This window comes from Triticum urartu, chromosome 3A, assembly GCF_056163025.1.
Source record: "Triticum urartu cultivar PI428250 chromosome 3A, HENAU_Tu73, whole genome shotgun sequence".
NCBI lineage: Eukaryota > Viridiplantae > Streptophyta > Magnoliopsida > Poales > Poaceae > Triticum > Triticum urartu.
The window spans coordinates 673,731,084-673,803,172 of NC_141875.1; the positions used below are offsets into that span (position 1 = coordinate 673,731,084).

A 72,089-nucleotide genomic window follows, 5' to 3' on the forward strand; every position below is an offset into this window, starting at 1 on the left:
CCGTTGCTGAAGATGAGCAATTCATAGATAGAAAATGTTCATGTAATTAAAAAGTTTTTTCACATTTTTACAAAGAAATTCAGGTAGTTTAAAAAGTGTTTGGTGAATTTTCATAAATTTTTGTGTCATTGGAAAAAATTCAATATTAGAAATCCATGTAATCAAAAAATTCTTTGATACATTTATAGAAGTTTGATGTCATTAAAAAGTATTGAATGGTTTTCAAAACATGTTCAATGTATGAGAAAAATGTAACCATATGTAATAAACTAGTCCATATATTTTTAGTAAGATGGTCATGTGATTAAAAAGTGTTCAATGATTTTTTAGATATTCTTGAAATTAAAAAAATTCATGCATTACAAAATCATGTTATGAAAAAAAGTGTGCGGCACATTCTTAAAAAGATCATATAATTTCAGATTTACTTGTTAAGAAAAGAATTAAAAGTTGAATTAATACTAGAAATGCAGAAAACAATGTTTTGACAAACAGTGCAGCATGTTAGGGATAAAAAAATGTTTACATTAGAAGTTTATTCTTTCAACTGTAGTGGTTTAGGCATCCCATATATTTATTTTCTCAATATCCTTGGCTCATGGGTAAAGATATATATGCCTGGAGAAGGCAAGATTTGAATGAGAAGAATTGATGCAAAATATCATGCTTCATCTTTAAACATTTTCCATAGCAACGTAGTAGGCACATCAACGTTCTTCCTCGGGTTCTGTGAGGAGAAAAATATGCAAAATTTGTGTCAGTGCCACTAGGCTCCAAGTCCAGCATACATATGGCGCACACCTTGCCCGGCGTTGCAATAGCTCTGGGAGCGGCAACCTCTTTGCATGCGCGAATTAGGGATGTGGCTCGCAGTAGACCAAACATTACCGGAGTGACGACAGGAGGATGCCAATGTCGAGGCACTGGACGACGCCCCCATGGTTGTCGAACTGGCGGTCGATCACAATGGTGATGTCCATTGGCGGGTGAGCCAGGTCCCTAGTTGGCCAGTTGCTGGGGCAAGGTCGTACTCAATGCTCACCGGCCCGTCGGCGACTATCCCGCATATGAACTCATGACAATCCTCGTTGTTTCGGAAGACCGCAGTGTCCACGACTTCAAAGCTATGTTCGATGGGTGCCTGGTCATCGTCCAACGAGCATGGATGATCCACATCGCTCGCGAGTGGGCTTGGATCCCTATCATGCGCCTCCCGTGTGACACAACCATGTAGTCGTGGACGCACAGGGAGGTCGGGAGATTGCTCGGCTTGAGGAGGGGGTAAGATGCGGAGGAAAAGTCTCCCATAGCTAATGACATGCGTCTCTTTGACCTCCTCTACGGCCACGGTAGCAACACCATGGTCCCGCGCCTGCTCTCTCTCTTTCTCTCTCTCTCTCTCTCTCTCTCCAATGAAACAAAATTAGCTCTGCAGCTATCTCACACACAACATGGTGTAAACCAAACATACCAGCAGTGACGGCACGTGGATGTTGATGTCGAAGCGCAGGGTGACGCCCTAAAGGCTATCAATCTTGTGGCCGATCTCATCGGCGAAGTCCATTTGCGGGTGATCATGGTCCCCCCAGTTCCCGGGGCTGAGGTCGTAGTCGCCGCTAACCGGCCCGTATGCGAGCATGCCATGGATGAGGTCACGACAGGCCTCGTAGTTCAGGAAGACGACAGGGTCCACAACCTCAACACGGTGGTCAAACGGCGCCCAGTCGTCGAACGAGACGTCGATGCTCCACCCTGCCAGCGAGTTCGCATGGGTCCGGACGGCGCGGTAGTCCATGTACCATCAAAATATCAGTCTACACCTTAAGGGGCATTGTAAAATATTTTTTTTCCAAATTTCATTCATAGACATGGTTGGCACATCTATTTGAGCAGGTAGAACAAATTTGGGGTGCTTTGGAGGTGGTTGAAAAATCACCTTTTTACAAAAACTGGCTTAAGTGAGACTAAATGGTCCCTCGTGTTTAAGCGTGATTTTTTCGACATCCTCTAAATCATTTATAATTTTGCACACTTGATATGTGGCACAAATATAGCTATGTTTTCAAGGTTTTAGAATTTTTTAATTTTTATTGAATCTATACTGCACTGTAGACTGACTGATCAAAATATCGGTCTACACCTAAAGGGGCATTATAGGATGCTTTTTTCCAAATTTATTTCATAGACATGTTTGGCACACCTATTTGAGCATGTAGAATAAATTTGGGTGATTTCAGGTGGTGGAGAAAATCGCATTTTCTACAAAAACTGGATTAAGTGAGACCAAATGGTCCCTCGTATTTAAGCGTGATTTTTTATACCTCCTCTAAATCACCTATAATTTTGCACACTTGATATATTACACAACAATAGCTAGGTTTTCAAGGTTTGTAATTTTTTTAATTTATTCTTTCATGTAGACTGACCGATCAAAATATCGGTCTACACCTTAAGGGGGCATTGTAGGATAGATTTTTTTTCAAATTCCTTTCATAGTCATGTGTGGCACATCTATTTGAGCATGCAGAATAAATTTGGAGTGATTTGGAGGTGGTAGAAAAAAATCACATTTTCTACAAAAAGTGGCTTAAGTGAAACCAAATGCTCCCTCGTGTTTAACCGTAATTTTTTCGACCTCCTCTAAATCAGCTCTTATTTTGCACACTTGATATGTTGCACAAATGTAGATAGGCTTTCAAGGTTTTATAATTTTTTTTTAATTTATACTGCCATGTAGACTCACTGATCAAAATATCGGTCTACACTTTAAGGGGAATTGTAGGAAACATTTTTTCCAAATTTTCTTTCATAGACATGTTTGGCACATTTATTTGAGCATGCAGAATAAATTTTGGGTGATTTGGAGATGGTGAAAAAATCACAGTACAAAATCCAGTACAAAATCTTGCATGGAATTTTAAACTTTGCTCCTTGTACATATTATGGCAAGCGATCATAAACGTCCATAAAACTGGGTCCCCCATAAACCAGTGAAGTGACCATGGATGATGAAAAATTCTAAATTGAATTGCATGCACTAGGGAAACCTAAATCGATGATGAATAAACAAATCTAAGTAGGAAGTGCAGGTTGTGAATCAAAGTAAGTTGAGATTCGGGCGATTCATACATTAGGATGCAACTCCGGAAGCGATGGGATCGGCCGGGGGCCAGTTCTATAGCACCTCCGCCGACGACACTGCCACCGCGGATGTCATGGCTTATTCTTCTTCCTGCCACCGGGCACATCTTTTATAGTGAAAGGGACCAGGAGGAGGAAGAGGACGATGCCGACGACGGTGAATTGGTTCCTCTCGCCGGGCTCGTCGGACAGAAGGAAGGGGACGAGAAGGAGGACTTGACCTACTAGATCTAGACGTGGTTCTGGTCGTGGACGTGATCGGTTGAAAGCACAATATTTTACCCTGGACCATTATGCCCTTCTCTGATTGAACTAATTAGGTTTATTCATTTTTAGTCCCCCCACCAGATCGGACGGCTAATAAAAATCGGAGGATTAAGTACTCGAAAGTACTCCTAGTACTGCCCCAATCATCGTAAAAGAGCTCTTTTCTAGCATGAGCGGTAGGCTGAATACCACCGGTTTAAGTTCCTACCGCTTATGTGACTGAACATAACTTACACTTCAGTATACATCATTTATCGTTTATGTCTTTATGATATATCACTTGTAGTAGAACATCTTAAGTGCAGCTAAATCCTCACCCAACTTAATATTGTTGGCATGCTCTTTTATGTTTTAGCGGCATTATGCTATAAATACTTGGTTGATGGTCAATCGGTCATTCAAGTATTGTGCTATGCACACATATAATTGTACTTGCTATTCTGTGTATTTATTTTATGACTTCTTGGTAAGATTCTATATACATGCCTTCGGGGTACTATATCTCTCCTACAAGCAAAAAAATAATATCAGTGGTCGAGTTCCCAAAGTATATGAACTTTATTGTGGTGAATTTCCTGGAAATATCACCAGTTTCTTAGGCATATCAATGCCCATACATAGTTTTACATTCATCTAGCATGTTGATACTTGCATCATAATGGTATACACTAAGCTACAATTATTGTCAAAATTATTACATTGTTATATTTGGATCACACAATTATATTTATAAACTTGAAAGATGATCGCGTACTTTTAGATAGATATTTTACATTCCACGTATAATACATAATGTGAAACTTATTTATTACTGTTGCTTCTGTAGTCTATTTGCCACCTCCGCTTGAAACAGGAGTTATTAAATCATGTTTGGAAGCGGAGGATGGAGGGAGAGCTAGTCGCCAAAGACCATAGGTGGTGCGGGCCTGGACAGGTCCGTGGGTTTTCTTTTCATCGGACGGGCAGGGTAGCCCGTCAGTGTAGATTGCTTAATAGCAGGTCAGTGATATGCTGTTTTGTTGTAGTGTTTGGAATGTCATGCATAGAGATACTCCATTCCAAACGAACTATGTAAATACTTGCACCCATATTTGTTTAGTATCTTCTTCTCCTTTTGTTTTTGAGAGTAGTTCTTCAGAAGAAGAAATCAGAGTTCCAAATGTAACCCGTCTGAAAGAAAAACACTAGCCTGAACAACCACTTGGAGTTAAACTTTGACTTAGTGTTGAAAATTGTATACTTGGAGACTGAACCACTAACCTTCTACCAAGCTGATAATTAGAAAAAAAAACAATTGATATGCTATCTGAATGCATTGATGATCTCAATGGCAAAATGCAGACTTCAAGTGTCCAGCAGTTGCCTGAGGATAGAATCTATAATAGAAGCAAACTGAATGATTGGCCCGCCCATCAACTGCAGCTACAATTAAGAAACGCCTAAACACATTGTTCTCCGTCAACAAACCGACGGTGCTGCAGTTCTAGATGAAGAAGAAATCATACAAGGTATGGTTAGAACTGATGTTTCAGTAGTTCATCCACTAGCCTATGTTACTTCCAACATCTGTTCTCTGCTTACTGTTGCAGCAGTACAAGGACATTTTGAGCTCCTGATAGTCTACTTCTCTGGTTTGGTGATCAGGTGGACACACGCATTGTATAAATAGGATGAAATCTTTGTAAATGTAGTACAAAAAAGATATAGAATCTACAATACCCTTGTAGAAACAACAACGGCCAACTGCGTGACAAATATTTATAAGCAGGGAACATCTTTAGTTTAGTTCTTTAACAACATTCATGCTACAGGATTGTGTTTCTTTGGTAATGCCCATAAATGCAACGAACAAACTACGTACAAATGCAACTAGTTCAAGGGACTCAAGCATAGACGTATCAGAGCATTACAAAAATAGATGAAACATTCCTTAGGGCATCTCCAGCCGCGCCCCCAACAGAGCCCCCCAGGCCACTTTTTCGGCGCCGGCGCCGAAAAACGGCGCAGTCGCGCCCCCAGGACGCCGAAAATCGCCGGTTCGAACCTTTTTTCCGCCCGGCGGTCACAGGCCGAACCCGACGCGCTGGGGAGCAGTTGGGGGCTCCGGCGCTAGGGAAAAGCACGCCTGGCCCACACCGACAGGGGAAAAGTCAAGGTTTTCTTCCCCCGACTCGCCTCGCACCACCCGTGCCCTCGGCCACCACTAGCTATATCCCGGCGACGGCAGCAGCCCTACTCCGCTAGATAGCCATTCCCCGCCGGAAAATAGCAGCGCTTCGCCGCGGCAGCCCCTCCCACAGCAGCTGGGCGTTTCCGGCCGCCGTTTCCGGCCGCGGAGGCGCGGTTTAACGGCGGGTACACGCCCACCGAGCGCATGGTGTTCGGCGTTTTGCCTTCCTCGTCGATGGACTCGGATGAGGAGGAAGAGCTCGCCGCGCTGCTGGAGGAGGAAGCCGCGGCCGACGTCCAGGAAGAAGAGCATCTCATGGTGCTCGCCGCCCTCGCCTAGCTGCTGGCGAGCAATGAAAAGCCGCGGCGTGGTGGCTCGGCGCCGAGGCGGATGAAAGCAAAGAACCGGCATCGTCTCCAAGGCTACTGCATGCTCTACTCCGACTACTTCGCCGATGCTCCACTTCATGGCGAGAGAACATTTCGGCGCCATTATCGGATGAGCCGAAAGCTCTTCCTCAGGATTGTGAATTCCATCCGGGAGTTCGACCACTACTTCAAGTGCAAGATGGATTGCACTGGAGATCTTGGATTCACCTCCATCCAGAAGTGCACGGCAGCGATGAGGATGCTTGCATATGGAGCTCCCAGTGATTCACTCGACGACTATGGGCGCATGGCCAAGTCCACCAGCATAGAGTGTTTCTGCAAGTTCTGTCGGGCAGTGGTGGCAATGTTTGGGCCACAATGCTTGAGAACACCCAATGCGGAAGACACTGCTCGGATCCTAGCCTAGAATGCAGCAAGAGGATTTCCTGGGATCCTTGGAAGCATCGACTGCATGCATTGGAAATGGAAGAATTGCCCATTTGGTTGGCAGGGGATGTACAAAGGCGCCAAAGGCTGTTGCTGTGTGGTGCTTAAGGCGGTAGCCACACAGGACCTCTGGATTTGGCACTCCTTCTTTGGTATGCCAGGAACTCACAATGACATCAACGTGCTGCAGTGCTCTCCTGTTTTTGCCAAGCTCGTTGATGGTCATTCTCCTCCGGTGAACTTCGAGATCAGTGGGCCCCAATACAACAAGGGGTACTACCTAGCAGATGGCATCTATCCGAGATGGTCGACATTTGTGAAGACGATCTCAAACCCTGTGCTAGGAGGCAAGAACGCCTGGTTTGCGAAAGTTCAGGAGGCTTGTCGGAAGGATGTCGAGAGGGCATTTGGTGTGCTCCAATCTCGATTCGCTGTTGTTCGGTACCCCGCTCAGACCTGGTCGAAAGATCAAATGTGGGAGATCATGCCTTGCTGTGTCATCTTCCACAACATGATCATCGAGAGCGAGCAAGAAGACCCAGTGTTTGACACTGAACCATACTACAGGCAGGGTCCTCTAGCCGAAGTTGATCACCAGCTACCGGCAACTTGGACTGCCTATCTCAGTATGCGTCAGGAGATCCGAGACCCACAGGTGCATCATCAACTGCAAAAAGATCTGATTGAGCACCTATGGAGGCTCAAGGGGGACGCCGTGTGATGAAATAAGAGTTTTTATTTGTTGAACTATATAATTTGTATTGAACTATTTGTTGTTGTACTATTTTGTTGAAGTATTTGATTTTTATGTGATGAAATACGTGATAAGAAATAATTGTGTTGATAATTGAACGCCGAGACACGGCGAAACCACGCCGTATATGGGCCTATTCTCGCCCATATGGGCCCTTTATTCGCCGAAATTGGGCTGCAAAGTGGGCCAATTTCGGCGCCTGGGAGCGAGCTGGGGGCGACGGCTGGGCGCAAAACCGCCCCCAGCGCCGATTGTATTGCCGGCTCGCCCCCAGGGGGCGATTTTTTGCCCCTCCTGGGGGCCAACGGCTGGAGATGCCCTTACATACCATGTTGGATGCCCATGACACATTGTACAGCAGCTCGACAAACCGTCGGTAAGAAAATCTAACACCATTTCTTGTACAGGACATGACATTGCAAAGATGATTCCATTGCAGGAGCAAAATCCAGAAGTTGAAAAGGCAAACATTTACTACTGCTAGAAATTAAGCACCACATTGCATTTGCTAGGAAGTAGTAATACAAGAGAAGAAAAAGTGGACATATCCAAATAATATAGCATCCATCAAGCACGATATATAATAGATGCCGCATTAGGTTGATACCAAATAGTACCAATTAAGACATCAAACTGCAGTTCCACTAAAGGTGATCTAACATAGAATCTACTTGTTTCTTACTCTTAACCAGGCAAGGCATAATAACCATAATAACTAAACAAAAGACTAGAAGGGAAACAAGAAGAATTACTTAGCAAATGCATAGCCTTCTTGTCGGATGAAATCACTGTCCTTAGGAATTAAATGAAGCTCTGTCGACTCCTTATGGAATCTGTTGCAAGGCCAGTTGAGAATCCGGGTTGTTGATGGTGTAGCTGGCGAGAAGGTGGAACATGGTGTAAGGACGGTCAGCGACCAGGACAAACTTCTTGTCCTGCTTCACGAAATCTGCAGTTTCAGAGATCCTCTCTATTTTGTTATCCTTGATGTTGCACTTGCAGATATGAGTAGATGAACCCAAATGTTGAGTGTAGTACACACAGTCCGGCTTAGTTCCTGGGAACTCATCAACATCGACGGAGAAGAACCTGTGGTCACCGATGAAGATTGCATATCTGTCTGTGGTCTTCAGACGACAGAGGTTACCTGTCTCGGTGTCAAATTGGAAAGCAAAGAGAGCCAAGACTCCCTATGGATTCAAGATCTTCATGATGATACATATATGCTCATGCAAATCCACTAGGAAACACCACATGTCGTACCCATGTCCAGGAAGATCAAGGGAGAAAACCTCGGTCACAGGAGAAAGATTAACTGGAAGAAATTTGCCTAAGCAAATAATCATCTCACGAGCTACGGATGCTTCAGAAAGCATGCGCAAACACCACCCACGACCGCCTTCCGGAAGAAATCGTAAGCTGCTGGCTGCTTATGGTTGTATCTGACGAAACTTTCAATGTGAGGAGCCGCCGAGTAAGCCTTGCGAGATGAGTCGGAGAACACGGTGAGCCGAAGCAAAGAGCCATGGGGGATAAGGACATCAGCGATTCCCACAGCGGGGGGCACGGGCGCCGTGAAATGGATCACGACGCCAGTAAGAGGGTTGAGGACACGAGCGGCGTGAGGAGCGGTCTTTTCCGCCAGAACAAAGTAGTCATCGAGAATGGTAGCCACGACGTGGTAATCGCTGAGCTGCGGAAGATTCTTGCCGAGGAAGCGACAGTGTCGGTGTTCAACACAAGAAGATTCCCTTGGCTCTGGAGGACCTCGTCGAGGACGATCCACCGGCTCGGGCGAAAGTGGGGGTCGGAGGCATCGCTCCTTGGATCGTCGGTGGCGGCGCGCCAGCCGGTGTAGACAGCGCGGTACTCCATGTACCAGTCGAGGTCGTTGTTGTCGAGCAAGGAGTCGGTGATGCGGCAGCCGAGGTCGCCCGGAAGCGTGGATCAGGGTGGACTCGGTCTGGTCCGGTCCAGGCTTTGACCGAGCCAGCCATTGGACCGGTCGTTGCCGGTCCGGTTCGGACCGGACACCGAGCCTATTTTCCAGGACCGGACCGAGAGGAGCACAGCTCGGTCAGCCCGAATGGACCGAATGTGACCGATGGCTAGGACTCTGTTTAGGCTGTTTTGTCGTATTTAGACTGTAGCTGTCGCTGGGAGTGCCATATTAAGCGTTTTGGCCAATATTTAGCCTGTAGCTTCTTCTGGGAGTGCCCTGTTGCGCTTTTTGGCCACAGTTTAGGTTGTCCAAATTTAGTGAGTGCTCTGTTTCTGTATAATGACTAGTATGGCACAACTAAATTTGGAAAGCATTTTATTTGTATTTTGGACATCAAAACAATTGATTCTGAGAAGAACAATAGCACAAAAATCACATCCACAAACATAAGGTCTTATCATCATTGAACCACACGATTACAAACATGCAATGACAATTTTGAATTTATGTCAATTGACAAGTTCAACATAACACAAATGAGAGGTTCATCTCGAAACTTGCAATAACATTTCATAGTTCATGACTTGACAAATTCCAACATAACACAAATTCAAAAGTAGCCTTCATGAGAAATACCACTTTGACATCCATCTCCAGAATAGCAAGATCAACATCCACATGATGAACGTCTACAAGTAAGATAAGAAACATTCACATAAATAATATTTGGTATCGTATGACAAGTGAAACATGTAGGAAGAATAGTTACCAATCGTTGATCTCCTCCACCACAATGGGTAACTTCATGTTCTCAACATCATCCTCTTCATTCTCATCCCTCGGCTACAAGTGTCGAAGTTAGACAAATGCTCACATCACATACAACAAGACCAAAAAAGAAAGAAAGAAAAGGTAAGGAAAAGATGGCAAACATACCACCAGATTCAAGTCAACGTGAGCACCCTTGATATAACTTGCACCAGAAACTAATGCCTCCACCATAACCGGTTTTAACGAACTCCTATAGTCATATAATACAACACAAGTAGACAAACTGGTTTGAGGATGAGAAGTTGACAAGTATATATCCAAAGTTCAATAGTACGAGTTGACATACCTAAAATCCTTCCGGTCGTGCTGAAGGTAGATTCGGAAGACACGGAGGTAGCCGGGATAGTGAGGAACCTCCTGGCTATCTTGGCCATAATTTGGTACCTAGGAGCATTGTATTTCCACCAACCAAGAAGATCAAGAGCCTTGTTGTGAGGGGCAACCTCATCCTCTAAGTAGTTCCTCAACTCACTCTTTGATATTCTTGTTGAACGGGACGATAAGAAGGACTTGTACCCAGCTTGAACCGGGACACTAGGAATGTTTGCAGAGGAAGATGAACTTTCTCCATTTCCAGCTCGCTTATCTTGAGCAACACATTTTTCATACAAGGCCGCCAACTCTTTCTCCATGATTTTGATCTCAGTCCTAAACCTCGTACTTCCTTCTCCATATAGTTCTCCAAAGGCCCACTCTATGTAATTCATCTTGTACCTAGGATCAAAGATGATAGCATTGGAGTGAATTAGAGAGCATACGAGTAAAAACAACAAGCATATTAGTAATAAACAACAACCATTGGAGTAAAAACAGCAACCATATGAGTAAAAAACATCAATCATTGGAGTAAAAACAGTAGCATATGTACCGTGGATCAAAGATGGTTGCGATCACCATGGCATTGTGATTTTCTTCCCAATATTTGTTAAACTTCTCCAACATTGCTTCACCCATTTCCTTGTAGTGGTCACTATCACTAGTCATTGCATGTTTGATTGCAAGCTTGACGCCAACAATGTATGGGTAGAAGATGTTCGAAGTGGGATATAAACTTCCTGAAAATGCTTTTGTCACCTCAGCCAAACTCTCAAGTAATGGAGAGATAAGCTCATGCATGTCCCACTCTGCATTTGTCGGCGCCCAAGCATAGTTGGCATTGGAACCAGCATGAGAGATCAAGGCTTCCTTATATCCATGGGCAGTGCTAATCATCTTATAGGTTGAACTCCACCTTGTTTTACAATCCAGGTGTAAATGATTACGAACTTTGACACCCAAGCTTTTGCAAGTGGCAACAAAAGCATGGAGACGAGAAGGTGACCTCTTGAAGTACTTCACCATCTCTCTCAAGCTGTTTATCAAATTATCTAATATCTCTGTCCCATCTTGCACGACCAAGTTGAGGATGTGTGCACAACAACGGATATGAAAATATTGGCCTTCGAAGTCCTTACCTACAAAAGACAAATTTTATATGAGCAAAAACAGCAATCATGTGAGCAAAAATAGCAAGCATATGAGCACAACCATCAAACATATGAGCACAAAGATCTTCTATATGAGCATAGCAACAAGCATATGAGCAAAAACAACAAGCATGTGAGCAAAAACAACAAGCATATGAGCACAAACATCAAACATATGAGCACAAAGAGCTTCTATATGAGCATAGCAACAAGCATTTGAGCAAAAACATCAAGCATATGTGTAAAAACAGAAGGCATACAAGCATACCTCTCCGAAACAAGAACTTGGCCTTCAAAGCATCGATCGCACTATCATTGTTTGAAGCGTTGTCAAGTGTGATAGACATAATTTTGGTCTCAATTTTCCATTCTGTCACACACGCATAGAGTGCATCCGCAATGACATTTCGAGAGTGAGGAGGATCCAACTCTATGAAAGAAAGCACACGGGTTTGTAAGTTCCAATTCCCATCTATATAGTGTGCAACCATACACATGTAAGATAAAATATGGTTGCTTGTGCACAAATCTGTAGTTAGACATATGGAGCTCACACCCTTTAGGAGAGATTTAAGCACCTCTTTTTCGTTCTTGTAAACCCTCATGCACTCGGCTCGTATTGCCTCCCTTCCAATGGGTTTATAATTTGGATTCATGCACTTCATTAGAATGTTGAACCACTCATGTTCAACCATTCTAAATGAATACTCATGCACACATATCATCTTAGCAATAAGCTCCTTGACGATTCCTTGGTTGTACTCAATAGAGGGGTGCATTGGTGGACCACTTGTTGGAGAGTTCAAGAGTTGTTTGGATGGCATTCCTAGCCATCTTGTCACTTAAACCTTCACATTTTAAAATATTCCTTCCAATAGTTGATGTCCTGCCACCTTGCATATACGCATACCACTTTTTGGGACAATAATTACAAGCGGCCTTCAACACCATCTCCCCGGGATGCTCCTGGCACTTTGACCTTGTGAAAATGGGCCCAAACATCCGATGACATCCTAACTGGAGCATTGGCTCTTGGCCTCTTGTTCTTTTTCTTTTTTCCTTTCTCTTGCCTCCTCATCACTAGAGACAACATGCACAAGTGATTCCTCGGACATAGTGTCACCTTTTAGTTCATCACCTGATTCCTTATACCCTTCTGATGTATCATCATCCGACATATCAGCACTCGCTTGTGGCGGGACTATAAACATATTTGCTCCTCATATTCCTCATCGTCCTTGTCCTTGTCCTCATCCATATGTCCATGTCCTCGTCGTCCTCCTTCTCCTCGTCATCTACCACCTAACACAAATGTGCACACAAATAAGCAAACAACACCTATATGGTTATATGGAAATATGGCTACATCAAGCTTCAAGTAAAGCAATCATACAATAGTAGATGCATGAGGCAGCTCGGAGCAGGTTGCGGAGCCGGAGGCTGCGGCTTCCGCGGCACGCACGCCAGCACCGGTGCTGTTGGGGAGGCACAGAGGAGGTGGAGGGTATTTTTTAACCTACAAATCAACTCTCCCGTTGGGGCATTGGGAAAGTCTTTCCCCTTCCTAATCTGCACCTTAGGCTTCCTCTTCTTCCTCGAAACTGGCGGAGGCAGCGCCGGATCTTGCCTAATTAGGTAATTCACGCTCTTCTCCTTTGCCTTCACCTTTGCATTCTCCTTACCAGCACCCTTTCCCTTCTCATTCCCCTTCTCCTTCAGCATTATCTACAAAAAATAGCATATAATATCTGCAGTCAGTACATCAATCAAGTGCAAATAATTCATCTTCTTCTTTTTGTAGCATAGAAAATCATCTAGTACTAGTGCAAATAAACATAACTATCTACTGAATCATCTCAGTTCGGCGAGGGCTACAGGTTAGAGACTGATTACCTCTTCCTCTTCGTGGCGCTCGGTGAGGAACCAGGGAAGGACGGACCGACGGCGTATTGGCCTTGCTGCCTCCCCGACGTACACGTGCTCCTCCAGCTCCGACTCGGACGAGATGGCGCCGTCGGTGAAGGGAGAGGCTACGGGCAACGGTGCCATCGCCTTAGGGTTAGGGTTAGGGATAGAACAAAGGAGGAGGCGCTGCCTCTGTTTGTGAGGAGAGCCAGAAGGAATAGAGCGAGGAGGGGGGAATGGAACGAGGGGAGGGGGCTTGCTCGGCTCGGGGGCTCAGGGCCTCGATCTATTGGACAGTTGCTGGGCCTTGCGCCATCGGTCTGCTCGGTCGGCCAGTTAAAGACCGGATCGGACCGAACTTTTTTCGGTCTCTTTTTTTGGGCTCGGACCGGCATATTTTCCTATCGGGCCTGGACCGTACGGGCCGGTCCTAAACGGACCACGAGTGGGCCGCAAAGCCCGCTCGTGCCGTCCAGGCTGACCCGTGCGACACAACCACGTCGCCGTGAACGTGCAGGGAGCTCGGGAAATGGGTCGACTTGCGGTGGTGGAAGACGCGCAGGAGAACTCTCCCACAGCCATAGACGTGTGTCTCCGTGACCTCCGCTGCGTGCGGCCACGGTGGCAAAACTATGGTCCTGGCGTCCTCTCTCTCTCTCTCTCTACAAGGAAACGAAATGAGCTCTGCCCCATGGCGGATCGTTGGACGCAAATTCTTATAGGCGAAGGAAGGAAGGAAGGCACGAACATGACCGGCTGTAAACGAAGAAACCTGCTGAGGGTTTCCTAATGGAAACGGAAAGTGGGCCCACTGCCTATGACCGTTGGAAGAGTAATGTATGACTAGCTTGAAGACTTTCCCTTTTGCTCCCTGTAATTAATGTTGGTGAAGACTGGATACAGTTTAGAGACAAACCAAAAATGGGGTGATTTCATTTGCTGCCCTAGGGCATCATAAACTGATGTGCTGGTTAAAATGGAAAATATAACCAAAAAGGAACACAAATTCAAATAGTAAACTCTCCGTGAAAGTATTTAACATAACTAAATCTTCAGGTAGCGCCCAACGCTAAGCGCTATGCGTTGTGTCGTAGCGCAATTCTGACATGCGCTACTTACCTAACCATATGTAATAATGTAGTCAATACATTTTTTGTAAGATGGTCATGTGGTTAAAAGTGTTCAATGATTTTTTAAATGTTCATGTAATAAAAAAATCGTGCATCAAAGAATAATGTAATTAAAAAAGTGTAAGACACATTCTTAAAAAAAATCTTATAATTATAGATTTATTGAATGGGACGCTCAGTGGTTTGGTGGCACAAGAGGGGGTTAGATGGGACGAGCGGGTGACTTGAGATGTGAAGGCAATGGAGTGAAATTATGGGTCATGTGGTATTGGGAAAGTACCAGGGGAGTTTCAATCCCCGTTATACGAGGAAGTTGGAGCTTTTTTGTGATGAACTATTGCACCAAGTAACCGTTTTTCTAAGGTTTGAGTGGTAAGGCGGTGCCATTGCTGGTATTTCCTTCCTGTCGGCCCGCTCTATGATGCGCTATTTATGTAGCATGAGTTAATGTGAATTGTTTGGCACGCTACATCTACCGTTGTTTTATTCTTGAATCTTGAAAATAGATGACAAAAATTAGTTTGAAAAACGGTGAAGAAAGAGATGCCTTTGTGTGTCTCTAAAATGGTAGTAGCTATACGCGGACATTTGGATATGCATTTTACATATACCCTACAGAAAATTGGACAGATAATGATCTGCATCCATATAAGGTAATTTGTTAGAAAAACGTATTTTCCCGATATACATAGTCGCCGCCCCGCAGTAGTACCCTATTTCCCGATATACACAACCTTTGTCAAAATTTTCGAAGAAGTGGTAAAGCCCATCCAGATCCATGCACACACAGCCGCATCTCTATTGCCCTTTCTGGCCTGTGAAGTCCAAACCCTAGAATTCCGGATTCTTCCACACCCGCCACTCACACGGCGGTCTCAGTTTCAGCAATCTGTCCATGGGACCCGCCCCTCTGGTCGACACTTCGCTCCCTTCCCTTCACGGGAGCTACGCTAGGGTCAAGCTCAAACAACGCAGCAGCAGCCTTCTCCTTTGCAAGTGCTGGGAATCGCAAGAAGACGAGGAATGTGATTACATCGTGTGCAATCCTATGATGGGGCAGTGGACCGTGCTGCATCCTATAGTATGGCAGGATGAAGAGGATGATGAACCTGCGCACGTCAAACTGGCATAGCCCTTCCTGGCTTTTTTTTTGATGCGGCTATTCCGTTCCGCTTTGTGGTGTTTACACCCCTGGTAGAGTAGCACCACGATGTGGCGATATACTCGTCGGAAACCGGGCAATGGACTGTGTGTGGGGGGATACCAGAGAGTACCTCCTTTTACTGCAGAATGTGCCTTCGTGAATGGCATGATGCATTTTATGCATTTGGTGATCGAGGAACCTATTATAGCTGAAGTGGACTCAAAGGGGGATGGTTGTGGGGAAATTGCTCTCCCGGAAGGAATGGAAGAAGCCAGGTCTGGTTATAGCTCAATTGGATACTCTCAGGGGAAATTGCATGCTTGGTATATGGTTCCTTATTATTACCAACTCTCTGTGTGGGTACTTGAGGATTATGCTAGTGAAGTGTGGACGCTAAAGCATACTATTCATGTTCCCCAAATGTTTGGAAGGGAATATGCGAGAGAGGATTGTGACGAAGAGGACAAGACCTTTATCTATGAGATGTTTGCAATTCATCCGGATCATAATTTTATTTTCCTTACTGACTGGAAGGAGGTGAATCTGTCATATGATATGGATAGCAGGGAAGTGCAGCTTATGTGCAATTCTGGAGATTTCATGGGTGGTTTACCTTATATTCCCTGTTTCGTGGATTTGGTTGACGGATGATTGCTGAAAGTCCTTGCTGCTTCATGCATTTAACATGGTGGCACAAATGCCTTCGTAAAAACTAGTCGTTGGGTGTGCGTGCGTGTGCCTAATGGTCTAGTTCCGTGGCAGCATTTGCGTGTGCCTAATGGTCTAGTTCTGTGGCAGCATTCCAAAACGTGCTCTTCAGGTGCATGCCCTTTTGTGGCTTTGAACAATGTTGGTTAGCTTTACATATTTTGTAAGCGACAAGCGATCCAATGGATACTGCCTAGTTGTATGAATGACCTAGTCCCTTATATATTTGCTTTTAGGTACTACTAATTGATGTTTTCACTTGATATCTGTTATTGGTGGCTGAATGTAAACAGATGTTAGTTTCATTTATGAATCCTTCATGGCCTTCCATCGATAATGTCAAATAATATGGAGCTCTTTATATCGAACTCCTTAGTCTCCTTTTATATGGATTGCACAACATGCAGCCTAACATATCTAATGAACATCATTATTTTTCATTATTTTATTCAGTAGAGAAAACAAAATATTTCTGTTTGTTGCTAAGACTAATGAAGCGCTCTTAAGTCTGCTGTTCGTTGCCTACTACTTATGCACCCTTGGTGTGCTCCTAATCTTGTGTTTTGATTGAGTTTTCCATCAGATCATGACCACTATTTTCCTACTAGAATTCTTACTATATTGTTGAATTTCTAGGCTGTTGTCAAACTGAACCTATTTTGGAATCTTCAGATTTTTGTTGACCATGATGTAGCTTACGACATAATTTTATCGTCAACTACCCAACATTCTGAACTTTGTATTGAGTGCACATTGAATTCTGAACTTCTCACGCTGAGTGGCTCTTTGTCAGGGACCAGGAAAACTAAACCTATTCAAATTTGTTTTTGTCCCCAAAGGTTGTGAACTTCTCACTCTGAGTGGGTCTTTGCCAGAGACCGGCAAAATTAAATGGGTAAAAGAAAAACAAAGCTATGCCTGATCAGGCATGACTTGTAAATCTAGCAAAGGTTACTTCACGTTTGGATTCTGGGCAAGCGCTTGCCTTGCCTCGCAAAGCAAAGAAGCGAGGGGTTTGGTTCCCCGGCAACTCATCTCGTTACCCGCAGTTTCAAGTTTTTTCCTCGTTTGTGTGAGCAAGCCAATTTGGTACCATCCGTTGGCAAGGTTTTCCTTGCCCAGCAAGGTGAGCGGGCGAGAGATCCAAAGTTGCTAATTTGTTACTAGAAGCTGAGCTTTTATCATCATTCCTTAAAATAAATATCCACATCAGATCAAGGTTTTCGAGTCGACGAGTTGTTCTGTTAGCGACTCTTGACGAGTCGTGCTGTGCCGATCGACTAGTCGAGGTATTTGAGTCGACTTCTAGTTACGACTCATTGACTAGTCGTTCGACTCGAAAACAGGGCAGCAGATAAGTTATGCTGCTCCTGTCAGTTATTTCAAAATAGTAATATGGACCTGCCATTTGTAGATAGTATGTACTACCTTCTCTTATTGCACCCAAAGTCAATAGTGTTGGCTTAAAATGATGTATCACTATACTACATAGCATTACTGGTAACTACTTACTTCGGTTCCTATATATAACTATCTTTGGCCACATTCCTATAGATTCAAAAACTACAATCACCTTTACCAGGTTGAAAGCATTTAAGTGTAGAAATACAGTAGCAAACAATTTGTTTTGTTATCTCAACTGGCAAATGCTTTGAAACAGATTCTCGGACAAAGACGCTAATAGTGAGACGAGCCGAGGGATTTGCAATCTGGACTTTGATGACCCATCTAGAATTAAGCTAGGCATTAAGAAAAAATAAATAGTTACTCACTCCTTATCCAAATATGAATTCTTCTATCTGATATAACATGATACCTAAATTCCTGACAACCTTCTTAGTAATCCATGTTACCCATCTAATTAACAAATCTGATGTAAATAAGAGCAAGTGGTTTGCTTTCTAGGCTGGCACGCTACTAATTACTAGTATTATTTAGATGAATTCGGGATAAGTGATATTTGCTCATATCTTCTGCAATTTTTCCCACAATCAATAATGCAGCAGTGGTTAAATTATTTGATGTATGGCTACTACCGACTGCTCACTTTGCTCTTTGTAACCTTACACAGATACCAAGAAATGGAAAGGTGCAGGAGCACACGGGTCCCGACCCCCTTTTATCTGGCCGTTCACCCTTGATGAGATGGAAAGATGCGGTAATAGGCGAGGTGGAATCTTCCTACGAATGAACAGTGTGAGTATAGGCACAAATTCGTTTTATATATTGCCAGGCTCCCACGGGTAGCTCTCCTAGGTCTGCTAATCAAACTTCTGGTACAGGACCTGGCGAAAATCTGTATGGGCTAGTTGCTGCACGGACGATGCTGCCCAGGTGCTGAAAAACCAGTCTCATCTCCCAAATATTTATTACCTCGGAATTTATTCTTTGTTTCTTTTTTGCGGGGAAGCAATTTATTCATCTGCTATGTAATCTATCAACATCTTTGCATCCGAGATGTATGAGTCAAGCACCTTCAGATATCTAACCTCAGAATCTAAAGCCCAAGAAATCCATCACCTCACGCCGACAAATTTGCACTTTGACTATTGATAGAACCACACTTTGATGCACGGGATGTGGAAGGCGTTGGTGTGGAGGCACAACAGCCTGACGATCTCCTTGCCACTAGGCTCCAACTCCAAATGGCGAATCGTGCACACCAGGTCGTGTACCGCCAGAGCTCCTACAACATCGTCCGCCTGTGGATGGCTGAAAACCAGAGATACCAGTAACTACGGCAGGTGGATGTCGATGTTGAATCGTGGGACGACGCCCTCAAGGCTATCGATCTTGGGGACGATCTCATCAGCGAAGTCCATTTGCGGGTGATGTTCTCGGGGACATGCTCGTCGGCTAGCATCCCGTGGATGAGGTCGCGGCAGGCCTCGTTGTTTCGTAAGACCAGTGTCATCTTCAAACGAGGCGTGGGCACATAGCCGATGCCAGCCTGCGTTTGGTTGTGGGGAGGTCGAGGAGCTCGGCGCGGTAATTGAAGGCGTTGCCGACGAAGACGCCCGGCAGAGCCCCCCTTTGATCATGGCGCCGAGGGCCCATAAGTCGGCGGGGTTGCGCTTGCGCCTCCCGGGGTTGTGCTCGGCATTGCGGAAAATGTGGTGTGGTGGTAGCGGCCCGAGAGCGTCTAGAAGGTGAGTCGCGTGCGGCGCACCAGCGGGCGATAGTGGAGTGTGTCCTCTCTGGACGGATATGACCCGCAGTGAAACCATCTCCATAGCCGGGTTGGCATGTGCTCCGAGCGGAGGAAGGGGCGGTGACACGTGAGAGGGCGCCCGGGACAGCGGCGGGGGCAGGGGAGACTGTGGGTGTTGCGGGGGCGTGGCGGAGAGGTGGCTGGCGGAGATGCAGTCCAGCTGCTGCTGGGAAAGGCGGAGATGGAGGGCCAAGTAGGAGTGTCGTCGGGGGAGGGCTCGAGCTCGAGGTCGCAGAGAAACGGAAGGGGAGAGGGGTTTTGGACGGACGTCGTAGGCTAGGGTTGGGGTTGGGTGAGGAAGGCGCTGCTAGCTGTTTTTGTACTCGGCACTGGTCTGTTGTGGTCTGGTCTGGACGACAGGTTTCCACTCTCTGTTGCCAGTTTGGGGCCTTGGACGGATGGCAACTGGCAAGGGTGATTTGGTTGGATTCGATTCGTTGGTGCACGAATTGTTGTGCCCGGCTGGCCGCCCGTGCTACCCTACCTGTGTAGCGTGGCGGCCGCGGAGGCAGGGGGAGAGTTTGGCGTGACAGCGGAGGAGACGGTGGACATAACGGAGGTGGGGCAGGCATGGCGGATGGGAGGCGGGCGACTGAGGTCAAGGACCGACATGGGTTGGCATGCGCGCTGGCCGGAGGAGGACTATCGTCATGACTGTCGTGCAGCAGTCTGTTCCCGAGATCGATCAGCAGGCATCATATCTCTAGTTGTCGTTGATTGTTGGCTACTTGCGCGCTGGTCCTTTCTCTAGTTGTGGTTGATTGTATGCTGGTTCGTTTTTTATTTTATTTATTTAAAGATAGAGCCAACGTGTTGGTTTGACATCTTACACGGATACTTTGCTGTGCGCGTAGGCCGGCTGTAAACGGAAGGGATGCTGCTGAGCGCCTCTGACCATTGGAAGAGATGTGCATGATGAGTTTGAAAATATTCCCATTTGCTCCCTAATTAATATCAGTGAACACCGCAACACAGTATAGAGACAACTGTAGTCTAATTTACTGCCGGCGGGCGTCATATACTGACGTGCCCAAGTTATCGGAATGATATGATGGGGTAGTTCAGCTTATAAGATAAATATCAGCTAGATTACTATGGTGGGTAATTCATCGAACTCCTAGCTGAAGATGATGAATTAATAGATTAGAAAAATATTCATGTAAATAAAAAAGTGTTTGACACATTTATACAAAGAAAGTCATGTAATTCAAAAAGTGTTCGGTGTATTTTCTACAAATTTTTCTGTTATTCAAAAACATTTCTTTATTAAAATCCATGTAATAAAAAAATATACAACACATTTATAGAAATGTTTATGCGATTAAAAAAAGTGTTGAATACATTTTAATTTTTTTCATCTTATTGAAAATGTGTTTATGTAATAATGTTGTTAATATATTTTAGTAAGATTGTCATGAAATTAATAAATGTTGAATGCCTTTTTAGTTCTTCTTTTAATTATAAATGTTCGTGCTTTACAAAATCATATAATTAAAAGAATTGTTCAACACATTCTTAGAAAAATCATGTAATCTCAGATTTACTTGTTATGAATAAAAATCAAAAGTTGAAGGAACACTAGAAATGCTACAAAAATAATATGTCATGAGTCATGCATTAAAACATTTGTTACTCCCTCTTGTAAAGAAATATAAGACAGTTTAGATCACTACATTAGTGATCTAAACGCTCTTATATTTCTTTACAAAGGGAGTACATCAATATATCTTCCTTATAGGCGACGGAAGGAAGGAGATGTATCCGTGGAGAAGAGATATATTACCTCAATATATGTATCCTTGGCTCGTGGGTAAAGAGATGTATGCTTGGAGAAGGCAAGATTTGAAACAATAGAACTGATGCAAAATATCATGCTTCATCCACAAGTAGAAAAGGGGGCTTTGGTCCAGGCCGGGTAACCCCATTAGCCCCGGTTCAGTCCAGAACCGGGACCAATGGGGGCATTGGTCCCGTTTCATGAGCCCAGGGGGCCGGCCGGGCCACGTGGGCCATTGGTCCCGGTTCATCTGGACCTTTTGGTCCCGGTTGGTGGGATGAACCGGGACCAATGGGCCTCGCTCCTGGCCCACAACCATTAGTCCCGGTTCGTGCCTCAAACCGAGACTAAAGATTAGACCTTTAGTCCCGGTTTGAGGCACGAACCGGGACTAATGGGGATGAGACCTTTAGTCCCGGTTCGTGCCACGAACCGGTACTAAAGGTCCCATTTTCAAACTCTACCCCCCTGGATCGCCTTTTCAGTTTTAAAAAAATAAAAGAAAATGATGGATATGTCAAAAAAATAAAAGAAAATAAGTTTCCCATGTGATATGTGGTCTAGTTTTTGTGAAAATTTCAAATGTGAATTTTGACTTTATTTGCAAAATCTCTGAAATTTGTAAAAATGGGCATAACTTTTGCATACTAACTCGGATGAAAAAGTTTTTTATATGAAAAATCATCTACTCGAAATGTTACATCCGAATTTAACGGGGCGAATCCCGTTAAACATTTTCAAAATCCTCAAAAACCTAATAGAAAAAAAGTTACGGGGCTTTTAAGATCTAGAGTGAAAAAAATCGAAAAAATTCAAACAGTGGGCAAACTGTGGTCAAACAATGGTCAAACTAATTATTCTAGAATATTAGTGTTACTAAATAATTATTTCAGTTATTCCAATTTTGGTCAAATCTGGTCAAACTGTGGTCAAACTGTGGTCAAACAATGGTCAAACTAATTATTCTAGAATATTAGTGTTACTAAATAAATTTTTTTTAAACAATAGTTTCAAAATAAAACTATGAAATGTGTCACTTCATGCTCAAGCAAAATTTCTGAAGGTTAATAGGATTGACATATTAGTATTGTCAGGAAAACAACAAGTGCAGACTTGGAGCGAGGGAGAATAGAACCCGGAAGTTAAGCGTGCTCAGGCTGGGGGAGTGGGAGGATGGGTGACCGTTCGGGAAGTTAGATGATTTGGAATGATGAGGGGTGATTAGAGGATACATTGAGAAGTGATGAGGGGTGGTGATTACATAGGTTATTATAATTCAGAAATTTGAAAACAAAAAAAAATTCAAAAAAAAATTTCAAATTTTTTTTTCAAAAAAAATCATAAAATTTCCTGTAGTCCCGGTTGGTGTTACCAACCGGGACTAAAGGTGGAGCTCCACGTGGCCGCGCCCTTTAGTCTCGGTTCTGGATTGAACCGGGACTAAAAGAAGAGGCATTAGTACCGACATTTTAGTCCCGGTTCCAGAACCGGGACTAAAGGCCCTTATGAACCGGCACTGAAGGCCCTTTTTCTACTAGTGATCTCCAAACATTTTCCGTAGCAACATAGTAAGCACAGAAACCTTCTCACTGGGGTACTGTGAGGAGCAAAAGTTGTGAGGTTTGTCTCATTGTCACCATGATCCAAGTATAGCATACATATGGAGCACACCATGCTCGTCGTCAAAAGAGCTCCGGGAGCGGCAGCCACTAGTAGAAAAGGGGCAATTTGTCCCGGTTCATACGGGCCTTTTGTCCCGGTTGTTGAACCTGGACTAAAGGGTCGTTACTAATGCCCTGGCCCTTTAGTCCCGGTTCCTACACGAACCGGGACAGATGGGCCTTCACGTGGCCGGTGCGGCGAGCCCAGGCAGGAGGGCCTTTGGTCCCGGTTGGTGGCACCAATCGGGACCAATAGGCGTCCACGCGTCAGCATTTCAGGGGCTGGGGTTTTTGTTTTCTTTGAAGGGGGGGGGGGGGTTGGGGGTTTAGGGGGGTTAATTTAGATGTTTCATATATTGTGTTAGCTAGCTAATTAATGGAGAGAAGTGTCCTCTCTTATGTCCGTGCTTGGTCAACGCTACGTACTATATACGTATAGAGAGGACTAGACACGCTAGCTATCTAGTAAGCAAACGAAGGAAACAGAAGATCGTCATGAACATATATGCATACAGAGAGAAGTGATATCGACCACCTCTCCTTCTCCGAGAGATTGGTCGAACAACAAGTTCTCGTATATCTATCCGACACTACCGGCTACATATATACAATAATTATCTCTTACAATACAATCTCCTAATTATATATGAACACAAGATCCACATAGTATTCTCCGTCTTCAGCGATCACGTGGTCAAGGAAGAATGCCGCCAATTCCTCTTGAATTGCTCGCATACGATCTGGTGGTAGGAGTTCAACCCGCATCTGAAAGATCTAATTTGAAGAAGGGGGTCAATACATACATATATATATATATATGAAACGCAACACAAATGATGGTAATAAAATAAAATTGTGAATATTATTGCTTATGCACTTCATATTGTTCGTCAGAGTACCCCATTCACGGGTCGTGTGGAGGATGGACTCGCAAACGTAGTATCCACAGAAATCATTCCCTTGATCCTGCCACAACCACTTTATAAGAAATAGAGGTCAATTAAACTGATAAGCAAGCATGCCAAATGATATTGATGAAACTAGGGCTTGAATCACTAGGAGACGCGCGGAACATGCTACTATAGTACTTACTTTCGGGTGTCTAAATTGCAGCTTCTTCGGCAGTCCCGGAGATTTTTTGGTGAATTTTATCCAAACCTTGCCAGACAAAGAAAACAATTACTTGATATCAGGAAATGAACAAAGTTGCTGATATGGTGGATAATGATCGATTTAACTTACTTCTCGAGCATTTGAGTCATGTCCACATATTCCTGGAGATCTTTTCGTCTCGAGTCTAAGACGGTTACTAGTCCTTTCTCAAGCTTAATCGCTAGGAGAATCCAGTGGAAACTGCACACACATGCATAACTCATCAATTAAATTACTATAACCTAGACTAATATATAAGGGAAACCGAATATGCACAAGAAAGTAACACTCACTTGAAGTTGTAAGGAAAGTGTATTATATCTTTGTTTTCATTTATTACCAACGATCGTAGCAAGTTGGCCTCGGTATCTTCGGCATGATATTCGGCCTCAGTTGCTTCTATGCGATTTGTGTTAATGAACCCAATATCACCGACTTGTCTTTTCTTCAATTCGGCGATCTTCAATCTGCATAATATAGTGAGGATAATTATGAATACATGCAATGAAAGAGCTGACCTATATAGAGAGACTTAATGACAGAAGTAGTACTACTTACAGACAGTAGCAAGTGACCGTTGCTTTATCAAGGGCCCTTTGATTGAAAAACTGGAAGAACTCCTCAAATGGAACATTCAATAGTTCAATTCCAACAAGGTCATGCTCCTCTCTAACTCTCAGCGTCAAAGTATTCCTCCCCCCAGACTCTCTAGAGGTTTTCATGTACCAATCATGCAATCTTCGCATCATCGTTGTTAGAGATCTTTGATCTTTGACGAGAGGCTTACCGTACTCATATCTGTGTACCACCTCCAAGAAATCATAATGTACATCATCGGGCAGGTAATCTCCAAGATTGCTACAACCGGGCACCATCCTCGGATCATTAGCAACGATGTCGCTAGACACCTTGAGCGGGGGACAGATTGGTTCGCTTGTTCGCCGAGCTGGGCAATTTTTTTCCCAGCTCATCGTTCTTTTATCCTTTGATCACTGACAGTACTTCCCGACCGCTCCGCTTTGACAAATGTCTTTCCAATAATGTGCTCATAGTTTCCTTTCAGCGGAGACTTTGGTGGTTTTGTCAGGGCAGCCAGAGTGCGCTTCGCTTTCACCGGATCTACCTTCTCCTCCATAGGTGGATGTTTCTTTGCTTTCACCCCTTGAAAAAAGTTCTTCACTTCGGCTTGCACGATCTTCGCGTTCTCCTCCGGGGTCATCTCGTATGGTAACTTCTCCGGAGTCTTCAGAGAAGGACCGAATCTGTATTGCCTCCCGCCTCTGGCTGTACTGCTAGACGCCGGCAGAGCAGACAGAGTGGTTGCAGCTGTCTTCTTTCCTTGCTTACGAGGCGGAGGAGAAGGACTACGACGCACCGGAGCAGCCGGAGCGGCGGCGGGTCTCTTCCGCCCTTGCTGACGAGGCGGAGAAGGAGGAGGCTGGCTGCTCGGGCGCGCCGGCGCAGGCGGAGAAGGAGGTGGAGTGCCGCCACGCGCCGGAGAACGAGGCTGAGTGCCCTGATCGTCACTCGCCGGAGGAGGAGGCGGTGGAGGAGGCGGAGTGCCCTGACTCGCCGGAGGAGGAGGAGGAGGCGGAGGCGTCCAGTTCGGAAGGTTGATGAGCTCCTTCCGCCATAGGCATGGAGTCTTCAGAGCAGAACCCAGCCTAGTCTCCCCTTCACCGGTAGGGTAGTCAAGCTGGAGGCCCTCAAATCCCTCCGTTATTTCGTCCACCGTCACCCTAGCATATCCTTCTTTAATCGGACGCCAATGAAAAGTTGCGCCGGGTTCAGGAGGTCGAACAGGGCCGACAGCCGCTTTGACTTTAAAGTTCTGCCATTGCGTCATAAGGTGGCAATGTTGAGACTCCGTGATAGCATCCACGGGGTAGCTAGCAGGAGCCGTCAAGACATGATCCGGCTGAAGCAGCTCGGTGGAAGCCACGCTGCTTCTCCGCTGAGATGGCGGGGTAGCTTTAGGGGTAGTTTCGGCAGGTCACTTGCTGCGAGCTACTTCTCGTTCCTCTAGCGCTTGAACTCCCGATCTAATCTCTGTTCTGGAAGTTTTAGGGTACGTGAGTATATATCGGTGCAGGAAGTACGTCGGTGGAGCTTCGGGGGCCCCACGAGGCAGTGGGCGCGCCCTAGGGGGGTGGGCGTGCCCCCACCCTCGTGAGCACCTCCCTTATCTCCTGACGTGGGGTCCAAGTCCATCCGGTAGCTTTCCTTCCAAAAATAACTTCTCCAGTTGATTTCGTTCCGTTTCGACTTTGTTTGATATTCCTTTTCTTTGAAACACTGAAATAGGCAAAAAACAACAAATCTGGGCTGGGCCTCCGGTTAATAGGTTAGTCCTAAAAATAATATAAAAGTGGAAAATAAAGCCCAATATTGTCTAAAACAGTAGATAATATAACATGCAACAATCAAAAATTATAGATACGTTGGAGACGTATCAAGCATCCCCAAGCTTAATTCCTGCTCGTCCTCGAGTAGGTAAATGACAAAAAAGATAATTTTTGATGTGGAATGCTAGTTGGCATAATTTCAATGTAATTCTTCTTACCTGTGATATGAATATTCAGATCCGAAAGATTCAAGACAAAAGTTCATATTGACATAGAAATAATAATACTTCAAGCATACTAACTAAGCAATTATGTCTTCTCAAAAGAACATGGCCAAAGAAAGTTCATCCCTACAAAATCATATAGTTTAGTCATGCTCCATTTTCGTCACACAAGAATGCTCTCGTCATGCACAACCCCGCTGACAAGCCAAGCAATTGTTTCATACTTTAGTAATCTCAAACTTATAAACCTTCATGCAATACATGAGAACGAGCCATGGATATAGCACTATGGGTGGAATAGAATATGATGATGGGGGTTATGTGGAGAAGACAAAAAGGAGAAAGTCTCACATCAATGAGGCTAATCAATGGGCTATGGAGATGCCCATCTATTGATGTTAATGCGAGGAGTAGGGATTGCCATGCAACGGATGCACTAGAGCTATAAATGTATGAAAGCTCAACAAAAGAAACTAAGTGGGTGTGCATCCAACTTGCTTGCTCACGAAGACCTAGGGCACTTGAGGAGGCCCATCGTTGGAATATACAAGCCAAGTTCTATAATGAAAAATTCCCACTAGTATATGAAAGTGACAGAACAAGAGACTCTCTATCATGAAGATCATGGTGCCACTTTGAAGCACAAGTGTGGTAAAAGGATAGTAGCATTGCCCCCTTTTTTCTTTTTTTTTGGGCCTTCTTTTTTTTCTTTGGCCTTTCTCTTTTATGGGACATTGCTCTATTGAATGATGATCATCACACTTCTATTTATTTACAAGTCGATACTAGAACAAAGTATGACTCTATATGAATGCCTCCGGTGGTGTACCGGGATATGCAATGAATCAAGAGTGACATGTATGAAAGAATTATGAATGGTGGCTTTGCCACTAATACTATGTCAACTACATGATCATGCTAAGAAATATGATAATGATGAATGTGTCATTAAGAACGGTATGGTGGAAAGTTGCATGGCAATATATGTTGGAATGGCTATGGAAATGCCATAATAGGTAGCTATGGTGGCTGCTTTGCGGAAGATATAAGGAGGTCTATGTGTGAAAGAGCGTATCATATCACGGGGTTTGGATGAACCGGCGAAGTTTGCACCAACTCTCAATGTGAGAAAGGGCAATGCACGGTACCGAAGAGGCTAGGAATGATGGAAAGGTGAGAGTGCGTATAATCCATGAACTCAACATTAGTCATAAAGAACTCATATACTTATTGCAAAAATCTACAAGCCATCAAAAACCAAAGCACTACGTGCATGCTCCTAGGCGGATAGATTGGTAGGAAAAGACCATCGCTCATCCCCGACCGCCATTCATAAGGAGGATAATCAAAAAACACCTCTTGTTTCAAATTTGTTACATAACGTTTACCATATGTGCATGCTACAGGACTTGCAAACTTCAACACAAGAATTTCTCGAATTCACAACTACTCGACTAGCACAACTTTAATATTATCACCTCCATATCTCAAAACAATTATCAAGCATCAAACTTCTCTTAGCATTCAACACACTCATAAGAATTCTTACAAATCTGTTATGCTTAGCATATTAGGATTATTTAAGAAAATTACCATGTTATTTAAGAATCTCAAAATAATCTAAGTGAAGCATGAGAGTTCATCTATTTCTTCTAAATAAAACCACCAACGTGCTCTAAAAGATATAAGTGAAGCACTAGAGCAAACAACAAACTATTCCGAAAGATATAAGTGAAGATCAATGAGTAGTCGAATAAATATGTAACTATGCGAAGACTCTCCCATTTAATAATTTCAGATCTTGATACTTTATTCAAATAGAAAGAAAAAGAAAATAAAATGACATGACGCTCCAAGCAAAACACATATCATGTGGTGAAAAAATATAGCTCCAAGTAAAGTTATCGATGAATGAAGACGAAAGAGGGGATGCCGTCCCGGGCATCCCCAAGCTTCGACGCTTGGTTATCCTTGAATATTACCTTGGGGTGCCTTGGGCATCCCTAAGCTTAGGCTATTTCCACTCCTTATTCCATAGTCCATCGAATCTTTAACCAAAACATGAAAACTTCCCAACACAAAACTTAACAGAAAACTCGTAAGCTCCGTTAGTGAAAGAAAACAAAACACTACTTCATCGTACTGTAATGAACTCATTATTTATTTATATTGGTGTTAAACCTACTGTATTTCGACTCTTCTATGGTTTATAAACTATTTTACTAGCCATAGATTCATCAAAATAAGCAAACAACACATAGAAAACAGAATCTGTCTAAAACAGAACAGTCTGTAGTAATCTGTATCAACCGTAAACTTATGGAACTCCAAAAATTCTAAAATCAATTTGTAGACCTGAGGAATTTTTCTAGTAATCATCTGAAAAAAGAATCAACTAAATAGCACTCTCCAGTAAAAAGTTCTAGCTAATCTCGTGAGCGCTAAAGTTTCTGTATTTTTACAGCATGATCATAAAGACTTCACCCAAGTCTTCCCAAAGGTTCTACTTGGCACAAACACTAATTAAATCATAAAACCACATCTAAATAGAAGCTATATGGATTATTTATTACTAGACGTAACTAAAAAGCAAAAAACTAAAATAAAATTGGGTTGCCTCCCAACAAGCGTTATCGTTTAACGCCCCTAGCTAGGCATGATGATTTCAATTATGCTCACAAAAAGATATGAATTTAAACATAAAGAGAGCATCATGTAGAATATCACTATCACATTTAAGTCTAACCCACTTCCTATGCATAGGGATTTTGTGAGCAAACAACTTATGGGAACAATAATCAACTAGCATAGGAAGGTAAAACAAGCATAATTTTAAAACTTTAAGCACATAGAGAGGAAACTTGATATTATTGCAATTCCTACAAGCATATACTCCTCCCTCATAGTAATTTTCATTAGCATCATGAATGAATTCAACAATATAACCAGCACCTAAAGCATTCTTTTCATGATCTACTTGCATAGAAAATTTACTAATCTCCACATAAGCAAATTTGTTCTCATGCATAGTAGTGGGAGCAAACTCAACAAAATAACTATCATGTGATTGAAAATTAAGATCAATATGACAAGTTTCATGGTTATCATTATCCTTTATAGCATACGTGTCATCACAATAATCATCCTAGACAGGAGGCATGCTTTCGTCATAGTAAATTTGTTCATCAAAGCTTGGGGGACAAAAAATATCATCTTCATCGAACATAGCTTCCCCAAGCTTGGGCCTTTTCATATCATTAGCATCATGGATATTCAAGGAATTCATACTAACAACATTGCAATCATGCTCATCATTCAAAGATTTAGTGTGAAACATTTTAATGCATTCTTCTTCTAACACTTTGGCACAATTTTCCTTTCCATCATACTCACGAAAGATATTAAAAAGATGAAGTGTATGAGACAAACTCAATTCCATTTTTTTGTAGCTTTCTTTTATAAACTAAACTAGTGCTAAAACAAGAAACAAAAAGATTCAATTGCAAGATCTAAAGATGTACCTTCACTTACCTAGCCTCCCCGGCAACGGCGCCAGAAAAGAGCTTGATGCCTACTACACAACCTTCTTCTTGTAGACATTGTTGGGCTTCCAAGTGCAGAGGTTTGTAGGACAGTAGCAAATTTCCCTCAAGTGGATGTCCTAAGGTTTATCAATCCGTAGGAGGCGTATGATGAAGATGGTCTCTATCAAGCAACCCTGCAACCAAATAACAAAGAGTCTCTTGTGTCCCCAACACACCCAATACAATGGTAAACTGTATAGGTGCACTAGTTCGGCGAAGAGATGGTGATACAAATGCAATATGGATGGTACATATAGGTTTTTGTAAACTGAAAATATAAAAACAGCAAGGTAACAAGTGGTAAAAGTGAGCGTAAACAGTATTGCAATGAGCTGAAACAAGGCCTATGGTTCACACTTTCACTAGTGCAAGTCCTCTCAACAATAATAACATAATTGGATCACATAACTGTCCCTCAACATGCAACAAAGAGTCACTCCAAAGTCACTAATAGCGGAGAACAAACAAAGAGATTATGGTAGGGTATGAAACCACCTCAAAGTTATTCTTTTCAATCAATTCATTGGGCTATTCCTATAAGTGTCACAAAAAGCCCTAAAGTTCGTACTAGAATAACACCTTAAGACACAAATCAACCAAAACCCTAATGTCACCTAGATACTCCAATGTCACCTCAAGTATCTGTGGGTATGATTATATGATATGCATCACACAATCTCAGATTCATCTATTCAACCAACACATAGAACCTCAAAGAGTGCCCCAAAGTTTCTACCGGAGAATCACGACGAAAACGTGTGCCAACCCCTATGCATAGGTTCATGGGCGGAACCCGCAAGTTGATCACCAAAACATACATCAAGTGAATCACATGATACCCCATTGTCACCACAGATACGCACGGCAAGACATACATCAAGTGTTCTCAATTCTTCAAAGACTCAATCCGATAAGATTACTTCAAGGGGAAAACTCAATCCATTACAAGAGAAAAGAGGGGGAGAAGAAACATAAGATCCAACTATAATAGCAAAGCTCGCGATACATGAAGATCGTGCCAAATCAAGAACACGACAGAGAGAGAGAGATCAAACACATAGCTACTGGTACATACCCTCAGCCCCGAGGGTGAACTACTCCCTCCTTGTGACAGAGAGCGCCGGGATGATGAAGATGGCCACCGGTGAGGGATCCCCCCCACGGTAAGGTGCCGGAACAGGGTCCCAATTGGTTTTTGGTGGCTACAGAGGCTTGCGGCGGCGGAACTCCCGATCTAATCTCTGTTCTGGAAGTTTTAGGGTACGTGTGTATATATGGGTGCAGGAAGTACGTTGGTGGACCTTCGGGGGCCCCACGAGGCAGGGGGGCGCGCCCTAGGGGGGTGGGCGCGCCCCCACCCTCGTGAGCACCTCCCTTATCTCCTGACGTGGGGTCTAAGTCCATCCGGTAGCTTTCCTTCCAAAAATAACTTCTCCAGTTGATTTCGTTCCGTTTTGACTCCGTTTGATATTCCTTTTCTTCGAAACACTGAAATAGGCAAAAAACAACAAATCTGGGCTGGGCCTCAGGTTAATTGGTTAGTCCCAAAAATAATATAAAAGTGGAAAATAAAGCCCAATATTGTCTAAAACATTAGATAATATAGCATGGAGCAATCAAAAATTATAGATACATTGGAGACGTATCAAAAGGCACTTCCCTGATACAGGGTCCAAGGTTTCGCTAGCCCCGAAGAACCAAGTCCGGCATCGGTCTGACCAGTTCGTTGTCTCTGGTCCGATCCCTTTATCAAGCAGATCATTCTCAGCCTTCGCCCACTTAGGCCGGGCTTTGAGGTAGCCACCTAACCCCATGCGATGGTGAAGCTTCTTCTTCGCAGCATTTTGCTTGTTTGTCGCTGACATCTTCTTACTCTTCTCTGCTGTCTTGTGGGCCACAAATGCGAGCCAGTGATCTCTGATCTTCTCATATTTGCTGATGAATTCTGGTGTCTCTTCTTTGTTGACAAACCTTTTCAGCTCATTCTTCCACCTCCTGAATAGGTCTACCGTCTTCTTAAGAGCATCATACTTGATTAATTGCTCTTTAACTGGCTTCTCCAGATCCTCCTCTGGCAGTAGGGTGAAATTTGACTTCAGCTCAGTCCAAAGATCATCTTTCTGCATATCATTGACATAAGACACCTCCGGGTCTTCGTTCTTAGGCTTATACCGCACTGAGCAGCAAATGCTTCCTTTCTTCGGATGGGTTCAATTGGTTGGCCGTCGCACGCGATTGCTGTGATCTCAAACCTTTCATCCGAGTGCAACTTTTTCTTCGGGCCTCGTCTCTTTACCGAAGTTGTGCTCGATCCGGAGGGCTAGAAAAAAGAAGAAAGACGAGAGTTAATTAATATGTGTACATACCAAAACAATGAATGCATCAATTAGCTAGTCAGCACAGGATTAACTAATATATATACCTGGCCGAACTCGGTTCGGTCACCGGAGCCATCATCACGATCTCCTTCTTGCACCGTCATTGGGTCACCGCAGCCGTCATCACGGTCTCCTTCTTCACCCTGTCCTTCCATACCATCGGTGTCATTGAGAAACGAGAAGACGGCATCACTTCCTTGTGCGATTATGTCCCCCAACACCGCTTCTGTTGCTTCGTCTCGGGGGTTGTCCATAGTTTCTACAAATATTTACAACATGGCAATTATTATTCAAACATGATAGAAGGATATATTAGTGGCAAGCGTAGAACTAGCTAGCTAATCACAATAAGGAATCATATTAGTGGCCTTGACGCTGCTTCTCTAGGGTTTGGGGTGGCCTCAACAACGCTTAAGTGAGACCAAATGGTCCCTCGTGTTTAACCGTAATTTTTTTGACCTCCTCTAAGTCAGCTCTTATTTTGCACACTTGATATGTTGCACAAATGTAGATAGGCTTTCAAGGTTTTATAATTTATTTATTTTTTTAATTTATACTGCCATGTAGACTCACTGATCAAAACATCGGTCTACACTTTAAGGGGAATTGTAGGAAACATTTTTTCTAAATTTCTTTCATAGACATGTTTGGCACATTTATTTGAGCATGCATAATAAATTTTGGGTGATTTGGAGATGTTGAAAAAATCACATTTTTTACGAAAACTGGCTTGAGTGTAATTTTTTTTCAATTGGAGAGCATGGATGACTGATGTATTTTTTCGGATTTATCGGTAATATTTTTTCGGGAGCGAAATATAATTCCTCCAGTACATGTATTTCCAAATTTTCTGGTGCATAATTAACAAGCTACACGCTGGCCACGAAGAAACCATGGTTCTTGAGGTTGCACTTTAAAAACTCACATATAAAATGCAAAAAAAATATGCCAAACTCATACTATTACAAGAGAGTGGACCACCAAATAGCTGAGTCATACATTATGAGGAAGTCGCGACTAACTGACAGAATGAAGTTTATTTTAGAGACAAGGTCACACAGTACTAGACATAGACAACAATGCTAACGCCAACATCACGTTGATCGTCGACGTACTTGCTGTCCGACCGTGCGCACAATGTTGTAGCTCTCAAAGTTCTGCTTTGAGATCCTACACAGAAGGATATAATTAATGACATGGAATATATTTGGACACAAGCAAACATTAAATTACGACATATTAGGTACCTCTATCAATTTGGCGCACGTACGTCGATTGTGAACATTTGCCTCATGACAATAGCTACATCTACCATGTGATCTTGTCTTCTTTATCTTTGCCTATTGCCTTTTCTTCGGAGCACCTCGGCCTGGCACATGCACGTGATCCAGAACCTTATCGAAACCTTCACCATCAAGGTTAGCCGATTGTGGCATCAAGGGGCCAAACCTAATGATGTTACCATGAGCATTAGTTGATCCCTTACTATCAGCTTGTTCACTTGTTGATCCCTTGCAAATATCTTGTCCTTCCAAAACCCTTTTTAGATGCTGAAAAGCCTCATCAGAGTGGCATGCCTTGAAACATGATGCGTGACTAAAATTCCTTAACTTACGATTCCTTTGTAGGGTCGGAGAGTATTCATACATCTCGCTCTTCCTGGTTGGTGTGAATGCACATTTTGCACTCATTGTCCACCTAGTGGGAACACAACACCCGGATAGTGTTTCTTCTTGTAAAATTTCTAATATGTAAAATATGTGGGAACATGGTCTGCCTGCGCATTCCAATTTGCGGCAAGAACAACTAATACTACGAAGCAGACCTTCCTTCGACTCCGTGCACACTTCGATCTTTTTATCCATTCTTTCCTTCTTAGACACAACATATGTGGTAACTTCTGCTGCATCAAGTACCTCTCTGATCTCACATTTTCTTACAACATTTATGCTCCATATGACCAACTTAAACACAACAGGAGTGAAAACTTTTGCGGCATGTTTCTCAAGACTTGAATCATTTTCCTCTATGAACGAAACGGACTGCAAGGCCTCGATGTCTTGGAGAGCCTCGTTCAAGCGTCGCGACGCAAGGCAACGCTCATAGTGCTGTAGCATTTTAAACGTCATCTTAGCCTCAAGATGCGTATGTAGCATCGAGTTTAAACTGTCACTCCGCTGATTGCTGCTCAATCCTAAGAAACAACGACCCTCTACATATGGAGCACACCACAGTTTTCTCATCTTATACATCTGATGCAGCCAGGAGTCCTCACTTGTTACTTTATTCCGTTGTAAGAATTGTAACCATTTTCTCTCATGCTCTTCAATGGAAGATGTATCATATATGAAAGATCTGAATTCCTCCTTTACCGCGTCATCATGCAGATGACGTACAATGTTCTACTAAATGTGCCATATATAGAGCCTATGGTTTGAGTTAGGCCACACCACCCTGATTGCTCTCTGCATTGCAAGTTCCCCATCCGTGATCACAGATATAGGATGCTTCTATCCCATAGCATTAGAAAAGGTCCGTAACATCCACTCCTATGAATGGCTTGTTTCAGGTAAAATGATACTGCATGCAAAAATAACAGTGCTGTGGTGGTGATTCAACCTGAAAAACGTCGCAAATGGCAGATTGTACTTATTGGTTCTATATGTGCTATCAAAAACAATAACATCTCTGAAAGCCTCGTAGTCAAGTCAGATGACCAGCTTCATCAACCAAGTACCTGAAGAAGAAAAAATCTGAATCTCGATCTTGTCTGGCCACCATGTGATTGATCACTATGTGAGCATCCCTGGAAGCAATTGATTCCTGCTTGTTAGCATGGCAAAAATTGTAAATGTCCCTCATAATGCATCCAACCTCATCATATCCACCGTATTGCATGCACATAATATCCATAATATGGTGATTTCTGATCCCAGATTTTTCCATGTCTGCAATGTTCGCTTTCTCCTCATCACTAATTCTTCTGTGTGAACGCAAAAGACACGACAGATCGCGTGGGGCTAGAGGATGGTTGTGTTCATCGATGAAATCCTTCACAAACCACTGACATGTTTCCTCCTGTCTTGCAATCACCAATTTAGCTTTACACCCTACATGAGTTATACTCCATGGCCTCCTCTTTCTTTCTTCCATCTTCCTCTTCATTTGCTTCTCTTCACGAACCCCTTCACGACCACACATAGATTTCCTAAAAATTATATGGCAGTTGGATCCATCCAACTCGACATAGCTTCTCTTGACACCAAAACCTTTCTCAAGACCATATTTGTTATAGAATGTATAACCTTCATCCTCACTATTAAACAACTTGTTGGCAATATGATAGTACTCCATCATTGACTCATGACTTACATCCGCCATGTCTTCCTGCATCAGCATTCACATGAATAAAAATATGAAGGACAAAAAAAATGCAAAACCTAGTACAAAATCTTGCGTGGAATTTTAAACTTTGCTCCTTGTACATGTTATGGCAAGCGATCATAAACGTCCATAAAACTGGGTCCCCCATAAACTAGTGAAGTGACCATGGATGATGAAAAATTCTAAATTGAATTGCATGCACTAGGGAAACCTAAATCGATGATGAATAAACAAATCTAAGTAGGAAGTGCAGGTTGTGAATCAAAGTAAGTTGAGATTCGGGCGATTCATACCTTAGGATGCAAGTCCGGAAGCGATGGGATCGGCCGGGGGCCAGTTCTATAGCGCCGCCGACGACGACACTGCCCCCGGGGATGTCCTGGCTTATTCTTCTTCTTGCCACCGGGCACATCTTTTATAGTGAAAGGGACCAGGAGGAGGAAGAGGACGATGCCGACGACGGTGAATTGGTTCCTCTCGCCGGGCTTGTCGGACAGAAGGAAGGGGACGAGAAGGAGTACTTGACCTACTGGATCTAGACGTGGTTCTGGTCGTGGACGTGATCGGTTGAAAGCACAATATTTTACCCTGGACCATTATGCCCTTCTCTGATTAAACTAATTAGGTTTATTCATTTTTAGTCCCCCCCACCAGATCGGACGGCTAATAAAAATCGGAGGATTAAGTAGTCGAAAGTACTCCCAGTACTGCCCCAATCACCGTAAAGGAGCTCTTTTCTAGCATGAGCGGTAGGCTGAATACCACCGGTTTAAGTTACTACCGCTTATGTGACTGAACATAACTTACACTTCAGTATACATCATTTCTCGTTTATGTCTTTATGATATATCACTTGTAGTAGAACATCTTAAGTGCAGCTAAATCCTCACCCAACTTTATATTGTTGGCATGCTCTTTTATGTTTTAACGGCATTATGCTATAAATACTTGGTTGATGGTCAATCGGTCATTCAAGTATTGTGCTATGCACACATATAATTGTACTTGCTATTCTGTGTATTTATTTTATGACTTCTTGGTAAGATTCTATATACAAGCAAAAAAATAATATCAGTGGTCGAGTTCCCAAAGTGTATGAACTTTATTGTGGTGAATTTCCTGGAAATATCACCAGTTTCTTAGGCATATCAATGCCCATACATAGTTTTACATTCATCTAGCATGTTGATACTTGCATCATAATGGTATACACTAAGCTACAATTATTGTCAAAATTATTGCATTGTTATATTTGGATCGCACAATTATATTTATAAACTTGAAAGATGACTGTGTACTTTTAGATAGATATTTTACATTCCACATATAATACATAATGTGAAACTTATTTATTACTGTTGCTTCTGTAGTCTATTTGCCACCTCCGCTTGAAACAGGAGTTATTAAATCATGTTTGTAAGGGGAGGATGGAGGGAGAGCTAGTCGCCAAAGACCGTAGGTGGTGCGGGCCTGGACAGTTCCGTGGGTTTTCTTTTCATCAGACGGGCAGGGTAGCCCGTCAGTGTAGATTGCTTAATAGCAGGTCAGTGATATGCTGTTTTGTTGTAGTGTTTGGAATGTCATGCATACAGATACTCCATTCCAAACGAACTATGTAAATACTTGCACACATATTTGTTTAGTATCTTCTTCTCCTTTTGTTTTTGAGAATAGTTCTTCAGAAGAAGAAATCAGAGTTCCAAATGTAACCCGTCTGAATGAAAAACACTAGCCTGAACAACCACTTGGAGTTAAACTTTGACTTAGTGTTGAAAATTGTATACTTGGAGACTGAACCACTAACCTTCTACCAAGCTGATAATTAGAAAAAAAAAACAATTGATATGCTATCTGAATGCATTGATGATCTCAATGGCAAAATGCAGACTTCAAGTGTCCAGCAGTTGCCTGAGGATAGAATCTATAATAGAAGCAAACTGAATGATTGGCCCGCCCATCAACTGCAGCTACAATTAAGAAACGCCTAAACACATTGTTCTCCGACAACAAACCGACGGTGCTGCAGTTCTAGATGAAGAAGAAATCATACAAGGTATGGTTAGAACTGATGTTTCAGTAGTTCATCCACTAGCCTATGTTACTTCCAACATCTGTTCTCTGCTTACTGTTGCAGCAGTACAAGGACATTTTGAGCTCCTGATAGTCTACTTCTCTGGTTTGGTGATCAGGTGGACACACGCATTGTATAAATAGGATAAAATCTTTGTAAATGTAGTACAAAAAAGATATAGAATCTACAATACCCTTGTAGAAACAACAACGGCCAACTCCGTGACAAATATTTATAAGCAGGGAACATCTTTAGTTTAGTTCTTTAACAACATTCATGCTACATATTGTGTTTCTTTCGTAATGCCCATAGATGCAACGAACAAACTACGTACAAATGCAACTAGTTCAAGGGACTCAAGCATAGACGTATCAGAGCATTACAAAAATAGATGAAACATTCCTTACATACCATGTTGTATGCCCATGACACATTGTACAGCAGCTCGACAAACCGTCGGTAAGAAAATCTAACACCATTTCTTGTACAGGACATGACATTGCAAAGATGATTCCATTGCAGGAGCAAAATCCAGAAGTTGAAAAGGCAAACATTTACTACTGCTAGAAATTAAGCACCACATTGCATTTGCTAGGAAGTAGTAATACAAGAGAAGAACAAGTGGACATATCCAAATAATATAGCATCCATCAAGCACGATATATAATAGATGCCGCATTAGGTTGATTCCAAATAGTACCAATTAAGACATCAAACTGCAGTTCCACTAAAGGTGATCTAACATAGAATCTACTTGTTTCTTACTCTTAACCAGGCAAGGCATAATAACCATAATAACTAAACGAAAGACTAGAAGGGAAACAAGAAGAATTACTTAGCAAATGCATAGCCTTCTTGTCGGATGAAATCACCGCCCTTAGGAATTAAACGAAGCTCTGCCGACGCCTTATGGAATCTGTTGCAAGGCCAGTTGAGCATCCGGGTTGTTGATGGTGTAGCTGGCGAGAAGGTGGATCATGGTGTAAGGACGGTCAGCGACCAGGACAAACTTCTTGTCCTGCTTCACGAAATCTGCAGCTTCAGAGATCCTCTCTATTTTGTTATCCTTGATGTTGCACTTGCAGATATGAGCGGATGAACCCAAATGTTGAGTGTAGTACACACAGTCCGGGTTAGTTCCTGGGAACTCATCAACATCGACGGAGAAGAACCTGTGGTCACCGATGAAGATTGCATATCTATCTGTGGACTTCAGACGACAGAGGTTACCTGTCTCTGTGTCAAATTGGAAAGCAAAGAGAGCCAAGACTCCCTGTGGATTCAAGATCTTCATGATGATACATATATGCTCATGCAAATCCACTAGGAAACACCGCATGTCGTACCCATGTCCAGGAAGATCAAGGGAGAAAACCTCGGTCACAGGAAAAAGATTAACTGGAAGAAATTTTCCTAAGCAAATAATCATCTCACGAGCTACGGATGCTTCAAAAAAGCATGCGTAAACACCACCCACGACCGCCTTCCGGAAGAAACCGTAAGCTGCTGGCTGCTTATGGTTGTATCTAACGAAACTTTCAATGTGAGGAGCCGCCGAGTAAGCCTTGCGAGATAAGTCGGAGAACACGGTGAGCCGAAGCAAAGAGCCATGGTGGAAAACGACATCAGCGATTCCGACAGCGGGGGGCACGGGCGCCGCGAAATGGATCACGACGCCAGTAAGAGGGTTGAGGACGCGAGCGGCGTGAGGAGCGGTCTTTTCCGCCAGAACGAAGTAGTCGTCGAGAATGGTAGCCACGACGTGGTAATCGCCGATCTGCGGAAGATTCTTGCCGAGGAAGCGACAGTGTCGGTGTTCAACACGAGAAGATCCCCTTGGCTCTGGAGGACCTCGTTGAGGACGATCCACCGGCTCGGGTGAAAGTGGGGTTCGGAGGCATCGCTCCTTGGATCGTCGGTGGCGGCGCGCCAGCCGGTGCAGACAGCACGGTACTCCATGTACCAGTCGAGGTCGTTGTCGTCGAGGAAGGAGTCGGTGATGCGGCAGCCGAGGTCGCCCGGAAGCGTGGATCAGGGTGGACTCGGTCCGGTCCGGTCCAGGCTTTGACCGAGCCAGCCATTGGACCGGCCGTTGCCGGTCCGGTCCGGACCGGACACCGAGCCTATTTTCCAGGACCGGACCGAGAGGAGCAAAGCTCGGTCAGCCCGAATGGACCGAATGTGACCGATGGCTAGGACTCTGTTTAGGCTGTTTTGTCGTATTTAGACTGTAGCTGTCCCTGGGAGTGCTATATTAAGCGTTTTGGCCATTATTTAGCCTGTAGCTTCTTCTGGGAGTGCCCTGTTGCGCTTTTTGGCCACAATTTAGGTTGTCCAAATTTAGTGAGTGCTCTGTTTTTGTATAATGACTAGTATGGCACAACTAAATTTGGAAAGCATTTTATTCGTATTTTGGACATCAAAACAATTGATTCTGAGAAGAACAATAGCACAAAAATGACATCCACAAACATAAGGTCTTATCATCATTGAACGACACGATTACAAACATGCAATGACAATTTCGAGTTTATGTCAATTGACAAGTTCAACATAACACAAATGAGAGGTTCATCTCGAAACTTGCAATAACATTTCATAGTTCATGACTTGAAAAATTCCAACATAACACAAATTCAAAAGTAGCCTTCACATGAGAAATACCACTTTGACATCCATCTCCAGAATAGCAAGATCAACATCCACATGATGAACGTCTACAAGTAAGATAAGAAACATTCACATAAATAATATTTGGTATCGTATGACAAGTGAAACATGTAGGAAGAATAGTTACCAATCATTGATCTCCTCCACCACAATGGGTAACTTCATGTTCTCAACATCATCCTCTTCATTCTCATCCCTCGACTACAAGTGTGGAAGTTAGACAAATGCTCACATCACATACAACAAGACCAAAAAAGAAAGAAAGAAAAGGTAAGGAAAAGATGGCAAACATTCCACCAGATTCAAGTCAACGTGAGCACCCTTGATATAACTTGCACCACAAACTAATGCCTCCACCATAACCGGTTTTAACAAACTCCTATAGTCATATATATAATACAACACAAGTAGACAAACTAGTTTGAGGATGAGAAGTTGACAAGTATATATCCAAAGTTCAATAGTACGAGTTGACATACCTAAAATCCTTCCGGTCATGCTGAAGGTAGATTCCGAAGACACGGAGGTAGCCGGGATAGTGAGGAACCTCCTGGCTATCTTGGCCATAATTGGGTACCTAGGAGCATTGTCTTTCCACCAACCAAGAAGATCAAGAGCCTTGTTGTGAGGGGCAACATCATCCTCTAAGTAGCTCCTCAACTCACTCTTTGATATTCTTGTTGAATGGGACGATAAGAAGGACTTGTACCCAGCTTGAACCGGGATACTAGGAATGTTTGTAGAGGAAGATGAACTTTCTCCATTTCCAGCTCGCTTATCTTGAGCAACACATTTTTCATACAAGGCCGCCAACTCTTTCTCCATGATTTTGATCTCAGTCTTAAACCTCGTACTTCCTTCTCCATATAGTTCTCCAAAGGCCCACTCTATGTAACTCATCTTGTACCTAGGATCAAAGATGATAGCATTGGAGTGAATTAGAAAGCATACGAGTAAAAATAACAAGCATATTAGTAAAAAACAACAACCATTGGAGTAAAAACAGCAACCATATGAGTAAAAAACATCAATCATTGGAGTAAAAACAGCAGCATATGTACCATGGATCAAAGATGGTTGCGATCACCATGGCATTGTGATTTTCTTCCCAATATTTGTTAAACTTCTCCAACATTGCTTCACCCATTTCCTTGTAGTGGTCACTATCACTAGTCATTGCATGTTTGATTGCAAGCTTGACGCCAACAATGTATGGGTAGAAGATGTTCGAAGTGGGATATAAACTTCCTGAAAATGCTTTTGTCACCTCAGCCAAACTCTCAAGTAATGGAGAGATAAGCTCATACATGTCCCACTCTGCGTTTGTCGGCGCCCAAGCATAGTTGGCATTGGAACCAGCATGAGAGGTCAAGGCTTCCTTATATCCATGGGCAGTGCTAATCATCTTATAGGTTGAACTCCACCTTGTTTTACAATCCAGGTGTAAATGATTACCAACTTTGACACCCAAGCTTTTGCAAGTGGCAACAAAAGCATGGAGACGATAAGGTGACCTCTTGAAGTACTTCACCATCTCTCTCAAGCTGTTTATCAAATTATCTAATATCTATGTCCCATCTTGCACGACCACGTTGAGGATGTGTGCACAACAACGGATATGAAAATATTGGCCTTCGAAGTCCTTACCTACAAAAGACAAATTTTATATGAGCAAAAACAGCAAGCATGTGAGCAAAAACAGCAAGCATATGAGCACAAACATCAAACATATGAGCACAAAGAGCTTCTATATGAGCATAGCAACAAGCATATGAGCAAAAACATCAAGCATATGTGTAAAAACAGAAGGCATACAAGCATACCTCTCCGAAACAAGAACTTGGCCTTCAAAGCATCGATCGCACCATCATTGTTTGAAGCGTTGTCAAGTGTGATGGACATAATTTTGGTCTCAATTTTCCATTCTGTCACACACGCATAGAGAGCATCCGCAATGACATTTCCAGAGTGAGGAGGATCCAACTCTATGAAAGCAAGCACACGGGTTTGTAAGTTCCAACTCCCATCTATATAGTGTGCAACCACACACATGTAAGATAAAATTTGGTTGCTTGTGCACAAATCTGTAGTTAGACATATGGAGCTCACACCCTTTAGGAGAGATTTAAGCACCTCTTTTTCGTTCTTGTAAACCCTCATGCACTCGGCTCATATTGCCTCCCTTCCAATGGGTTTATAATTTGGATTCATGCACTTCATTAGAATGTTGAACCACTCATGTTCAACCATTCTAAATGAATACTCATGCACACATATCATCTTAGCAATAAGCTCCTTGACGATTCCTTGGTTGTACTCAATAGAGGGGTGCATTGTTGGACCACTTGTTGGAGAGTTCAGGAGTTGTTTGGATGGCATTCCTAGCCATCTTGTCACTTAAACCTTCACATTTTAAAATATTCCTTCCAATAGTTGAGGTCCTGCCACCTTGCGTATACGCATACCTCTTTTTGGGACAATAATTACAAGCGGCCTTCAACACCATCTCTCCGGGATGCTCTTGGCTCTTTGACCTTGTGAAAATGGGCCCAAACATCCGATGACATCCTAACAGGAGCATTGGCTCTTGGCCTCTTGTTCTTTTTCTTTTTTCCTTTCTCTTGCCTCCTCCTCACTAGAGACAACATGCACAAGTGATTCCTCGGACATAGTGTCTCCTTTTAGTTCATCACCTGATTCTTTATACCCTTCTGATGTATCATCATCCGACATATCAGCACTCGCTTGTGGCGGGACTATAAACATATTTGCTCCTCATATTCCTCATCGTCCTTGTCCTTGTCCTCATCCATGTCCATGTCCTCGTCGTCCTCCTTCTCCTCGTCATCTACCACCTAACACACATGAGCACACAAATAAGCAAACAACACCTATATGGTTATATGGAAATATGGCTACATCAAGCTTCAAGTAAAGCAATCATACAATAGTCGATGCATAAGGAAGCTCGGAGTAGGTTGCGGAGCCGGAGGCAGCGGCTTCCGCAGCACGCACGCTAGCACCGGTGCGGTCGGGGAGGCGCAGAGGAGGTGGAGGGTATTTTTTTAACCTACAAATCAATTCTCCCATTGGGGCATTGGGAAAGTCTTTCCCCTTCCTAATCTGCACCTTAGGCTTCCTCTTCTTCCTCGAAACTGGCGGAGGCAGCGCCGAGTCTTGCCTAATTAGGTAACTCACGCTCTTCTCCTTTGCCTTCACCTTCGCATTCTCCTTACCAGCACCCTTTCCCTTCTCATTCCCCTTCTCCTTCATCATTATCTACAAAAAACAGCATGTAATATCTGCAGTCAGTACATCAATCAAGTGCAAATAATTCATCTTCTTCTTTTTTTAGCATAGAAAATCATCTAGTACTAGTGTAAATGAACATAACTATCTACTGAATCATCTCGGTCCGGTGAGGGTTACAGGTTAGAGACTGATTACCTCTTCCTCTTCGTGGCGCTCGGTGAGGAACCAGGGAAGGACGGACCGACGACGTGTTGGCCTTGCTGCCTCCCCGACGTACACGTGCTCCTCCAGCTCCGACTCGGACGAGATGGCGCCGTCGGTGAAGGGAGAGGCCGCGGGCAACGACGCCATCGCCTTAGGGTTAGGGTTAGGGATAGAACAAAGGAGGAGGCGCTGCCTCTGTTTGTGAGGAGAGCTAGAAGGAATCGAGCGAGGAGGGGGAATGGAACGAGGGGAGGGGGCTTGCTTGGCTCGGGGGCTCGGGGCCTCGATCTGTTGGACAGTTGATGGGCCTTGCGCCATCGGTCCGCTCGGTCGGCTAGTTAAAGACCGACCGGACCGAACTTTTTTCGATCTCTTTTTTTGGGCTCGGACCGGCATATTTTCCTATTGGGCCTGGACCGTACGGGCCGGTCCTAAACGGGCCACGAGCGGGCCGCAAAGCCCGCTTGTGCCGTCCAGGCTGACCCGTGCGACACAACCACGTCGCCGTGAACGTGCAGGGAGCTCGGGAGATGGGTCGACTTGCGGTGGTGGAAGACGCGCAGGAGAACTCTCCCACAGCCGTAGACGTGTGTCTCCGTGACCTCCGCTGCGTGCGGCCACGGTGGCAAAACTATGGTCCTGGCGTCCTCTCTCTCTCTCTCTCTCTCTCTCTCTCTATAAGGAAACGAAATGAGCTCTGCCCCATGGCGGATCGTTGGACGCAAATTCTTATAGGCGAAGGAAGGAAGGAAGGCACGAACATGACCGGCTGTAAACGAAGAAACCTGCTGAGGGTTTCCTAATGGAAACGGAAAGTGGGCCCACTGCCTATGACCGTTGGAAGAGTAATGTATGCCTAGCTTGAAGACTTTCCCTTTTGCTCCCTGTAATTAATGTTGGTGAAGACTGGATACAGTTTAGAGACAAACCAAAAATGGGGTGATTTCATTTGCTGCCCTAGGGCATCATAAACTGATGTGCTGGTTAAAATGTAAAATATAACCAAAAAGGAACACAAATTCAAATAGTAAACTCTCCGTGAAAGTATTTAACATAACTAAATCTTCAGGTAGCGCCTAACGCTAAGCGCTATGCGTTGTGTCGTAGCGCCATTCTGACATGCGCTACTTACCTAACCATATGTAATAATGTAGTCAATACATTTTTTGTAAGATGGTCATGTGGTTAAAAAGTGTTCAATGATTTTTTAAATGTTCATGTAATAAAAAAATCGTGCATCACAGAATAATGTAATTAAAAAAGTGTAAGACACATTCTTAAAAAAAATCTTATAATTATAGATTTATTGAATGGGACGCTCAGCGGTTTGGTGGCACAAGAGGGGATTAGATGGGACGAGCGGGTGACATGAGATGTGAAAGCAATGGAGTGAAATTATGGGTCATGTGGTATTGGGAAAGTACCAGGGGAGTTTCAACCCCCGTTATACGAGGAAGTTGGAGCTTTTTTTGTGATGAACTATTGCACCAAGTAACCGTTTTTCTAAGGTTTGAGTGGTAAGGCGGTGCCATTGCTGGTATTTCCTTCCCGTCGGCCCGCTCTAGGATGCGCTATTTATGTAGCATGAATTAATGTGAATTGTTTGGCACGCTACATCTACCGTTGTTTTATTCTTGAATCTTGAAAATAGATGACAAAAATTAGTTTGAAAAACGGTGAAGAAAGAGATGCCTTTGTGTGTCTCTAAAATGGAAGTAGGTATACGCGGACATTTGGATATGCATTTTACATATACCCTACAGAAAATTGGACAGATAATGATCTGCATCCATATAAGGTAATTTGTTAGAAAAACGTATTTTCCCGATATACATAGTTGCCGCCCCGCTCTAGTACCCTATTTCCCGATGTGCACAACCTTTGTCAAAATTTTCGAAGAAGTGGTAAAGCTCATCCAGATCCATGCACACACAGCCGCATCTCTATTGCCCTTTCTGGCCTGTGAAGACCGAACCCTAGAATTCCGGATTCTTCCACACCCGCCACTCACACGGCGGTCTCAGTTTCAGCAATCTGTCCATGGGACCCGCCCCTCTGGTCGACACTTCGCTCCCTTCCCTTCACGGGAGCTACGCTAGGGTCAAGCTCAAACAATGCAGCAGCAGCCTTCTCCTTTTGCAAGTGCTGGGAATCACAAGAAGACTAGGAATGCGATTACATCGTGTGCAATCCTATGATGGGGCAGTGGACCGTGCTGCATCCTATAGTATGGCAGGATGAAGAGGATGTTGAACCTGCGCACGTCAAACTGGCATAGCCCTTCCTGGCTTTTTTTTGATGCGGCCATTCCGTTCCCCTTTGTGGTGTTTACACCCCTGGTAGAGTAGCACCACGATGTGGCGATATACTCGTCGGAAACCGGGCGATGGACTGTGTGTGGGGGGATACCAGAGAGTACCTCCTTTTACTGCAGAATGTGCCTTCGTGAATGGCATGATGCATTTTATGCATTTGGTGATCGAGGAACCTATTATAGCTGCAGTGGACTCAAAGGGGGATGGTTGTGGGGAAATTGCTCTCCCGGAAGGAATGGAAGAAGCCAGGTCTGGTTATAGCTCAATTGGATACTCTCAGGGGAAATTGCATGCTTGGTATATGTTTCCTTATTATTGCCAACTCTCTGTGTGGGTACTTGAGGATTATGCTAGTGAAGTGTGGACGCTAAAGCATACTATTCATGTTCCCCAAATGTTTGGAAGGGAATATGCGAGAGAGGATTGTGACGAAGAGGACAAGACCTTTATCTATTAGATGTTTGCAATTCATCCGGATCGTAATTTTATTTTCCTTACTGACTGGAAGGAGGTGAATCTGTCATATGATATGGATAGCAGGGAAGTGCAACTTATGTGCAATTCTGGAGATTTCATGGGTGGTTTACCTTATATTCCCTGTTTCGTGGATTTGGTTGACGGATGATTGCTGAAAGTCCTTGCTGCTTCATGCATTTAACATGGTGGCACAAATGCCTTTGTAAAAACTAGTCGTTGGGTGTGCGTGCGTGTGCCTAATGGTCTAGTTCCGTGGCAGCATTTGCGTGTGCCTAATGGTCTAGTTCCGTGGCAGCATTCCAAAACGTGCTCTTCAGGTGCATGCCCTTTTGTGGCTTTGAACAATCTTGGTTAGCTTTACATATTTTGTAGGCGACAAGCGATCCAATGGATACTGCCTAGTTGTATGAATGACCTAGTCCCTTATATATTTGCTTTTAGGTACTACTAATTGATGTTTTCACTTGATATCTGTTATTGGTGGCTGAATGTAAACAGATGTTAGTTTCATTTATGAATCCTTCATGGCCTTCCATCGATAACGTCAAATAATATGGAGCTCTTTATATCGAACTCCTTAGTCTCCTTTTATATGGATTGCACAATATGCAGCCTAACATATCTAATGAACATCATTATTTTTCATTATTTTATTCAATAGAGAAAACAAAATAATTCTGTTTGTTGCTAAGACTAATGAAGCACTCTTAAGTCTGCCGTTCGTTGCCTACTACTTATGCACCCCTGGTGTGCTCCTAATCTTGTGTTTTGATTGAGTTTTCCATCAGATCATGACCAATATTTTCCTACTAGAATTCTTACTATATTGTTGTATCTCTAGGCTGTTGTCAAACTAAACCTATGTTGGAATCTTCAGATTTTTGTTGACCATGATGTAGCTTACGACATAATTTTATCGTCAACTACCCAACATTCTGAACTTTGTATTGAGTGCACATTGAATTCTGAACTTCTCACGCTGAGTGGCTCTTTGTCAGGGACCAGGAAAACTAAACCTATTCAAATTTGTTGTTGTCCCCAAAGGTTGTGAACTTCTCACTCTGAGTGGGACTTTGGCAGAGACCGGCAAAATTAAATGGGTAAAAGAAAAACAAAGCTATGCCTGATCAGGCATGACTTGTAAATCTAGCAAAGGTTACTGCACGTTTGGATTCTGGGCAAGCGCTTGCCTTGCCTCGCAAAGCAAAGAAGCGAGGGGTTTGGTTCCCCGGCAACTCATCTCGTTACCCGCAGTTTCAAGTTTTTTCCTCGTTTATGTGAGCAAGCCAATTTGGTACCATCCGTTGGCAAGGTTTTCCTTGCCCAGCGAGGTGAGCGGGCGAGAGATCCAAAGTTGCTAATTTGTTACTAGAAGCTGAGCTTTTATCATCATTCCTTAAAATAAATATCCACATCAGATCAAGGTTTTCGAGTCGACGAGTTGTTCTGTTAGCGACTCTTGACGAGTCGTGCTGTGCCGATCGACTAGTCGAGGTATTTGAGTCGACTTCTAGTTACGACTCCTTGACTAGTCGTTCGACTCGAAAACAGGGCAGCAGATAAGTTATGCTGCTCCTGTCAGTTATTTCAAAATAGTAATATGGACCTGCCATTTGTAGATAGTATGTACTACCTTCTCTTATTGCACCCAAAGTCAATAGTGTTGGCTTAAAATGATGTATCACTATACTACATAGCATTACTGGTCACTACTTACTTCGGTTCCTATATATAACTATCTTTGGCCACATTCCTATAGATTCAAAAACTACAATCACCTTTACCAGGTTGAAAGCATTTAAGTGTAGAAATACAGTAGCAAACAATTTGTTTGTTATCTCAACTGGCAAATGCTTTGAAACAGATTCTCGGACAAAGACGCTAATAGTGAGATGAGCCGAGGGATTTGCAATCTGGACTTTGATGACCCATCTAGAATTAAGCTAGGCATTAAGAAAAAATAAACAGTTACTCACTCCTTATCCAAATATGAATTCTTCTATCTGATATAACATGATACCTAAATTCCTGACAACCTTCTTAGTAATCCATGTTACCCATCTAATTAACAAATCTGATGTAGATAAGAGCAAGTGGTTTGCTGTCTAGGCTGACACGCTACTAATTACTAGTATTATTTAGATGAATTCGGGATAAGTGATATTTGCTCATATCTTCTGCAATTTTTCCCACAATCAATAATGCAGCAGTGGTTAAATTATTTGATGTATGGCTACTACCGACTGCTCACTTTGCTCTTTGTAACCTTACACAGATACCAAGAAACGGAAAGGCGCAGGAGCACACAGGTCCGGACCCCCTTTTATCTGGCCGTTCACCCTTGATGAGACGGAAAGATGCGGTAATAGGCGAGGTGGAATCTTCCTATGAATGAACAGTGTGAGTATAGGGACAAATTTGTTTTATATATTGCCAGGCTCCCACGGGTAGCTCTCCTAGGTCTGCTAATCAAACTTCTGGTACAGGACCTGCCGAAAATCTGTATGGGCTAGTTGCTGCACGGACGATGTTGCCCAGGTGCTGAAAAACCAGTCTCATCTCCCAAATATTTATTACCTCGGAATTTATTCTTTGTTTCTTTTTTTGCAGGGAAGCAATTTATTCATCTGCTATGTAATCTATCAACATCTTTGCATCCGAGATGTATGAGTCAAGCACCTTCAGATATCTAACCTCAGAATCTAAAGCCCAAGTAATCCATCACCTCACGCCGACAAATTTGCACTTTGACTATTGATAGAACCACACTTTGATGCACGGGATGTGGAAGGCGTTGGTGTGGAGGCACGACAGCCTGACGATCTCCTTGCCACTAGGATCCAACTCCAAATGGCGAATCGCGCACACCAGGTCGTGTACCGCCAGAGCTCCTACAACATCGTACGCCTGTGGATGGCTGAAAACCAGAGATACCAGTAACTACGACAGGTGGATGTCGATGTTGAATCGTGGGACGACGCCCTCAAGGCTATCGATCTTCGGGACGATCTCATCAGCGAAGTCCATTTGCGGGTGATGTTCTCGGGGACATGCTCGTCGGCTAGCATCCCGTGGATGAGGTCGCGGCAGGCCTCGTTGTTTCGTAAGACCAGTGTCATCTTCAAACGAGGCGTGGGCACATAGCCGATGCCAGCCTGCGTTTGGTTGTGGGGAGGTCGAGGAGCTCGGCGCGGTAATTGAAGGCGTTGCCGACGAAGACGCCCGGCAGAGCCCCCATTTGATCATGGCGCCGAGGGCCCATAAGTCGGCGGGGTTGCGCTTGCGGCTCCCGGGGTTGTGCTCGGCGTTGCGGTCAATGTGGTGTGGTGGTAGCGGCCTGAGAGCGCCTCGAAGGTGAGTCGCGTGCGGCGCACCAGCGGGCGATAGTGGAGTGTGTCCTCTCTGGACGGATATGACCCGCAGTGAAACCATCTCCATAGCCGGGTTGGCATGTGCTCTGAGCGGAGGAAGGGGCGGTGACACGTGAGAGGGCGTCCGGGACAGCGGCGGGGGCAGGGGAGACTGTGGGTGTTGCGGGGGCGTGGCGGAGGGGTGGCTGGCGGAGATGCAGTCCAGCTGCTGCTGGGAAAGGCGGAGATGGAGGGCCAAGTAGGAGTGTCGTCGGGGGAGGGCTCGAGCTCGAGGTCGCAGAGAAACGGAAGGGGAGAGGGGTTTTGGACGGACGTCGTAGGCTAGGGTTGGGGTTGGGTGAGGAAGGCGCTGCTAGCTGTTTCTGTACTCGACACTGGTCTATTGTGGTCTGGTCTGGACGACAGGTTTCCACTCTCTGTTGCCAGTTTGGGGCCCTGGATGGATGGCAACTGGCAAGGGTGATTTGGTTGGATTCGATTCGTTGGTGCACGAATTGTTGTGCCCGGCTGGCCGCCCGTGCTACCCTACCTGTGTAGCGTGGCGGCCGCGGATGCAGGGGGAGAGTTTGGCGTGACAACGGAGGAGACGGTGGACGTAACGGAGGTGGGGCAGGCATGGCGGATGGGAGGCGGGCGACTGAGGTCAAGGACCGACATGGGTTGGCATGCGCGCTGGGCGGAGGAGGACTATCGTCATGACTGTCGTGCAGCAGTCTGTTCCCGAGATCGATCAGCAGGCATCGTATCTCTAGTTGTCGTTGATTGTTGGCTACTTGCGCGCTGGTCCTTTCTCTAGTTGTGGTTGATTGTATGCTGGTTCGTTTTTTATTTTATTTATTTAAAGATAGAGCCAACGTGTTGGTTTGACATCTTACACGGATACTTTGCTGTGCGCGTAGGCCGGCTGTAAACGGAAGGGATGCTGCTGAGCGCCTCTGACCATTGGAAGAGATGTGCATGATGAGTTTGAAAATATTCCCATTTGCTCCCTAATTAATATCAGTGAACACCGCAACACAGTATAGAGACAACTGTAGTCTAATTTACTGCCGGCGGGCGTCATATACTGACGTGCCCAAGTTATCGGAATGATATGATGGGGTAGTTCAGCTTATAAGATAAATATAAGCTAGATTTCTATGGTGGGTAGTTCATCGAACTCCTAGCTGAAGATGATGAATTAATAGATTAGAAAAATATTCATGTAATTAAAAAAGTGTTTGACACATTTATACAAAGAAAGTCATGTAATTCAAAAAGTGTTCGGTGTATTTTCTACAAATTTTTCTGTTATTCAAAAACATTTCTTTATTAAAATCCATGTAATAAAAAAATGTACAACACATTTATAGAAATGTTTATGCGATTAAAAAAAGTGTTGTATACATTTTAATTTTTTTCATCTTATTGAAAATGTGTTTATGTAATAATGTTGTTAATATATTTTAGTAAGATTGTCATGAAATTAATAAATGTTGAATGCCTTTTTAGTTCTTCTTTTAATTATAAATGTTCGTGCTTTACAAAATCATATAATTAAAAGAATTGTTCAACACATTCTTAGAAAAATCATGTAATCTCAGATTTACTTGTTATGAATAAAAATCAAAAGTTGAAGGAACACTAGAAATGCTACAAAAATAATATGTCATTACATTAGGGAGTCATGCATTAAAATATTTGTTACTCCCTCTTGTAAAGAAATATAAGACAGTTTAGATCACTACATTACTGATCTAAACGCTTTTTTTTACGGAGGAAGTACAGTAGTGATCTAAACGCTCTTATATTTCTTTACAAAGGGAGTACATCAATATATCTTCCTTATAGGCGACCGAAGGAAGGAGATGTATCCCTGGAGAAGAGATATATTACCTCAATATATGTATCCTTGGCTCGTGGGTAAAGAGATGTATGCTTGGAGAAGGCAAGATTTGAAACAATAGAACTGATGCAAAATATCATGCTTCATCTCCAAACATTTTCCATAGCAACACTAGTAGAAAAAGGGTCAAACGTGAAACACATTAGTGCCGGTTTGAATTTGAGCCGGCACTAATGTGTACATTAGTGCCGGTTCCAACGGCTAGCCGGGCCGCTGTCATTAGTACCGGTTCGTGGCGAACCTTTAGCACCGGTTTGTGCCACGAACCGGTACTAAAGTGAGTGATGGCAGGATGTTGTCAGTCCGGGGCCCCTCCAGCACCTTTAGTACCGGGTCGTATCATGAACCGGTACTAAAGGTCGTCCTACATAGACCCTTCGTCCACCCGAGCTCGCTCTGTTCTTCCCCTTTCCCCTCTCCTCTCTCTGTTCTTTTCCCTCTTCCTCTCAAGCTCATCACACATTTTGCCCAAGATTTGAAGGCCCCCATCCATTCAAATGATCACAAAGGTTAGCAACTCTTTCCTTTCATCTCTCATTGCTAGATTAGCTCGTGCAATGCTTTATATAGTGATTGATTTTTGAGTTTAGTAATTTGGGAGGAATTATATATATGTGCTAGTATTTGATTTATATGCAATTTGAGGTAAAAAATAACACTTAGTTTTGCATATGTAGGTGTGGTTTACTTAGTACCTTCTAAATCTCCGTCGTAACCACCGTCGATCGCTCGCAACGTCCCGTCGCCGGCACCACCTTGTGGTGAGCCTCGTGTTCATGAAGTTTTATATAAAAAATGATGTTTGTGTGATTTGGATATATAGTTACTCGTATAATTATCTTACCCATACGTTGTTTGTTATGCATAGTGCCATGGTTTTGATATCCATACCCGTCGGCCCTCGTCTGGGTTATGATTCAGATGTGGTATATTCTCTTTTAAAACTATTCATTGCATTTCGTGTTTATGACAAATTATGCCCATCAAGTTGACATAGATATTTGTATGTAGGAGGTAGTTGAACCCGAAATTCCAACCGACCCTATTGTCGAGAGGTTAAATTTAGTTGAAAGAGAAAATGAGGATTTGAAGGAAAAATTGAAAAGAATTGAGGGGGAGAAGATGGAATTGGAGTTGCATGTTGCCGATGTCGTCGATGATCACAAGATTAAGATGGAGAAAATGCGCTTGAAGATTAGAAAGATTAGAAAATATGCCATTCATAGTGAGGCTTGGTACCATTATGCTGTTGGATCAATTGTTACCTTAGTTGCGATCTTGATCGCATTTGTTGTTGCATTTAAATTCTTTAGCTAGAGAGTTATTTGTTTGTTGCATTGAAGTGTTGTATGCTCTTTATGTATGAACTTTATGTATTGTATTAATATTATGTTTTCGGTGCTGTGTATTGAAGATGAGCCGTCAATGGATGTGCGATGACCGATGCTCTCCCGAGTTCATTAATGGCGTGCGTACTTTTTTGCTTGCGGCTAAGGCAAACAAGTGAGCGGATGGTTTTATGCATTGTCCATGTGCTGGCTGTAAGAATGGTCGCAATTACTCTACGTAAAAACCATTCACGTCCACCTGTTTGAGTCCGGTTTCATGCCCCACGATAATGTTTGGACCAAGCATGGAGAAAGAGGGGTTATGATAGAAGACAATGAAGAAGAAGAGGACGATGACAGCTATCCTGGCCATGGGTTCCCTTAATACGATGATACAACAATGAGGGAAGAAGCTGAGCCGGTAATGCGGGAAGAAGCTGAGCCGGCAATGCGGGAAGAAGCTGAAGAAGAGGCATCGTATGAGCCCGTTGATGATCTAGGTCAGGCCATTGCTGATGCAAAGAGAAACTGCGCAAGTGATTTGGAGAAGAAGAAGTTGCAGCGCATGTTAGAGGATCACAAAAAATTGTTGTACCCGAATTGCGAAGGTGACAAGAAAAAGCTGGGCACCACACTGGAATTGCTGCAATGGAAGGAAGAGAATGGTGTATCTGACAAGGGATTTGGAAAGTTGCTGGTAATGATAAAGGATATGCTTCCAAAGGACAGCGAATTGCCCGGGAGTACGTATCAAGCAAAGAAGGTTGTCTGCCCTCTAGGGTTAGAGGTGCAGAAGATACATGCATGCCCTAATGATTGCATCCTCTACCGCGTTGAGTACGAGGATTTGAACGCTTGCCCGGTATGCGGTGCATTGCGCTATAAGATCAGCCGCGATGACCCTGGTGATGTCGAGGGCGAGCGCCCTAGGAAGAAGATTCCTGCCAAGGTGATGTGGTATGCTCCTATAATACCACGGTTGAAATGTTTGTTCCAAAACAAAGAGCATGCCAAGGCGATGCGATGGCATAGAGAAGACCGTAAGAAAGACGGAAAGTTGAGAGTACCCGCTGACGGGTCGCAGTGGAGAAAAATCGAAAGAAAGTACGGGAAGGAGTTTGCAGATGACGCAAGGAATGTATGGTTTGGTCTAAGCGCAGATGGCATTAATCCTTTTGGGGAGCAGAGCAGCAACCATAGCACCTGGCCTGTGACTCTACGTTTGTATAACCTTCCTCCTTGGTTGTGCATGAAGCGGAAGTTCATTATGATGCCAGTCCTCATCCAAGGCCCTAAGCAACCTGGCAACGATATTGATGTGTACCTAAGGCCATTAGTTGAAGAACTCTTACAACTGTGGAATGGAACAGGTGTACGTGCGTGGGATGATCACATGGGGGAAGAATTTGACCTAAAGGCATTGCTGTTCGTGACCATCAATGATTGGCCTGCTCTCAGTAACCTTTCAGGATAGACAAACAAGGGATACCGCGCATGCACGCACTGTTTGGACGATACCGACAGTATATATTTGCCTAATTGTAAGAAGAATGTGTACCTCGAACATCGTCGATTTCTTCCGAGCAGGCATCCCGTAAGAAAGAAAGGCAAGCATTTCAAAGGTGAGGCGGATCACCGGATGAAGCCTCGCCACCGTACTGGTGCTGATGTACATGATATGGTCAAGGATTTGAAGGTGGTCTTTGGAAAGGGTCCTGGTGGACAACCTATTCCAAATGACGCTAACGGACGCGCACCCATGTGGAAGAAGAAATCTATATTTTGGGACCTGCCCTATTGGAAAGACCTAGAGGTCCGCTTCGCAATCGACATGATGCACGTGATGAAGAATCTTTGTGTGACCCTGCTTGGCTTCTTGGGCATGTATGGGAAGACAAAAGATACACCTGAGGCACGGGAGGACCAGCAACGTATGCACGGAAAATACGGCATACATCAGGGTCATGCAAGCTACGCTCTTACCAAATAAGAGAAGGAAATCTTCTTTGAAGGCCTGCTTAGTATTAAGGTACCGTCTGGCTTCTCGTCAAATATAAAGGGAATAATAAACATGGCAGAGAAAAAGTTCCAGAACCTAAAGTCTCATGACTGCCACGTGATTATGACGCAACTGCTTCCAGTTGCATTGAGGGGGCTTCTACCGAAAAACGTTCGATTAGCCATTGTGAAGCTATGTGCATTTCTCAATGCAATCTCTCAGAAGGTAATCGATCCAGAAATCATACCAAGGTTAGAGAATGATTTGGTGCAATGTCTTGTCAGTTGCGAGTTGGTGTTCCCACCATCCTTCTTCAACATCATGACGCACGTCCTAGTTCACCTATGCGAAGAGAATAACGTTTTGGGTCCTGTATTTCTACACAATATGTTCCCCTTTGAGAGGTTCATGGGTGTCTTAAAGAAATATGTTCATAACCGTCCTAGGACAGAAGGAAGCATCTCCAAGGGCCATGAAAATGAGGAGGTCATTGAGTTTTGTATTGACTTTATTCCTGACCTTAAGCCGATTGGTGTTCCTGAATCGCGGCATAAGGGTAGACTGGATAGAAAAGGCACGCTAGGAGGGGAACAAATAATATGTATGGACGGACATTCTCTCACTGAAGCACACTACACAGTTCTACAGAATTCCGCCTTGGTGGCTCCGTATATGGATGAACACAAGAATTTGCTACGCTCCAAACACCCGGAGCGGTCTGATGACTGGATTACACGTGAACAAACCAGGAGTTTCGCCAGCTGGTTGCAGACACGTACCATGCATGACACCTCTATTGAAGATGACCTGTACTTGCTGTCCCAGTTACCATCTTCGAATATAATGACTTTCAAAGGGTACGAGATAAATGGTAATACATTTTACACGATCGCCCAAGATAAGAAGAGCACCAACCAAAACAGTGGTGTCTGCTTTGATGCAGAAACCAAGACAGGAAAGGAAACATATTATGGTTATATACAGGACATATGGGAACTTGACTATCGACATGGTTTGAAGGTCCCTTTGTTTCGGCGCGAATGGGTCAATATGATACGAGGCGGGGTAACGAAAGACCCGCAGTACAGAATGGCAACAGTGGATCTCAACAATCTTGCATATGCAGACGAACCATTCGTCCTAGCCAATGATGTGGCACAGGTTTTCTATGTGAAGGACATGTCTACCAAGCCAAGAAAAAGAAAAGATAAAGAAGCGAATGCATCGTACGATGAGCCAAAGCGGCACATAGTTCTTTCTGGGAAGAGAAACATCGTGGGAGTGGATGACAAGACAGACATATCAGAAGATTATGAAAAGTTTGATAAAATTGCTCCATTCACAGTGAATATTGACCCGAGCATCCCGTTAAATGATGAAGATTTGCCATGGTTACGGCGCAAAGGGACACACGCGAAGAAAAAGTTTCACACCTAAAGATCTAGAATGTGATCGGCTTCACTATCATCACTTTCTTCTGTGTTTCATACCCAGGAGGGAATCTCTGTAATAGTTAGGGTAGTTATGTGTTTTGCCATTTGAAACGTGAAGAAATTTTATGTGCAAACAAATTCTTTCATGCATTTACTGATTTTTTTTAAAGCTAAATGATCCTGAAATTGAAAGCATTTCAAATGAACTCAGAAAAGGTTGAAAGTTAGCATGGTATCATAATTTCACCCACATAGCATGTGAAAAAAGTAGAGAGGGTTACCGCAAAAACTGGATGCACTTCGTGTACTAAATGGACAATCTGTTTCGAAGTATCAGGGTTTTGGATGAAAACTCATCAGTTATAAAAGGCATTTCATTTTTTTAAATAACCTAAGCATTACGAAATTGAATATAATGATAAAACACACTAATATTAAACATAAGAAAAAAGAATCACTGAAAAATCTATTCTCAAAGTTAAGTTATTCACAAACTAGTGATTCACACAAATTTCAAATAAATCGAAAATTTAAACTATTGAAATTTGTAAACTACCGGTACTAACAGAAAGTTTGTAATTTTTTGTACCTAAAGCAAAAATATTCACAAAGAAACTCTAAATACAGCAAAAAAAACAACTCAAACAAAACTAAATAAAGCAAAAAAAAGCCAACCTACTGCGCCACAGCGGCCTGCATACGACTAGAAACCCAACCTGTTGTTGGGCCAGGATGCAGGCCCGCAAAGGCCCTGTAGGCCCACAGGGCAGCACCGAACATTTAGGCACAGTAGGCCTGCTTTGGGGAGGAGCTCGAGGGAGTTACCTAGACTAATATATAAGGGAAACCGAATATGCACAAGAAAGTAACACTCACTTGAAGTTGTAAGGAAAGTGTATTATATCTTTGTTTTCATTTATTACCAACGATCGTAGCAAGTTGGCCTCGGTATCTTCGGCATGATATTCGGCCTCAGTTGCTTCTATGAGATTTGTGTTAATGAACCCAATATCACCGACTTGTCTTTTCTTCAATTCGGCGATCTTCAATCTGCATAATATAGTGAGGATAATTATGAATACATGCAATGAAAGAGCTGACCTATATAGAGAGACTTAATGACAGAAGTAGTACTACTTACAGACAGTAGCAAGTGACCGTTGCTTTATCAAGGGCCCTTTGATTGAAAAACTGGAAGAACTCCTCAAATGGAACATTCAATAGTTCAATTCCAACAAGGTCATGCTCCTCTCTAACTCTCAGCGTCAAAGTATTCCTCCCCCCAGACTCTCTAGAGGTTTTCATGTACCAATCATGCAATCTTCGCATCATCGTTGTTAGAGATCTTTGATCTTTGACGAGAGGCTTACCGTACTCATATCTGTGTACCACCTCCAAGAAATCATAATGTACATCATCGGGCAGGTAATCTCCAAGATTGCTACAACCGGGCACCATCCTCGGATCATTAGCAACGATGTCGCTAGACACCTTGAGCGGGGGACAGATTGGTTCGCTTGTTCGCCGAGCTGGGCAATTTTTTTCCCAGCTCATCGTTCTTTTATCCTTTGATCACTGACAGTACTTCCCGACCGCTCCGCTTTGACAAATGTCTTTCCAATAATGTGCTCATAGTTTCCTTTCAGCGGAGACTTTGGTGGTTTTGTCAGGGCAGCCAGAGTGCGCTTCGCTTTCACCGGATCTACCTTCTCCTCCATAGGTGGATGTTTCTTTGCTTTCACCCCTTGAAAAAAGTTCTTCACTTCGGCTTGCACGATCTTCGCGTTCTCCTCCGGGGTCATCTCGTATGGTAACTTCTCCGGAGTCTTCAGAGAAGGACCGAATCTGTATTGCCTCCCGCCTCTGGCTGTACTGCTAGACGCCGGCAGAGCAGACAGAGTGGTTGCAGCTGTCTTCTTTCCTTGCTTACGAGGCGGAGGAGAAGGACTACGACGCACCGGAGCAGCCGGAGCGGCGGCGGGTCTCTTCCGCCCTTGCTGACGAGGCGGAGAAGGAGGAGGCTGGCTGCTCGGGCGCGCCGGCGCAGGCGGAGAAGGAGGTGGAGTGCCGCCACGCGCCGGAGAACGAGGCTGAGTGCCCTGATCGTCACTCGCCGGAGGAGGAGGCGGTGGAGGAGGCGGAGTGCCCTGACTCGCCGGAGGAGGAGGAGGAGGCGGAGGCGTCCAGTTCGGAAGGTTGATGAGCTCCTTCCGCCATAGGCATGGAGTCTTCAGAGCAGAACCCAGCCTAGTCTCCCCTTCACCGGTAGGGTAGTCAAGCTGGAGGCCCTCAAATCCCTCCGTTATTTCATCCACCGTCACCCTAGCATATCCTTCTTTAATCGGACGCCAATGAAAAGTTGCGCCGGGTTCAGGAGGTCGAACAGGGCCGACAGCCGCTTTGACTTTAAAGTTCTGCCATTGCGTCATAAGGTGGCAATGTTGAGACTCCGTGATAGCATCCACGGGGTAGCTAGCAGGAGCCGTCAAGACATGATCCGGCTGAAGCAGCTCGGTGGAAGCCACGCTGCTTCTCCGCTGAGATGGCGGGGTAGCTTTAGGGGTAGTTTCGGCAGGTCACTTGCTGCGAGCTACTTCTCGTTCCTCTAGCGCTTGAACTCCCGATCTAATCTCTGTTCTGGAAGTTTTAGGGTACGTGAGTATATATCGGTGCAGGAAGTACGTCGGTGGAGCTTCGGGGGCCCCACGAGGCAGTGGGCGCGCCCTAGGGGGGTGGGCGTGCCCCCACCCTCGTGAGCACCTCCCTTATCTCCTGACGTGGGGTCCAAGTCCATCCGGTAGCTTTCCTTCCAAAAATAACTTCTCCAGTTGATTTCGTTCCGTTTCGACTTTGTTTGATATTCCTTTTCTTTGAAACACTGAAATAGGCAAAAAACAACAAATCTGGGCTGGGCCTCCGGTTAATAGGTTAGTCCTAAAAATAATATAAAAGTGGAAAATAAATCCCAATATTGTCTAAAACAGTAGATAATATAACATGCAACAATCAAAAATTATAGATACGTTGGAGACGTATCAAGCATCCCCAAGCTTAATTCCTGCTCGTCCTCGAGTAGGTAAATGACAAAAAAGATAATTTTTGATGTGGAATGCTAGTTGGCATAATTTCAATGTAATTCTTCTTACCTGTGATATGAATATTCAGATCCGAAAGATTCAAGACAAAAGTTCATATTGACATAGAAATAATAATACTTCAAGCATACTAACTAAGCAATTATGTCTTCTCAAAATAACATGGCCAAAGAAAGTTCATCCCTACAAAATCATATAGTTTAGTCATGCTCCATTTTCGTCACACAAGAATGCTCTCGTCATGCACAACCCCGCTGACAAGCCAAGCAATTGTTTCATACTTTAGTAATCTCAAACTTATAAACCTTCATGCAATACATGAGAACGAGCCATGGATATAGCACTATGGGTGGAATAGAATATGATGATGGGGGTTATGTGGAGAAGACAAAAAGGGGAAAGTCTCACATCAATGAGGCTAATCAATGGGCTATGGAGATGCCCATCTATTGATGTTAATGCGAGGAGTAGGGATTGCCATGCAACGGATGCACTAGAGCTATAAATGTATGAAAGCTCAACAAAAGAAACTAAGTGGGTGTGCATCCAACTTGCTTGCTCACGAAGACCTAGGGCACTTGAGGAGGCCCATCGTTGGAATATACAAGCCAAGTTCTATAATGAAAAATTCCCACTAGTATATGAAAGTGACAGAACAAGAGACTCTCTATCATGAAGATCATGGTGCCACTTTGAAGCACAAGTGTGGTAAAAGGATAGTAGCATTGCCCCCTTTTTTCTTTTTTTTTGGGCCTTCTTTTTTTCTTTGGCCTTTCTCTTTTATGGGACATTGCTCTATTGAATGATGATCATCACACTTCTATTTATTTACAAGTCGATACTAGAACAAAGTATGACTCTATATGAATGCCTCCGGTGGTGTACCGGGATATGCAATGAATCAAGAGTGACATGTATGAAAGAATTATGAATGGTGGCTTTGCCACTAATACTATGTCAACTACATGATCATGCTAAGAAATATGATAATGATGAATGTGTCATTAAGAACGGTATGGTGGAAAGTTGCATGGCAATATATGTTGGAATGGCTATGGAAATGCCATAATAGGTAGCTATGGTGGCTGCTTTGCGGAAGATATAAGGAGGTCTATGTGTGAAAGAGCGTATCATATCACGGGGTTTGGATGAACCGGCGAAGTTTGCACCAACTCTCAATGTGAGAAAGGGCAATGCACGGTACCGAAGAGGCTAGGAATGATGGAAAGGTGAGAGTGCGTATAATCCATGAACTCAACATTAGTCATAAAGAACTCATATACTTATTGCAAAAATCTACAAGCCATCAAAAACCAAAGCACTACGTGCATGCTCCTAGGCGGATAGATTGGTAGGAAAAGACCATCGCTCATCCCCGACCGCCATTCATAAGGAGGATAATCAAAAAACACCTCTTGTTTCAAATTTGTTACATAACGTTTACCATATGTGCATGCTACAGGACTTGCAAACTTCAACACAAGAATTTCTCGAATTCACAACTACTCGACTAGCACAACTTTAATATTATCACCTCCATATCTCAAAACAATTATCAAGCATCAAACTTCTCTTAGCATTCAACACACTCATAAGAATTCTTACAAATCTGTTATGCTTAGCATATTAGGATTATTTAAGAAAATTACCATGTTATTTAAGAATCTCAAAATAATCTAAGTGAAGCATGAGAGTTCATCTATTTCTTCTAAATAAAACCACCAACGTGCTCTAAAAGATATAAGTGAAGCACTAGAGCAAACAACAAACTATTCCGAAAGATATAAGTGAAGATCAATGAGTAGTCGAATAAATATGTAACTATGCGAAGACTCTCCCATTTAATAATTTCAGATCTTGATACTTTATTCAAATAGAAAGCAAAAGAAAATAAAATGACATGATGCTCCAAGCAAAACACATATCATGTGGTGAAAAAATATAGCTCCAAGTAAAGTTATCGATGAATGAAGACGAAAGAGGGGATGCCGTCCCGGGCATCCCCAAGCTTCGACGCTTGGTTATCCTTGAATATTACCTTGGGGTGCCTTGGGCATCCCTAAGCTTAGGCTATTTCCACTCCTTATTCCATAGTCCATCGAATCTTTAACCAAAACATGAAAACTTCACAACACAAAACTTAACAGAAAACTCGTAAGCTCCGTTAGTGAAAGAAAACAAAACACTACTTCATCGTACTGTAATGAACTCATTATTTATTTATATTGGTGTTAAACCTACTGTATTTCGACTCTTCTATGGTTTATAAACTATTTTACTAGCCATAGATTCATCAAAATAAGCAAACAACACATAGAAAACAGAATCTGTCTAAAACAGAACAGTCTGTAGTAATCTGTATCAACCGTAAACTTATGGAACTCCAAAAATTCTAAAATCAATTTGTAGACCTGAGGAATTTTTCTAGTAATCATCTGAAAAAAGAATCAACTAAATAGCACTCTCCAGTAAAAAGTTCTAGCTAATCTCGTGAGCGCTAAAGTTTCTGTATTTTTACAGCATGATCATAAAGACTTCACCCAAGTCTTCCCAAAGGTTCTACTTGGCACAAACACTAATTAAATCATAAAACCACATCTAAATAGAAGCTAGATGGATTATTTATTACTAGACATAACTAAAAAGCAAAAAACTAAAATAAAATTGGGTTGCCTCCCAACAAGCGTTATCGTTTAACGCCCCTAGCTAGGCATGATGATTTCAATTATGCTCACAAAAAGATATGAATTTAAACATAAAGAGAGCATCATGTAGAATATCACTATCACATTTAAGTCTAACCCACTTCCTATGCATAGGGATTTTGTGAGCAAACAACTTATGGGAACAATAATCAACTAGCATAGGAAGGTAAAACAAGCATAATTTTAAAACTTTAAGCACATAGAGAGGAAACTTGATATTATTGCAATTCCTACAAGCATATACTCCTCCCTCATAGTAATTTTCATTAGCATCATGAATGAATTCAACAATATAACCAGCACCTAAAGCATTCTTTTCATGATCTACTTGCATAGAAAATTTACTAATCTCCACATAAGCAAATTTGTTCTCATGCATAGTAGTGGGAGCAAACTCAACAAAATAACTATCATGTGATTGAAAATTAAGATCAATATGACAAGTTTCATGGTTATCATTATCCTTTATAGCATACGTGTCATCACAATAATCATCCTAGACAGGAGGCATGCTTTCGTCATAGTAAATTTGTTCATCAAAGCTTGGGGGACAAAAAATATCATCTTCATCGAACATAGCTTCCCCAAGCTTGGGCCTTTTCATATCATTAGCATCATGGATATTCAAGGAATTCATACTAACAACATTGCAATCATGCTCATCATTCAAAGATTTAGTGTGAAACATTTTAATGCATTCTTCTTCTAACACTTTGGCACAATTTTCCTTTCCATCATACTCACGAAAGATATTAAAAAGATGAAGTGTATGAGACAAACTCAATTCCATTTTTTTGTAGCTTTCTTTTATAAACTAAACTAGTGCTAAAACAAGAAACAAAAAGATTCAATTGCAAGATCTAAAGATGTACCTTCACTTACCTAGCCTCCCCGGCAACGGCGCCAGAAAAGAGCTTGATGCCTACTACACAACCTTCTTCTTGTAGACATTGTTGGGCTTCCAAGTGCAGAGGTTTGTAGGACAGTAGCAAATTTCCCTCAAGTGGATGTCCTAAGGTTTATCAATCCGTAGGAGGCGTATGATGAAGATGGTCTCTATCAAGCAACCCTGCAACCAAATAACAAAGAGTCTCTTGTGTCCCCAACACACCCAATACAATGGTAAACTGTATAGGTGCACTAGTTCGGCGAAGAGATGGTGATACAAGTGCAATATGGATGGTACATATAGGTTTTTGTAAACTGAAAATATAAAAACAGCAAGGTAACAAGTGGTAAAAGTGAGCGTAAACAGTATTGCAATGAGCTGAAACAAGGCCTATGGTTCACACTTTCACTAGTGCAAGTCCTCTCAACAATAATAACATAATTGGATCACATAACTGTCCCTCAACATGCAACAAAGAGTCACTCCAAAGTCACTAATAGCGGAGAACAAACAAAGAGATTATGGTAGGGTATGAAACCACCTCAAAGTTATTCTTTTCAATCAATTCATTGGGCTATTCCTATAAGTGTCACAAAAAGCCCTAAAGTTCGTACTAGAATAACACCTTAAGACACAAATCAACCAAAACCCTAATGTCACCTAGATACTCCAATGTCACCTCAAGTATCTGTGGGTATGATTATATGATATGCATCACACAATCTCAGATTCATCTATTCAACCAACACATAGAACCTCAAAGAGTGCCCCAAAGTTTCTACCGGAGAATCACGACGAAAACGTGTGCCAACCCCTATGCATAGGTTCATGGGCGGAACCCGCAAGTTGATCACCAAAACATACATCAAGTGAATCACATGATACCCCATTGTCACCACAGATACGCACGGCAAGACATACATCAAGTGTTCTCAATTCTTCAAAGACTCAATCCGATAAGATTACTTCAAGGGGAAAACTCAATCCATTACAAGAGAGAAGAGGGGGAGAAGAAACATAAGATCCAACTATAATAGCAAAGCTCGCGATACATGAAGATCGTGCCAAATCAAGAACACGACAGAGAGAGAGAGATCAAACACATAGCTACTGGTACATACCCTCAGCCCCGAGGGTGAACTACTCCCTCCTTGTGACAGAGAGCGCCGGGATGATGAAGATGGCCACCGGTGAGGGATCCCCCCCACGGTAAGGTGCCGGAACAGGGTCCCAATTGGTTTTTGGTGGCTACAGAGGCTTGCGGCGGCGGAACTCCCGATCTAATCTCTGTTCTGGAAGTTTTAGGGTACGTGTGTATATATGGGTGCAGGAAGTACGTTGGTGGAGCTTCGGGGGCCCCACGAGGCAGGGGGGCGCGCCCTAGGGGGGTGGGCGCGCCCCCACCCTCGTGAGCACCTCCCTTATCTCCTGACGTGGGGTCTAAGTCCATCCGGTAGCTTTCCTTCCAAAAATAACTTCTCCAGTTGATTTCGTTCCGTTTTGACTCCGTTTGATATTCCTTTTCTTCGAAACACTGAAATAGGCAAAAAACAACAAATCTGGGCTGGGCCTCAGGTTAATTGGTTAGTCCCAAAAATAATATAAAAGTGGAAAATAAAGCCCAATATTGTCTAAAACATTAGATAATATAGCATGGAGCAATCAAAAATTATAGATACATTGGAGACGTATCAAAAGGCACTTCCCTGATACAGGGTCCAAGGTTTCGCTAGCCCCGAAGAACCAAGTCCGGCATCGGTCTGACCAGTTCGTTGTCTCTGGTCCGATCCCTTTATCAAGCAGATCATTCTCAGCCTTCGCCCACTTAGGCCGGGCTTTGAGGTAGCCACCTAACCCCATGCGATGGTGAAGCTTCTTCTTCGCAGCATTTTGCTTGTTTGTCGCTGACATCTTCTTACTCTTCTCTGCTGTCTTGTGGGCCACAAATGCGAGCCAGTGATCTCTGATCTTCTCATATTTGCTGATGAATTCTGGTGTCTCTTCTTTGTTGACAAACCTTTTCAGCTCATTCTTCCACCTCCTGAATAGGTCTACCGTCTTCTTAAGAGCATCATACTTGATTAATTGCTCTTTAACTGGCTTCTCCAGATCCTCCTCTGGCAGTAGGGTGAAATTTGACTTCAGCTCAGTCCAAAGATCATCTTTCTGCATATCATTGACATAAGACACCTCCGGGTCTTCGTTCTTAGGCTTATACCGCACTGAGCAGCAAATGCTTCCTTTCTTCGGATGGGTTCAATTGGTTGGCCGTCGCACGCGATTGCTGTGATCTCAAACCTTTCATCCGAGTGCAACTTTTTCTTCGGGCCTCGTCTCTTTACCGAAGTTGTGCTCGATCCGGAGGGCTAGAAAAAAGAAGAAAGACGAGAGTTAATTAATATGTGTACATACCAAAACAATGAATGCATCAATTAGCTAGTCAGCACAGGATTAACTAATATATATACCTGGCCGAACTCGGTTCGGTCACCGGAGCCATCATCACGATCTCCTTCTTGCACCGTCATTGGGTCACCGCAGCCGTCATCACGGTCTCCTTCTTCACCCTGTCCTTCCATACCATCGGTGTCATTGAGAAACGAGAAGACGGCATCACTTCCTTGTGCGATTATGTCCCCCAACACCGCTTCTGTTGCTTCGTCTCGGGGGTTGTCCATAGTTTCTACAAATATTTACAACATGGCAATTATTATTCAAACATGATAGAAGGATATATTAGTGGCAAGCGTAGAACTAGCTAGCTAATCACAATAAGGAATCATATTAGTGGCCTTGACGCTGCTTCTCTAGGGTTTGGGGTGGCCTCAACAACGCTTAAGTGAGACCAAATGGTCCCTCGTGTTTAACCGTAATTTTTTTGACCTCCTCTAAGTCAGCTCTTATTTTGCACACTTGATATGTTGCACAAATGTAGATAGGCTTTCAAGGTTTTATAATTTATTTATTTTTTTAATTTATACTGCCATGTAGACTCACTGATCAAAACATCGGTCTACACTTTAAGGGGAATTGTAGGAAACATTTTTTCTAAATTTCTTTCATAGACATGTTTGGCACATTTATTTGAGCATGCATAATAAATTTTGGGTGATTTGGAGATGTTGAAAAAATCACATTTTTTACGAAAACTGGCTTGAGTGTAATTTTTTTTCAATTGGAGAGCATGGATGACTGATGTATTTTTTCGGATTTATCGGTAATATTTTTTCGGGAGCGAAATATAATTCCTCCAGTACATGTATTTCCAAATTTTCTGGTGCATAATTAACAAGCTACACGCTGGCCACGAAGAAACCATGGTTCTTGAGGTTGCACTTTAAAAACTCACATATAAAATGCAAAAAAATATGCCAAACTCATACTATTACAAGAGAGTGGACCACCAAATAGCTGAGTCATACATTATGAGGAAGTCGCGACTAACTGACAGAATGAAGTTTATTTTAGAGACAAGGTCACACAGTACTAGACATAGACAACAATGCTAACGCCAACATCACGTTGATCGTCGACGTACTTGCTGTCCGACCGTGCGCACAATGTTGTAGCTCTCAAAGTTCTGCTTTGAGATCCTACACAGAAGGATATAATTAATGACATGGAATATATTTGGACACAAGCAAACATTAAATTACGACATATTAGGTACCTCTATCAATTTGGCGCACGTACGTCGATTGTGAACATTTGCCTCATGACAATAGCTACATCTACCATGTGATCTTGTCTTCTTTATCTTTGCCTATTGCCTTTTCTTCGGAGCACCTCGGCCTGGCACATGCACGTGATCCAGAACCTTATCGAAACCTTCACCATCAAGGTTAGCCGATTGTGGCATCAAGGGGCCAAACCTAATGATGTTACCATGAGCATTAGTTGATCCCTTACTATCAGCTTGTTCACTTGTTGATCCCTTGCAAATATCTTGTCCTTCCAAAACCCTTTTTAGATGCTGAAAAGCCTCATCAGAGTGGCATGCCTTGAAACATGATGCGTGACTAAAATTCCTTAACTTATGATTCCTTTGTAGGGTCGGAGAGTATTCATACATCTCGCTCTTCCTGGTTGGTGTGAATGCACATTTTGCACTCATTGTCCACCTAGTGGGAACACAACACCCGGATAGTGTTTCTTCTTGTAAAATTTCTAATATGTAAAATATGTGGGAACATGGTCTGCCTGCGCATTCCAATTTGCGGCAAGAACAACTAATACTACGAAGCAGACCTTCCTTCGACTCCGTGCACACTTCGATCTTTTTATCCATTCTTTCCTTCTTAGACACAACATATGTGGTAACTTCTGCTGCATCAAGTACCTCTCTGATCTCACATTTTCTTACAACATTTATGCTCCATATGACCAACTTAAACACAACAGGAGTGAAAACTTTTGCGGCATGTTTCTCAAGACTTGAATCATTTTCCTCTATGAACGAAACGGACTGCAAGGCCTCGATGTCTTGGAGAGCCTCGTTCAAGCGTCGCGACGCAAGGCAACGCTCATAGTGCTGTAGCATTTTAAACGTCATCTTAGCCTCAAGATGCGTATGTAGCATCGAGTTTAAACTGTCACTCCGCTGATTGCTGCTCAATCCTAAGAAACAACGACCCTCTACATATGGAGCACACCACAGTTTTCTCATCTTATACATCTGATGCAGCCAGGAGTCCTCACTTGTTACTTTATTCCGTTGTAAGAATTGTAACCATTTTCTCTCATGCTCTTCAATGGAAGATGTATCATATATGAAAGATCTGAATTCCTCCTTTACCGCGTCATCATGCAGATGACGTACAATGTTCTACTAAATGTGCCATATATAGAGCCTATGGTTTGAGTTAGGCCACACCACCCTGATTGCTCTCTGCATTGCAAGTTCCCCATCCGTGATCACAGATATAGGATGCTTCTATCCCATAGCATTAGAAAAGGTCCGTAACATCCACTCCTATGAATGGCTTGTTTCAGGTAAAATGATACTGCATGCAAAAATAACAGTGCTGTGGTGGTGATTCAACCTGAAAAACGTCGCAAATGGCAGATTGTACTTATTGGTTCTATATGTGCTATCAAAAACAATAACGTCTCTGAAAGCCTCGTAGTCAAGTCAGATGACCAGCTTCATCAACCAAGTACCTGAAGAAGAAAAAATCTGAATCTCGATCTTGTCTGGCCACCATGTGATTGATCACTATTTGAGCATCCCTGGAAGCAATTGATTCCTGCTTGTTAGCATGGCAAAAATTGTAAATGTCCCTCATAATGCATCCAACCTCATCATATCCACCGTATTGCATGCACATAATATCCATAATATGGTGATTTCTGATCCCAGATTTTTCCATGTCTGCAATGTTCGCTTTCTCCTCATCACTAATTCTTCTGTGTGAACGCAAAAGACACGACAGATCGCGTGGGGCTAGAGGATGGTTGTGTTCATCGATGAAATCCTTCACAAACCACTGACATGTTTCCTCCTGTCTTGCAATCACCAATTTAGCTTTACACCCTACATGAGTTATACTCCATGGCCTCCTCTTTCTTTCTTCCATCTTCCTCTTCATTTGCTTCTCTTCACGAACCCCTTCACGACCACACATAGATTTCCTAAAAATTATATGGCAGTTGGATCCATCCAACTCGACATAGCTTCTCTTGACACCAAAACCTTTCTCAAGACCATATTTGTTATAGAATGTATAACCTTCATCCTCACTATTAAACAACATGTTGGCAATATGATAGTACTCCATCATTGACTCATGACTTACATCCGCCATGTCTTCCTGCATCAGCATTCACATGAATAAAAATATGAAGGACAAAAAAAATGCAAAACCCAGTACAAAATCTTGCGTGGAATTTTAAACTTTGCTCCTTGTACATGTTATGGCAAGCGATCATAAACGTCCATAAAACTGGGTCCCCCATAAACTAGTGAAGTGACCATGGATGATGAAAAATTCTAAATTGAATTGCATGCACTAGGGAAACCTAAATCGATGATGAATAAACAAATCTAAGTAGGAAGTGCAGGTTGTGAATCAAAGTAAGTTGAGATTCGGGCGATTCATACCTTAGGATGCAAGTCCGGAAGCGATGGGATCGGCCGGGGGCCAGTTCTATAGCGCCGCCGACGACGACACTGCCCCCGGGGATGTCCTGGCTTATTCTTCTTCTTGCCACCCGGCACATCTTTTATAGTTAAAGGGACCAGGAGGAGGAAGAGGACGATGCCGACGACGGTGAATTGGTTCCTCTCGCCGGGCTCGTCGGACAGAAGGAAGGGGACGAGAAGGAGTACTTGACCTACTGGATCTAGACGTGGTTCTGGTCGTGGACGTGATCGGTTGAAAGCACAATATTTTACCCTGGACCATTATGCCCTTCTCTGATTAAACTAATTAGGTTTATTCATTTTTAGTCCCCCCCACCAGATCGGACGGCTAATAAAAATCGGAGGATTAAGTAGTCGAAAGTACTCCCAGTACTGCCCCAATCACCGTAAAGGAGCTCTTTTCTAGCATGAGCGGTAGGCTGAATACCACCGGTTTAAGTTACTACCGCTTATGTGACTGAACATAACTTACACTTCAGTATACATCATTTCTCGTTTATGTCTTTATGATATATCACTTGTAGTAGAACATCTTAAGTGCAGCTAAATCCTCACCCAACTTTATATTGTTGGCATGCTCTTTTATGTTTTAACGGCATTATGCTATAAATACTTGGTTGATGGTCAATCGGTCATTCAAGTATTGTGCTATGCACACATATAATTGTACTTGCTATTCTGTGTATTTATTTTATGACTTCTTGGTAAGATTCTATATACAAGCAAAAAAATAATATCAGTGGTCGAGTTCCCAAAGTATATGAACTTTATTGTGGTGAATTTCCTGGAAATATCACCAGTTTCTTAGGCATATCAATGCCCATACATAGTTTTACATTCATCTAGCATGTTGATACTTGCATCATAATGGTATACACTAAGCTACAATTATTGTCAAAATTATTGCATTGTTATATTTGGATCGCACAATTATATTTATAAACTTGAAAGATGACTGTGTACTTTTAGATAGATATTTTACATTCCACATATAATACATAATGTGAAACTTATTTATTACTGTTGCTTCTGTAGTCTATTTGCCACCTCCGCTTGAAACAGGAGTTATTAAATCATGTTTGTAAGGGGAGGATGGAGGGAGAGCTAGTCGCCAAAGACCGTAGGTGGTGCGGGCCTGGACAGTTCCGTGGGTTTTCTTTTCATCAGACGGGCAGGGTAGCCCGTCAGTGTAGATTGCTTAATAGCAGGTCAGTGATATGCTGTTTTGTTGTAGTGTTTGGAATGTCATGCATACAGATACTCCATTCCAAACGAACTATGTAAATACTTGCACACATATTTGTTTAGTATCTTCTTCTCCTTTTGTTTTTGAGAATAGTTCTTCAGAAGAAGAAATCAGAGTTCCAAATGTAACCCGTCTGAATGAAAAACACTAGCCTGAACAACCACTTGGAGTTAAACTTTGACTTAGTGTTGAAAATTGTATACTTGGAGACTGAACCACTAACCTTCTACCAAGCTGATAATTAGAAAAAAAAACAATTGATATGCTATCTGAATGCATTGATGATCTCAATGGCAAAATGCAGACTTCAAGTGTCCAGCAGTTGCCTGAGGATAGAATCTATAATAGAAGCAAACTGAATGATTGGCCCGCCCATCAACTGCAGCTACAATTAAGAAACGCCTAAACACATTGTTCTCCGACAACAAACCGACGGTGCTGCAGTTCTAGATGAAGAAGAAATCATACAAGGTATGGTTAGAACTGATGTTTCAGTAGTTCATCCACTAGCCTATGTTACTTCCAACATCTGTTCTCTGCTTACTGTTGCAGCAGTACAAGGACATTTTGAGCTCCTGATAGTCTACTTCTCTGGTTTGGTGATCAGGTGGACACACGCATTGTATAAATAGGATAAAATCTTTGTAAATGTAGTACAAAAAAGATATAGAATCTACAATACCCTTGTAGAAACAACAACGGCCAACTCCGTGACAAATATTTATAAGCAGGGAACATCTTTAGTTTAGTTCTTTAACAACATTCATGCTACATATTGTGTTTCTTTCGTAATGCCCATAGATGCAACGAACAAACTACGTACAAATGCAACTAGTTCAAGGGACTCAAGCATAGACGTATCAGAGCATTACAAAAATAGATGAAACATTCCTTACATACCATGTTGTATGCCCATGACACATTGTACAGCAGCTCGACAAACCGTCGGTAAGAAAATCTAACACCATTTCTTGTACAGGACATGACATTGCAAAGATGATTCCATTGCAGGAGCAAA

The 72,089-nt window shown here is 43.2% G+C and overlaps 2 protein-coding genes and 7 pseudogenes across 2 annotated transcripts; 2 read left to right on the forward strand and 7 right to left on the reverse strand.

Moving 5' to 3' along the window:
• Positions 1–7,567: 7,567 nt before the first annotated feature.
• LOC125547175 (uncharacterized) lies at positions 7,568–9,088 on the reverse strand (annotated as a pseudogene).
• A 766-nt stretch (positions 9,089–9,854) lies between these two features.
• LOC147981384 (zinc finger BED domain-containing protein RICESLEEPER 2-like) lies at positions 9,855–12,479 on the reverse strand. Its single transcript, XM_087513950.1, has 5 exons — positions 11,655–12,479; positions 10,789–11,374; positions 10,207–10,634; positions 10,026–10,120; positions 9,855–9,932 (listed from the first exon to the last, which is right to left on the reverse strand). Exons 1-5 carry the CDS (start codon positions 12,208–12,210, stop codon positions 9,855–9,857), a joined length of 1,743 nt encoding a protein of 580 aa, XP_087370076.1. The 5' UTR covers positions 12,211–12,479.
• Positions 12,480–13,982: 1,503 nt separating this feature from the next.
• Positions 13,983–16,216, forward strand: LOC147981385 (uncharacterized; annotated as a pseudogene).
• Positions 16,217–33,945: 17,729 nt separating this feature from the next.
• LOC147981386 (protein FAR1-RELATED SEQUENCE 5-like) lies at positions 33,946–35,577 on the reverse strand (annotated as a pseudogene).
• Positions 35,578–38,509: 2,932 nt separating this feature from the next.
• On the reverse strand, positions 38,510–40,085 carry LOC125547171 (uncharacterized; annotated as a pseudogene).
• A 768-nt stretch (positions 40,086–40,853) lies between these two features.
• On the reverse strand, positions 40,854–42,150 carry LOC125546696 (zinc finger BED domain-containing protein RICESLEEPER 1-like). The gene is made up of 4 exons (XM_087513951.1): positions 41,792–42,150; positions 41,210–41,637; positions 41,028–41,119; positions 40,854–40,931 (listed from the first exon to the last, which is right to left on the reverse strand). The coding sequence occupies exons 1-4, from the start codon at positions 42,133–42,135 to the stop codon at positions 40,854–40,856; spliced, it is 942 nt and encodes a 313-aa protein (XP_087370077.1). The 5' UTR covers positions 42,136–42,150.
• Positions 42,151–44,890: 2,740 nt separating this feature from the next.
• On the forward strand, positions 44,891–47,126 carry LOC147981387 (uncharacterized; annotated as a pseudogene).
• A 20,320-nt stretch (positions 47,127–67,446) lies between these two features.
• LOC147981388 (protein FAR1-RELATED SEQUENCE 5-like) lies at positions 67,447–69,078 on the reverse strand (annotated as a pseudogene).
• Positions 69,079–72,009: 2,931 nt separating this feature from the next.
• The window catches only part of LOC147981389 (uncharacterized), a 1,576-nt pseudogene continuing 1,496 nt past the window's right edge, over positions 72,010–72,089 (reverse strand).

What these genes read in the sequence shown, in the direction of transcription:
- LOC147981384 (XM_087513950.1), bottom strand. Translation starts at nt 12,210, where the DNA reads ATGCCATCCAAACAACTCTTGAACTCTCCAACAAGTGGTCCACCAATG. An exon ending in CAAGTTCTTGTTTCGGAGAG is followed by an intron (nt 11,375 to 11,654) that starts GTATGCTTGTAT and finishes TGTCTTTTGTAG; the next exon opens with GTAAGGACTTCGAAGGCCAA. An exon ending in GCAACCATCTTTGATCCACG is followed by an intron (nt 10,635 to 10,788) that starts GTACATATGCTA and finishes CTTTGATCCTAG; the next exon opens with GTACAAGATGAATTACATAG.
- LOC125546696 (XM_087513951.1), bottom strand. Translation starts at nt 42,135, where the DNA reads ATGATTAGCACTGCCCATGGATATAAGGAAGCCTTGACCTCTCATGCT. An exon ending in CATGACCGGAAGGATTTTAG is followed by an intron (nt 41,120 to 41,209) that starts GTATGTCAACTC and finishes TGTATTATATAT; the next exon opens with ATGACTATAGGAGTTTGTTA. An exon ending in CTCACGTTGACTTGAATCTG is followed by an intron (nt 40,932 to 41,027) that starts GTGGAATGTTTG and finishes CCACACTTGTAG; the next exon opens with TCGAGGGATGAGAATGAAGA.